This window comes from Pinus tabuliformis, chromosome 1_1 (assembly GCF_031772625.1).
Source record: "Pinus tabuliformis cultivar Carrire ecotype Pingquan chromosome 1_1, CPIR1, whole genome shotgun sequence".
NCBI classification, from domain to species: Eukaryota; Viridiplantae; Streptophyta; class Pinopsida; order Pinales; family Pinaceae; genus Pinus; species Pinus tabuliformis.
This window is the reverse complement of record NC_142297.1, coordinates 723,270,266-723,342,354: the sequence shown is the minus strand read 5'-3', so window position 1 is coordinate 723,342,354 and position 72,089 is coordinate 723,270,266. Positions and strand designations below refer to the sequence as shown.

The 72,089-nt window shown below is 36.5% G+C and overlaps 1 protein-coding gene across 1 annotated transcript; it reads right to left on the bottom strand.

Annotated features, from left to right (window-relative positions):
- Window positions 1-44,624: 44,624 nt before the first annotated feature.
- On the bottom strand, window positions 44,625-45,368 carry LOC149215934 (uncharacterized). Its single transcript, XM_089389774.1, has one exon. It carries the CDS (start codon window positions 45,366-45,368, stop codon window positions 44,625-44,627), a length of 744 nt encoding a protein of 247 aa, XP_089245900.1.
- Between the last annotated feature and the right edge of the window lie 26,721 nt (window positions 45,369-72,089).

Sequence of the window (72,089 nt, the reverse complement as noted above, 5' to 3'; positions counted from 1 at the left end):
TTAAGGCATGCAACACAACAGTTTATTTGCATAATAGAATCCCGCATCGCATACTTGGGATGAAGACACCAAAGGAATCTTTCTCCAGCAAGAGACCAGATGTGGGTCACTTCAAGATCTTTGGCTCGTCAGCATATTTTCATGGGACAAAGGATGCATGGAAGAAGCTTGAGCCGACAACAAAGTTGGGGATATTTTTGGGGTATACTGATACACCTCACAACTATTGGGTGTACTTGCCTACCAATCAAAGGACAGTGGTTTGCAGAGAACTCAAGTTTGATGAGCAAAAGGCCATGCAAGTTTCCCTTGATAGGGAGCTCCATCTATAGGCTATGGAGGAACTATTGGTTCCTAAGGAGGAGGAGCCTCACACTGATGTGGAGCAGCCACATGTAGAGGTTCTAGGAGTGGAGACATCCAGTCAAGTAGAATCTTCTAGAGATGGATGGAAGCACACAAGAGAAGCTAACAGATTGTTGAAGGATGCGAGAGAGAATGTGGGAGCACCATATTCTCAGCGTAGACAGAGGAGGTCGCTTGAGAGGTACACTAGATACATGGCCCTTGCTGGGGAATGTGTTGAGACAGAGCCATCTTCCTTTGAGGAAGCAGTGCAGTAGCCGATTTGGGTTGATGCTATGGTGGAGAAGTATGACTCCATAGTTCGTAACAGTGTTTGGGACGTGGTTCCGAGACCGGAGAACAAGTCAGTTGTGAGTTCCCATTAGCTTTACAAGGTAAATCAAGCTGCTGATGGTAGTGTGGAGAAGCATAAGGCAAGATTTGTTGCCCGTGGCTTTTCACAGGTCGAGGGGTTTGACTATGATGAGACTTTTGCTCCTATCGCAAGGTACTCATCTATTAGATCGATGTTGGCACTATTAGCACAGATGGGTTGGAATATCCATCAGATGGATGTGAAGACTGCATTCCTCAATGGCGAGATTGAGGAAGAGGTGTACATAGAGTAGCTGGAAGGTTTTGAGACCTTTGATTGTGAGTCAGATGTGTGCTGACTCAAGAGAGCGTTGTACAGGCTGAAGAAAGCACATCATGCTTGGGACACCAGGATAGACAACTAATTCACCAGGTTGGGCTTCACCAAGAGTGAAGCGGATGTGAACCTATACAACATCGTGGTGAAAGGTGAGTTGTTGATCATCGTACTTTATGTTTATGTTCTCATATTGACTGGTGATGATCAGTTGATCATGTCTTGCAAGGAGGACCTTGCAAGAGAATTCAAGATGAAAGACATGGGTCTCATGCATTACTTCCTTGGCATGGAAGTGTGGTAGAAGGATGGGGAGTTGTTTGTGTCTCAGGGCAAGTATGGCAATGAGATACTCAAGAGATTCCACATGGATAAGTTCAAGCCCATGCAGACTCCTCTAGCTAGTAACTGGAGGAAGGAGGATGCTACTTTAGGAGAAGTAGTGGAGGCTACTGTGTACAGGTAGCTTGTGGGTTCACTGATGTACTTAGTGAACACACGACCAGATTTGTGCTATGCGGTGAACCAGTTGAGTCAAGTGATGGTCCAGCCTACCAATATGTTTTGGAAGGTGGTAAAACATGTATTGAGATACCTCAGAGGCACATCTTAGTATGGATTATGGTATAGATGGATAGAGGGAGTGACACTACAGGGCTTCACTAATGCAGATTGGGCAGGGAGTCCATCAGATCGAAAGAGCACATCAGGAGGGATTTTCAACCTTGGCTTAGCAGCAGTTTCCTGGTACAGTATGAAATAGAGGTCGGTTGCACTCAGCTCAGTAGAGGCTAAATACATGGCTACAAGTCAAGCAACATGTGAGGCCATCTGGATGTGGAAAATCCTAGTTGGTTTGTTTTATCAGAGGATGGATCCAACTATGATCTATTGTGATAATCAGAGTTGTATCAAACTCTCTGAGAATCCAGTATTTCATGATCGGTCCAAGCACATCAACATCCGTTATCATCATCTCAGAGACTGTGTAGTGATGAGGATCATGTTGCTCCAGTATATGTCAACAAAGGAGCAAGACGCTGACATTTTGACAAAGGCATTGTCAAAGTGTAAATTCGAGTTCCATAGAGACAGGATCGGGGTGGCAGATAATCCCTTTCTTGTTGAGAGAGAGTGTTGAAATGTGGCAACAAGAATAATCCAATTTAATTTGTCCTTGAATTAAATTTTGAATTAAAATCGAATTTAGTCTTAACAGCTACTTGGAAATAATTAATTAAGTTATTTTGACTTAATTACTTGGAGAAATTCAAGTTAGAAGTCTTTCTGAAGTCATGAAAGAGTTATCCCTTAAATTAAGGAGATAAGATTGAGTTATATTTGAGTTGTAATTAGTTAACTCAGTTTACCGAGTTAAGTCCAGTTAAATTAGTTCCAAACTGTTTGAGGAACTAATAGAGGGTTAACAATCAGTTGATGCATGCTTGCACTCAACAAGTGTACTCCAGTTAACTGACGATTCTCTCATCAGAAAGTCATGCATGTCTATTCTGAGAAAGACCCAGTTAAGTTAAAAGTCAAGGACAGTGTACTATTAGTTGCATGTGTTTTCTTATAAAGAAAACTCATGCATGCAGAAGGAATCAGATTCCTTGAGGATTGTGAAGTTTTAACAGTGTGTGAGATCAGGAGATCATCCACTTGGTAAAAAGAGTTTTCCACTTGGTTGAAGGAGATAATCCCAGAGAAATTGCGGAAGGAAATAGGAGCTTGGAGGGAAAAGAGGAAGGCTTGTGAGAAGCCAAGATTGCCTGTGAGCATCTTTGAGGATTGCACTAAGAGCTGGCTAGCTGTGAGAGCTAAGGCTTTGTATAATTCCTATGTATTTCCACCTTGTATGATAATACAAATAGTGGGGTTTTTAGCTGAGGCTTTCCCCAAAGTATTTTCATGTGTATTGTGCATTGATTCTTCTTCTTCTGGTTATATGTGTTCAACTCGATCTTTAATCTTCCGCAAAGCAAACTTTGATAGTAGAAGTAGGTTATATTATTCTACTTTGATTTATATTGCATTATTTGGTTAACCTACAGTCAGATTTTCTACATGGTCTTAGAGCGAGATTTGTAGAGAATTTGCAAATTTTCAACAAATACTTGATATCATTGCCACTATCGATCAGGTTATCGCTAATGGTTACCGACGCTTGGAATTCTCTAATACATAACACAATGAACCCAATTGGCACAGACCATTTCTACCTCACCACATGTGATTCTTGCTTCTATTCGATGGATCTTGAATTTCAATTATTATCTTTGTTACACTAGAACCACTCCTGAGAGGTAGGGAACCATTCCCAAGAGGTGGGAAACCCATTCCAATGGTTTCCGCACTCCCGGGAGCTTTGGAACTATGTGGGAATGTTACCTGTTCAGCAGGAGCTGAAATGGGAGCTGGGGAAAGTTCTCGGATCTTTGAAGGCTATTTTTGTTGGAGTTTTGGTGTTCCCTAGGGTTGGGGAATATAAAGCTTATAGAGAAATATGTTGAAATGCCCACAAAACATGATCTTATGTTGAAACCTTCATAGGAAGAAAGGCCAAAGACATCATTAACACCGATATCCTTAATTGAGAAACTGGATCAATCTCTTAATGGGTTAAGGAAGCATGTGGCACCTTGACGTAAGGGCGATATTTGGGATGTCATGTTGATGAGTATTTCTTTAGTTGTTTATGTATATATATCACAGAAGATTGTGTGTGCATATTGTATGTTGTAGTCAATGCTTAAACATTAGAGTTATTTTTTATCTTAAGAATAACTAGAGAAACATATGTAAAATTGTTCCTTTATATTTTTAAGCTAGATTGTTCCAAAGACTGGTCATGTGTGAGAGAACTGATAATGAACTTGACATTTTAAATATATAAAAGAGAGAGACTCAAGGAGAGAGACACCCAGATATATTTATATATAAGAGAGATTATATATTTATTATTTATATATTTAAATTGGTTTTAATATTTTAATATTTTGATTTAATATTAATTTGGATTATTATATAAATTCTATAATTAAAAATTTATTTTTTAATTTTTAATTTTTAATTATATAATATTATCACTCCCGATTAGTCATTTCCTGTAAATTTTGGGGAAACCTATAGCCGTTTCGGGCACTCGTACCCAGGTTCCAAACATTCCCATGTTCCAGAAACCCATGCAACATATATTATTATATATACAAAGCCAATGCTTTCTTTTAACATCAATTCTTGAAATAGCTTGAAATTTATTTTTCTGTGCTCCTATGTCATTTAATCAGTGGCAATAGAAAGAAGATTGAGGAAATCCTCATGTTGTTCTTTTGAAGTAGATATTCATGGCACTTTGTGGGTTTGCGAAGGCTTATAGGGCATGTATGTTCACCCTCCTCCCACAACTACCCAAGCACCTGGCTAGCTGGGGTAAACATGCGACGAGAGGCCACAATGATATGATTTGACCTCGTAAGTCACGTTAAGGAAGTGGAACCGATGGAAACACACCATACATACATTCAACATCAACATTAGGACTCTTAGGAACCAATCCAAATTTTTTCCAACCAGCCCCTGGGTCCCACTGAGATTTTGGACCACTTGACCTTTGGATGCTCTCATGCTATGGTTATGCCAATGTCCAGGGACCTTTGGATGCTCTCACAAGCCTGCAAACCAACATCCAAGGACTATTTTGCATAGTGTTGTGCTAGTGTCCCCAAGATTTGAGCCACTTTTTCAAGCCTAGAGCCCAGGTCACTGCCAAGAATTGAATGACATCTTCATAACAGTAAAATAACAGAGGAATGACAGTACAAGTGTAATCACTTGAATAAGACCTTGACTGGATGCCTACTAGCCATGATAGGAATTTTGTCAAACATATCACGAATATGTAATCTACATGTGTAAATTACAAGTCTGAGCATAGGGGTCTCATACTTAGATGGGAATCTCTAAGAAGAATTTATGCCTCAACACATCGACTTCCATTTCATCCATTAGGTCATAGATACATTATTCATTCATTTACCAGTAAAAACATGATGAGAGCCATACATAACTAATGTCATAAAACATATGTATAACCAGCATAATAGCACCAAAAATACTAATGAAATCATAGCCATGTAAACCACATATAACCTGTATAATCCTCATAGAATTACAAGGATAAATAACCTCATATTGATTATGCAAAATCCAAACCTGGGATGGGACTTCCACATTCCACTCAATTGTAGAATGGTTGGGCCAAATCTCTCTTCAGCCATTCACCCGCATGCCATATTCCAAGCATGAATGTGGGATCTCATAGAACACATCAATCCAAAACCATACGGGGCTTCTAGAGGCCATCCACCTCATACCATCAAACAGTGATTCCACCTCACGGTTAGACATCACGAAACCATCATCATATTGGTCTCTATCCAAGCCTTCTAGGTCTCTAGAGCATTTATTCCAACCAAGGCTCCAGGACTAGTAACTCAAACCACAGCTATCGCTGGGCTCTAGAACGTTTGTCCAACCAAGAATCTAGGACTAGTAACTCAACCCACCAAGGGCTCCAGAGCGTTTGTCCAACCAAGGCTACAGAACTAGTAACTCAACCCAAGATGTTACAGGGCTCCAGGAACTAGTAATTGAACCCAAGCTAAGGAAACATGAGAACCAACTAAAATAAAACAAGGAAATAAACCCACAATCTCCATGGTTATCCAGGAAATGGAAAGGCTAGGAAATCCACTATAAATCCAGGCAATCCTCCATGTCAGTGATAGATCATGACCAATAATCCACATGCATATGCCATGCATGCCAAAACTAGTGAGGAAAACATACATGCAACTCGGAACCTACAAGAAAAACGATTGTAGATGCTGATCTTGATGCCCTCTTGTGCTTTCCTGCTCTTCCTTTTCATTCTTGCTCCAAAAATCCAAGTATGCCATGCCCTCCAAGATTGCTCCAAGAAAACTCTAAGTGTTCAAGAGTGTGTGAGAGAGAGAATAATGAGAGAGCTCCAAAACTAAAGTGACAAAAGGTTACCAAATGATCCTCATAAGACTTTTTATGAATGAGGCCTCTTTTTCTTCATTTTCCATTATTTTCCTTCAATTTCCTCCTCACATGCAACCTGTGACCTTTCACCTCCATTTTCTCCTAATTTCCATTATTTTCATAAATAAATGTGCCAAAATGCCACTATGCCTTTCCAAAGCCTTAGCCATTTCCTTTGCCAATTTCCTTAGCCATTAACCAACCTCAAGTGATCCCCATCACTATGATTTTTCCTAACATTCAGCTTGGAATAAGTGTCCTATAAACTGTGGTTATTATTTTTCCTTTATTAACTTTTGCTACATGGAATTTTCACCAGGGATATTACAGAACCCTCCTCCTAGGGGGAACACCTTCTGTGGTGTTCAAAAACAAATATAACAACAAACTGTTGCAAGAAAACATACTGTCGATGGTGCTTTATAACTTAGCCTGTTGCAGTATTTACAATAATCATCCTACTGAGAAGCAAACCAACATGAAAACATAACAACATAACATCATAATGACATTGCACCCATACCACTTATTAGAGCTTTATAACATAGCTCATTGTGGTATTTACATCCATATACATATGTACATATAACAAACATCACCAAAACATATACCAAAACTGCTTTGCCTCAATCAAAAAACAAGGAAGGATACATAGCCCGCATCTGATCTGTCATCTCTCATGTAGCTTAATTGGCCCCAAATTGCTTCCATTGCACCTTAACTTGCTTGATTCCTCGGTTCTGGAGCATGAGCACCTTTTTTTCAATATACATTGAGGCTCCAGCTGGAATTCTTCATCTAGTTCGACCTGCAATATAGACTAGTTAATTACATGATCAACATCTTTAACATACTTCTTAAGCAATGACACATGGAAAAAATCATGGACTTTCATTCTCAGAGGTAGTGTAAGTCAATAGGCTATTGGCCCAATCCTCTTAATGATACTGAAGGGTCCACATAACCATGGTGCCAACTTGGAACATGATCCAATCCATAAGGAGCTCTTATTCGGTTTGATGCGCAAGTACACTTGTTCCCCAACCTAGAACTCCTTGAACAACCTGTTTCGATCTGCATAGCTCTTCTACCTATCCTATGCTACTCTCAAATTCTTCTTGATTACCTACATTTCCTGTTCCATTTCCACCAACATGTCTAGTACAATCAAAATCTTGTTAACTGGATCAATCCAATAGATAGGATTATTGTAACTCTGCCCATAAAATGCCTCAAACAAACTCATCCTCAGAGATTCTTGATACCCATTGTTGTAAGCGAAATCTGCTAGTGGAAGGTACTCTTCCCACTTTGGCTACTGATGCATCAGATACATCCTTAACATGTCATCCAAGATCCTGTTGACCCTCTTTGTTTGTCCATCTGTCTACGGATGATTAGTTGTACTAAAGTCCAAATTCATGCCTAAACCTGCAAATAACTCCTTCCAAAACTTGGAAGTGAACTTTGTTTCCCTGTCTAAAAAAATCTTCTTTGGAACACCATGAAATTTGACCACATCCCTATTGAATACCTATGCTACATCACTGGCTAAGAATGTAGACTTCATTGGGATTAAGTGCACAACCTTTGTTAACCTGTTCACAATAACCATGATGGAATCCTTCTATCTCATTGTCTTCAGAAAACATGTGATGAAGTCCATGGAAATGACTTCCCATTTCCACTCTGGAATCATAATGGTTATAGTAGTCCACCTGGATTCTTACACTCTGGCTTCACAAACTGATAGTCGAAGCACATATCCACAAAATCTGCTACATCCCTCTTCAGGTTCGGCCAATAATAAAATCTCTTCACTGTCGTCAGTGTCTTTTGATAACCTGGGTGACCTGAATATGGTTTCACATGGAACACCCTCATGATCACCTTCTTGAGCTCACTACTGTCTGGCACATATATCTTGTCTTTGAATCTAACCAATCCATCCACTGTAAGACAATAATCCACATCCTTTGCATCTGCACCTATACCTGTACCTGTACCTGTACTACCACCTGTACCTGTACTATCACTTGTACCTATACCTTTACCTATACTATCACATGTACATGTATCAATACTTTGCTGCAACCTATGCATAATCTCCATATATATAACATCTTATTGACCTACCTACAAGATCCTATCTTGTAAGTCTATCCCATAGGAGCTCATAGCTACTAAGTGGTTTACCTATATTCACCTACCAAGAGCATCTTCCACTTTATTCTATTTACCTTTGATGTACCTAATCTCAAAGTCAAAATCACTGATGTGGCCAACCACTGAGCCTACCTTCCATTTAGTTTCGGTTGGTCAAATAGATACCGTAACCCACTGTGATCATTCATCGATAAAAACCTCCTGCCCAAAAGATAGTGCCTCCACATTTTCAATGCATGTATAATCACTTCCAACTCAAGATCATGTGTGGGGTAGTTCTCCTTGTGCTCGTTCAGTTTTCACAACTCATAACATACCACCTATCCATACTACATAAGGACTCCACCAAGTCCTTTCTTGCAAGCATATGTGCACGCTACAAACTCTTTGTCTGGGCCTGCAATCTTTAAGACTCATGCATGTGTCAAAAACTACTTAAGCTACTTAAAACTAGCCTCAAGCTCCTCTGCCCATTCAAACTTCTTACCTTTCCTCTGCAATGATGTGATAGGATAAGCAATATGTTAGAACTTCCTGATGAACCTCCTATAATAGCCTGCCAACCCCATGAAAGATCTCACCTCATCTACATTCCTGGGATCTACCCACTCCATGATGGCTCTTATATTTTATGGATCTACTGCAATTCCCTCCTTAGAGACAACATGCCCCAAGTAATGTACCTTAGTCTGAAAGAAACTACACTTGTTGAGCTTAGCATACAACTGATGCTTTCTCAAAAATCTCAACACTTTTGCTAAATGCTCGGCATGTTGTTCCTCATTTTTATAATATACTAATATGTCATCAGTGAACACAATAACAAACTTATCCAAAAACAGATGCAACACACTATTCATCATGCACATAAATATAGCTGGAGCATTAGTCAAACCAAATGGAACTACAACAAACTCATAATTCCCATATGCCACCTGCCTATTCCATTTGGACCCCCACCATTGTTTCTTTCAGTTTCCTTATTTGTAGCACAATTTACTATTTTTGGCAGTTTTTCGTGTCCTGAACTTCCAAAGCAATTTTGAGGCCCTAAACGACATTTGTTTTGAGAAAATTAGGGAAAGAATGGGTTTTAGATCAATTTCATCCATTCAAAAGTTGTATTCCTTGTATAGATATTTCTAATGAGGTATTGTGCGCATTAAACAGAGATCGTATGCCAAAGTTACGACCCTGGAAAGTTGGTGTACCAATTTACCCAAACAGGGCCCATAGTTTAGCGCTTCATCTCCTAGGGTTAGGTTTTTGGATGTTTAAGGTTTTCCATTATTTCTCAATAATAAATAGGCCTTCGAGCCTCATTGTAACATAGTTTAGAGGCATGTGTATGCCACATCTCTTCTTAGAGATAAGCTACCATCGCCCAAGCTAGTCTTATTTCCATTATGTTTGTAAGCATATTCAATATTTGCTATTAATGAAATGAAGTGTTATTTCCATTGAATCTCTGTATTTATGGCTATATCTGTAATTTGTTACATTCCTTTTTAAATCCAGATCAATACAAACATTCATCGTCAACATTAGGACCCTCAAGAACCAATCCAACCTTTCTGCCAACCGGCCCTTCGGTCCCACTGAGATTTTGGACCACTTTATCTCTAGACACTCTCATGCTATGGGCATGCCAATATCTAGGGACCTCTGGACACTCTCACAGGTCTGTAAGCCAACGTCGAGGGACTATTTTTCACAGGGTTGTGCCAGCGTCCCCGAGATTTGAGCCACATTTTCAGGCCCATAATCCCAGGTCACTACCAAGAATTGAATGCGATCGCTTGAATAAGACCTTGACTGGACCGCTACTAGCCATGACAGGAATTTCATCAAGTATATCAAGAATATGTAATCTACAGGTGTAAATAACAGATCTGAGCATAGGGGTATCATACTTAGCTGGGAATCGCTAAGAAGCATTGATGCCTCAACACATCAACTGCCACTTAATCCATTAGGTCATAGATACATTGTTCATTCATTTATCAATAAAAAGTGATGAGAGCCATACACATATATTGTCATAAAACATATGTATAACTAGCATAATAGCAACAGAAATACTAATGAAATCACAACCATATAAACCACATATAACCCGTATAATATTGATAGAATTACAAGCAGAAATAACCTCATATTGATGATGAAAAATCCAAACCTAAGATGGGACTTCTACTTTCCACCCAACCGTAGAATGGTTGAGACAAATCTCTCTTCAGCCATTCACCCTCGTGCCATATTCCAAACATGAATGTGGCATCTCATAGAACACATCAATCCAAAATCATCCAGGGATTCCATAGGACATCCACCTCAAGCCATCAAACAATGATTCCACCTCACAGTCAAACATCACAAAACCATTGAATGAGCATCACTGTAACTAACAATATCGTTAGTTAAATTAAATCTATTTCAAAAAAATTGGTAAAGAGTAACATTTGTCTTCACCTGAAGAATTCCTATGTAGTTCTAATGCCCTGAGGCCCGTCAACCTTTTTCTCCTCTAATCTTCCATGTTTCCTTCATGGCCTTAAGGCTTTGCCTGTTAGGTCGACTTCCCTCCCGCTGCATCTTCCCTTTTACTCTACTCCACCCCTTTGAATCCCCCCCCCCTTTTTTTTTCTTTGCTTATTCCCCTATTATCTCTCCATATAGATCCTCTAGCTGTCAGCCCCGGCCTTGGCTGGGTGGTCAATCATGACTAATCCGTCCTCCCCTCCTCATCTTGACCAGGAGGTCGAAGCTTTTAACTCCTTGGTATGGAAGGGACCTAAGTTCCAAAAGACTTCATCCTCTCATTTTGTGAAAAAATTGAATGAGATCCCCAAAGTCTAAATCTTCGCTCCCTAAACTAGGCTTCAAGCTCTTTAATTGGATGATTGGGGCCTACTAGGTCAATTCATGGGCCTATGGCTCCCCCATGAATAGTTTTCCAGTGGGCCCTAAATAATTGGAAACCCTTGATAGATGGAAGAGTCACTTCTTCATTTTGTGGCAAGGCTTTCTTCACCATCTTCTTCAAGAAAAAATCAGATCAGGATGAGATCTTCTGCAGTGGGTTGCACTTCATGGGAGCACAAGGGTTGTATTTGGATTGATGGAGCCCCAACTTCAACCTCGGTTGCAATGTCCCTTTATTTTTTCATATGGGTGAAGTTTTTCTTCCTTCCCATTCACTATTGGAATGATGCCACCTTTAGAATGATCGAGAACATGTTGGGGAAATTTGTTGATTGTGCTGAACCCAAAGTTGGACAATTCACTTGTGCTAGGATATGTGTTAAAGTATATCTAATAAAAGGTCTACCTGTGGCAATCAATCTAAGCTTTGAAATTTGGGCACACATTCATGAAGTTGACTATGATCAACTATCATTCAAATGCCAAATTTGTCACGACTATGGACATTTCGCTAGAAATTTCCTAAAGAAACCAGAATATCAGGAGAAGAAAAGTGATTAAGGGGACTAATGGCAACAAGCTAAAAGGATAAAATGCCCTCAAAAGCTAAATCCTCCTTCAACCCAACCATAGAGACAAGCGCCTGCTAAATAATTTTGGGGCCCCCCCTCCAAAGAACAAATTGGTAGGAAATGGAGAAGGCACAAGCAAATCAGTTAATAGAGGAATCTCAAGTAATAGGTATGAAACACTTGCAAATGAAGATGAAGATGAGCAGATACCCCAAGAAAATCCCGTAATCATGGATCTGACCCCTATCCTCATACCTTCTTAAGGCCCAATGAAAGGATTTGCGATAGTTATATCCAATGAAGACCCAATGCATATGCAAGTCAAATCCTCAAAAGCAGAGGAAGACATCTTTTTGCTAAGGGATGGTATGACATGAGCTCCATTTTCTAGTTCAACGGATGAAAAATTAGAAGCATACAAAGTGAGGTATATTAATCATAAAACCTATTGATCAGGGAGGAAATCCAACAGAGAAATAAGGATTGAACAAACGAAAAAAAGAGAAAGAACTGGGCCATTAGCTAACCCTCAAAAACATTCAAATGGGTGACCTAGGAAGCAAAGGAAATAAGAGAAGTTTTGGATTTTTCCCACCTAAAGGGGCTCCCCACTCAAAAAGTAAGGAATGATAGTTCTCTCCTATAATTGTAGGGGCTTAAGGTCTAGAAAAAGGAAATTATAAGTGAAATCTCTAATCAAGAAGGAAAATCTCTCTATTGCTCTTCTCTAGGAGACAAAGCTTGAGGATCAAGAAATATTAGCCCAACACTTAGTGCCCATTAATCACCTTCACTTCTCCATGGAAAAAGGACCTACGTCAGAGGAAATGCTAAGCGAAGAAAAACTTTTGTTTGAAAAATACCATTCACTGCTAAAATATGAAGAGGAATATTGGACACTTAATTCTCAAAGCTTGCGACTACAGGGTGGAGATTGAAACACCAAATTCTTTCTGAAACAAGTGAAAAATAGGCAGTGGAAAAAAATTATCTAGGATATTGAGGTAAATGGTACCAAGATAGGAGACTTCCAACAAATCAAGAAAGCAATAGTGGGATTTTTTAGTAATATATACTCTTATAAGGACCCTCTCTCAAAGGAGGTTGAACTCTATATGTTATAGTATATTTAGCATGCCAAACCTGCTAAGCACGTGAAACAATATACAAGGTGGTGTTGGATAGTGGAGAAGTGGTTGTTGTAAAGAAAATCTGTAACAACCAACGAGGAAATTTTGGGGCTCTAGCATATAAGGAATTCAATGCAGATATGGAGATGGTTAGCAGTAAGATGAAGCATAACAATGTGATGAAGCTTTTGTGTTGCACTTCAAGCAATGATTGGAAGCTACTCGTGTATGAATTTTTGCCCAAATTTCCTAAGTGGGAATGAGAATGGTTCGTCAAGAGAATTGTTGCAGTGGCTTGTTCGTCCTAAGATTGCAATAAATGTTGTTGGAATTGTGAGACACGTGTCTAAGATTGCGAAGGGGATAGTGAATCTGAATAGTGTCACCACGATAAACCTCACGACAAAAACACCTATCAACATAATTAATATACCACCATAATATTAACTTTCTACTTACACATCAATAACATTTTATATATAATACATTTATATCTATAATATATATTATATATATTCATATATACTATACACTCTATTATATTATTACTATAGATTAACATAAATTTAATATATATTATATTATTAATATCATATAACATAATTCAAAAAATAATATATATATATATATATATATATAATTTATATTTTACTATTGTATTAATTCATTCATATATTATTGTATTTAATATCATAGTTTGTATATAAATTATCTTTTTAATTTTAAGCCCGCTATATTATGTATGCTTTTTATATTTACTTGGTGCTTTTGAACACGAAAATCCTAATTACATAAACATAAAAAATAAATATGATACATAAACATGAAAAAATAAATATTATTCTATTAATTATTAATTGATATGTGAATAATATTAATTATTTTATAATATTTATAATATTATAATAACATAAAAAATAAATATGATACATAAACATAAAAAATAAATATGGGATTTCAGAGATCTGTGGTTTGAGCTTTTTGAATTTTTGACCGGAGAACCCACAGTAATGGAATTTTTACACCAACGTTTCGAATCCCAAATGGGATCCATCATCAGGGTAAGAGAAAGATGATAGAAGATGATAAAAGAAGAGCCAGAAGGAAGAAATAAATACTAATGAGGGAATAATAAAGGAGCAGCACAGGTCGGCTTTAAAATGAAACCTAAAATTAATATCAATTATTTTTATAAATTAATTATTTAATTTTTATAAATTAATATCAATTATTTAATATCAATAAAACAAAAACTCTAAGCTAAAACCAATATTAAAATTAATATCTAAAAGACTAAAATAAATATTAATATTAATATCAAAAATCTATATATAACCTAAACCCTATATTAATATTAAAATCAAAAAACTAAAAAACTAAAAAAAAAAAAAAAAAAACTAGAAAATATGCTAAGGTCCAAAAAATATATATATAATATTAATATCAATAACATTTATATAACTAAAAACTAAATTAATATTACTATCTTAAACTAATATATATTTTAATAATAATATCATAAAACCTAATAATTATATAACAATAATATTTAAATAACCTAAGGCCTATGAAACTTTAAATTTTATAACACTGGATCACTATAAAACCTTAATAATAGAATAACCTAGAATCTATCTAACTAACTTAATAAATAAATAAAAAAGAAAGTTATATCAATAAAGCCTAATCTATATTAATATCTAAATAAATTAGGAAAAACTAAATAGATTAATATTAAAATAACCTAAATTCTTTATTAAATTCTATATTTAAAAAACTAAACTATATTAAAACATACATTAAAGTCTAAATTATATTAATTATTAATTGACATGTGAATAATATTAATTATTTTATATTATTTTTAATTAATATTATAATAGATGTTTAAAACCCAAAAAAACCACTGTATAGATTTATTTAAATTTTTTAATTTATTAATGTAAATATATTATTTTATAAACATTCAAATTTTAATTAAGATTAAGTTTTCATATTTAAAAAGTAATTACAAATTTTCCAAACTTTTTTCTAACAATATTGCATGCCGACAAAAGTAAACATAGGAATATATTAATGTCATACCACTTACAATTTACTTTCTCTCTCTCTTTTTGTTTTTTAATTTATTTAGAATTCAGTTCTAATTTTTACCATGCTTTGAGTTTTTTTCATATATTTTTGTGTGGTTGAAACTACAACTATTTATCACTGTAATCATTTACTTTTCACCTTATGCACTTGTCTTGTTGTTTGGGGATTCTATAGTAATCAAACATTGACTCTTAAAACTTTCTAACATGGATGGACTCCCTAATGGAACATGGAGGACCGCAAGGCCTCATTACATCCATGTACAACTTGCACAACCTAAGCGACACATGAGCATCCTTTTAATTGTTGTCATAGCCTCTAAATGGACTTCCAATTAGGTGAGTCTCTCATTGGCGTAGCTGCTCGAGTACACCCCTACCCGACCGAACTCTCCGACAAAACTCAACCCAAAGCGACTCCAACGACATCGCATATTCCACACCTGGAAGATCCTGTATCTTAGGGCATTCCCTAACCTCTAAGCTTTTCAGCATTTGGAGGAACATCAATGGTGGTATGCTCTCCAGCTCCTCGTAGCACACGACTTCCAAACTCTCTAAAGAAATCAAATGTTCCAAACCTTGGAGCGTTTGTATCTTACGGCAATACCCAACATGTAGCATTTTGAGCTTTTGGAGGAACCTCAACGGTGGTATGCTCTCTAGCTCATTGCAATCCTTGACTTCCAAACTCTGTAAAGAAATCAAATGTTCCACACCTGGCAGATCCTATATCTTATGGCATCCCTCAACATGTAGGCCTTTGAGCTTTTGGAGGAACCTCGACGGTGGTATGCTCTCTAGCTCATTGCAATCCTTGACCTTCAAAATCTCTAAAGAAATCAAATGTTCCAAACCTTGGAGTGTTTGTATCCCACGGCTTTTTGGGAAGTGCCACAAAGGTATCTGACTACTAACATTCAACTCCTTCAAAGAAACCAAATGTTCCAAACCTAGGAGCGTTTGTATCTCATGGCATCCCTTGACATTTAGTGTCTCGAGGTACCCAATCCTGTCATGCTCTCGAGCTCATTGCATCAACAAACCTCCAACTTCTTCAAAGAAATCAAATGTTTCAAACCCTGGAGCGATTTTATCTCACTGCAGGTTAGTGTCTCTATGTTTGTGAGGCGCTTCAAACTTGGTATGCTCCGCAGACTCTTGCATCCATCAACTTCCAAGCCCGGTAATGAAGTCAAATCTTCTAAACTTGGCAGCTTTTTCATAAGGCAATCCTTGATATATAGTGTTCAGAGCTTTTTGAGCTGCCCCAACCTTGGTATAAACTCGATGAACCTAAATCCAGAAAGAGTCAACGTCTCCAAAGACGTCAACGTTTATTATTAACTTGGGTTTATAATATCAATCATGGTCATCTTTGTAATATCAATCCCTTGGGTTATTATTCCCTTAGGTTTATAATATCGATCATGGTCAACCATTGTCAATCATAGACAACCATGGTCAACCATGGTTGAATGTCACATCGTGAGAAGGATTGTCTCACCATGAAAATAAACCATGTTTATTTTAGCATTTCTAATATTTATATTAGGGTTTACCAATGTTGGGTTTATAATATTAGTCCACTGGGTTTAATATTATTTCCTTAGGTTCATAATCCCTTGGCATTTTAGTATTAATCCATTGGGTTTATAATATCAATCATGGTCATCTTTATTAATCTCTTGTATTTGTAATATCAATCCCTTGCACTTCTTGATCCCTTAGGTTTTTAATATTTATCCGTTGGGTTCAATAATTCCTTGGGTTTATAATATTAAACCATTGGGTTTATTAGTTCCTCGGGTTTATAATATTAGTCCCTTTTGTTTATCTTAGGTTTTTGATGAAAAGAGATCTTGGGGGTTAACCAAAATCCCTTTCCTTAAAAAAATATCGATCTTGAGGCCTGTGGGTTATGGCCCACTAAGCCTATTGGAAGCATTTCTTTAGGCCTTGAGCCTTTCAACCATGGACTTACATTAAATCAGAGCCATATAACTTTATTAGGGCTTTTATACTATCAGAAGCATTACATATAGGCCTTTAAGCCTTAAAATCCCTTTAACCATTCATCTATCGAAATATGGGAAATACACGGGAAAACCATGAAAACCTGGTCCGAACCCTTAGTTCGGACTTCAAAATTCATACACCCGCATCTATAAAGACGATCAGGTCTGCTCTTCTGACCTTTCCGCAGCTCCGATTGCTGACACCTGACTTCTGATTCCTCCGATCGGCGATTTATCGCTATCAGCATATCGGCGTTTTGCCACATCGCGCTATTAAAACATTCATAAACAGTTAGTCCTTGACCTCCCCAATATGCGATCGCCGATCGCATCTGGACCGTTGATCTGGACTCTCGATCCAACGTCCATGATGCATCGCATTATCACAATCGGTCTTTTCAATGGTCGGACCGCATTCACTCCAAAACGTCGATCTGACCAAACTTCCGAACCTGATAAGGGTATAGGGCAATTTTTATAAGTTTTCAAGTTTGCTTTACGGATCCACTAAGTGTTTTTGCGTGAATTTTTAGTGTATTTTGATTGGGGTAAAGAGTATTGGGGTATGCGATAAGAGTGGACCCAAAGATTTATTAAGCACGGCTTATATGAATTGATGTCCGTTATGTTAATCGCATATCAGAGGAGATGGAGTCATGTGTTAAAATGACCTTGGGAATGGAAAGTTGCGATAGCGATAAAGGTGATCCTCGTTAAGTGTGCCAAGACTGTACGAAAAGTGGAAAAGGTATGGTTTGCATGTATTTTCCTTTGTAAATGGGTTATAAGGGAAATAGCACCGATAAAGGGTTTTCATGTGTTAATTATATATAACAAATGGTTCATAAAGGAAAAGGTTATATATACTGGGTTAAGAGTCATAAACAAAGGTTATGAAGGGTTTTAAGACGTTGATAGGAAGGTTTAATGAAAGACCTCAATAAAGTCTTATATGAAGTCTCAAAGGTTGATTGAAGTTCTGATAGGAGGTTTTAGTGGGGTGATTGGGTTCCGATATAAAGGAACTGATAAAAGAGGGCCTTAACCATTTGTGGGTGATGTTTTGACTCCTTTGAGAGTTAAATACCTAGGACTGATGTGTTTATGCATTTTTATGCATATTGTGGGTATGTGCGGGGTATCCCTGCATCATTTTTATATACCTTGGGTTATACTATTAATCATTTTGGTTTTTTAGGTTTTTAGTATTAATCCCTTCTTGTTATTAGTTCCTTAGGTTTATATTATTAATCCCTTGGGTTTATTAATCTAAGGGTTCATATTCTTAGCATATAATATTATTGATAGGGTTTATAATATTAACGAGTGTTTAATATAGATTCTTTGGGTTTATATTCCATTAGGTTTATGATATAAATTCTTTAGGTTTATAGTATTAATCATAGGTTTTATATTATTATGAGTTTATATTATTATAATAAAATTCATATAATAATCATAAATATATAAATATATATGAATATAGTTGCTATTATTTGTATAGTTATTAATTATCATAAATAATAACATTGATTATATTATTATTATTATAATAATTATATTTGTATATTATTATAATAGTATAATAATATAATAATAATATTATTATTATTATTATTATACAATATAATTGTTATTATTATTTTTATAATTTTATATTATTTGATTTTTAAAATAATATAATGATAATCTAATATTATTATGAGCTATTGTTATTATTAATTAATATATATTAGGAGTTTATATAATTATTATAATATTAATATAATATTTATACAGTAAACATATATAAATAATCTGGTTGTTAATATTTATATAGTTATTAATAATCCTATATAGTTATTAATAATCTTAAATCTGTTTGATAATATTTATATGGTTATTAATAATCCTAAATACTAATATTAATTAACCCTATATATACAAACTCTAAGATAAATATTTAAAATACTAAAGCCTAAGGATATTATTATTATTATTATTAGTAGTTTGTATTATTATAATAATATTAATATAATAATCATAAATATATAATCATATAAGAATATAGTTGCTATTATTTGTATAGTTATTAATTATCATAGATAATAAACAATTGGTCTTTATTGCTCTTATTATAATAATATTGATTATATTATTATTATAATAATAATTATATTTGTATATTATTATAATAATATAATATTATTATAATATTATAATCGAATATTATTAATAACTATATAAATATTAACAACCAGATTATTTCTATATATTATTATATAAATATTATATTAATATTATAATAATAATATAAACTCCTAATAATATTATAATAATATTGATTATATTATTATGATAATATGGTAATTATATTTATATATTATTATAATAATAATATAATATTGTTATAATATTATAATCAAGTATTAATATCATCATTATTATTATTATATTTTATTATTATAATAATAATACAGTATAATTGTTATTATTTTTTTAAATTTTATATTATTAGATTATTTAAATAATATAATGATAATCTAATATTATTATGAGTTATTCTTATTATTAATTAATATATATTATAATATTAATATAATATTTATACAGTGATATATATAAATAATCTGGTTGTTAATATTTATATAGTTATTAATAATCTTAAATAACTATAATAATTATTAATGAGGTTGATATAAGCCTATCTATCAACTACATTGGAAAATTTGGTTATATATATGGTTGATATATCGGCGTATATCAACCATATTGGTAAACATGGTTGTGCTAGTATAATCTCAATGAATCTAAATCCAGAAAGAGTCAATGTCTCCAAAGACGTCAAATGTTCCAGACTTGGTAGCTCTCGTAGGAAACTCCATCCAGAAAGGTTTAGATTTCGGAGCTTTGTGAACGACCCCAACGTTGGTATCTTCTCTAGGTTCCCGCATTTTGTAATATCCACGTTTGCAAAGAAGTCAAATGTTTCAAACTTGGCATCCTCTGCAGCTTTCGGCATCGAACATCGAGTATCTGGAGCTTTTTTAGCTGGGCCAACCCTAGTATGTTGTGCAGCTCATGGCATGCCCTAATGTTCAACGTCTTCAAAGAAGTTATCCAAACCCAAGAGCGATTATATCTCGCAACAAACACTAGCATCTAGTGTTTGGAGCTTTGTGAGCTACCCAACTCAGGTATGCTCTCAAGGTCCTGGCACTCCCTAACATTCAACATCTTCATAGACGTGAGACGTCCCACGCTTGGCAGCTCTCGTATCTCATAGCATCCACTAACATTTAATATCTGGAGCTTTGTGAGCTTCCCCAACTCTAGTATGTTCAAAAGCTTCTTGCACTCACTAGCATTCAACGTCTCCAAAGATGCGAGACGTTCCATGCCTGGCAGCTCTCGTATCTCATAGCATCCACTAACATTTAATATTTGGAGCTTTGTGAGTTTCCCCAACTCTAGTATGTTCTGAAGCTTCTTGCACTCACTAACATTCAATGTCTCCAAAGACGTGAGACATTCCATGCCTGGTAGCTCTTGTATCTCATAGCATCCACTAACATTTAATATTTGGAGCTTTGTGAGCTTCCCCAACTCTGGTATGTTCTGAAGCTTCTTGCACTCACTAACATTCAACTTCTTCAAAGAAGTCAAATATTTCAAACCTAAGAGCCATTGTATCTGGCACCCACCAACATCTAGTGTTTGGAGTTTTCTGAGCTACCCCAACCATCATATGTTTTGAAGCTTCTTGCACTCACTAATATTCAACGTCTCCAAAGACGTAAGAAATTCCACACTTCGCAGCTCTCGTATCTCATAGCATCTACCGACATTTAATATTTGAAGCTTTCTGAGCTGCCCCAACCCTCTTATGCTCTGTAGCTTCTCGCATCCACTAACATTCAACGTCTTCAAAGAGGTCAAATGTTCCAAACCGAAGAGCAATTGTATCTCACAACACCCACTAACATCTATTGTTCTGAGCTTTGTTTGTAGCCCCAAACTTGGTAATCTCTGCAGCTTCTTGCATCCACTAACATTCAACTTCTTCAAAGAAGTCAAATGTTCCAAACCTGACAACCTATGTATCCCTCTGCTTCCACTAACATCTATGCTATGGAGCTTCTCGCATCCCCTAACATTAAAAGTCTCCAACGAGGTCAAATGTTTCAAGCCTGGCAATGTCTGTATCTCACTGCAGCCACTAACATCTAGTGTTTGGAGCTTTGTGAGCTGCCCCAACCCTCCTATGCTATGGAGTTTCTGGCACTCGCTAACATTAAAAGACTCTAAAGAAGTCAAATTTTCCAAACCTGGTAGCAATTTTATCTCACTGCATCCACTAATATTTAACTCTGGGAGTTTTGTGAGCTGCCCCAACCCTAGTATGCTCTAGAGCTTCTGGCATCCGCTAACATTAAACATCTCCAAAGAATTCAAATGTTTTAAACCTGATAGCAATTTTATCTAGCTGCATCCACTAACATCTAGTATTTGGATCTTGATGAGCTGCCCCAACTCTGGTATGCTCTCGAGATTCTTGCATCCCCTAACATCTAACGTCTCCAAAGAAGTGAAATGTTCCAAACCAGTCAGCTCTCGTATCTCACTGCACCCTTCCAGAGATAGATACTTGAGTACAGTTCAATTCCCAAATGATTTTGGAAGCATCTGTAAGCAAGAAGCGCCTTTCAAATCGAGATATTGGAGGTTTGCTAGATCTTCGAAGGAATCGGGCAACGACATCATTCCTGAGCACTCTCTCATCTCTAAGTATTTCAATGAGCGCAACCGACAAAATTCTTCCGGCAAAGCTATGAATGGGAGTGGTACAAAACATTTAACTACAATCTTTTCAAGGAGCTTCAGTTGACCTATGGACTGTGGAAACAGTGAAAGGGGAGCACAGATATTTAGCTCCCACAACTGGAGCGAAACCTGCGATGTTTAGATATCAACTATCAAACGATTTTCTTTTATGAAATGAAATGAAACGAAGGAATAACGAACACAAAAATATACCAAACTTGAGATTCAGTTTGCCACAATTCTGTTAATTTGCTTCCGTCCACTTCTAAAACACGTAATTTCTCCATGGAAATCTAGGGAGGAAGAGAAGAGTGGGTGCACTTATGCCACTTTAGCCATAAGAGATCTGTTGATCCCACCCTAGTCAATATCTTTTCTACATAACCACCTTGAGCTGCAAGAAATTTCAAATTCCTGGAACCACTAAATGTCTCACCACTCTGTTTGCAACATGGCAATTCAGTTTCATCTCCGAGGTCTCCATTCATTGTAATTCCACGGAATTAGGCTAGTTCCTATTCAATCATTATAAGTATAAAATACAGAGATGCATCTCTCTTACGAATAAACAAAAGATGCGTTTCTCTTAAGAATAAATAGAAATTCAAAGGTTTACAAAGGTTTGAAGGATTGCAGAAGCACTTATAGATGGCGATTTCTCAAGCAAATCATTGATCTACTTGGTCTCCTCATTCCAAAGCCGACGTGGCGTTAATCTGTTAGCCTTATTTCTTCCATAGTTTCGTAGGAATTCATTCATTTCTATTTTACTGGTCACCTGCAATAGACATCTGTTCTCTAGCTTCTCAAGTGCTTCGATGCCGAATATCCTTGTTGCACTATCACTGTCTTCACCTATGAAGAAGCAAGAAACATCTAAGAATATTTGTTGTTCCACTTCGTTAAGTGAATCATAACAAATATTAAGTTTATGCTCTATCTCAATAGGTAGTATGCATTTGTTTCGAAGTTGATTCAATTGCTCTTCCCAACCAGATCTTTCTTTTCCACTCAGACACTCCCCTAGTTCTTTCAACGGTAGTGGCAAACCATCTCAGGCCATTACAAACTTTTCTACTAGAGATTCAAATACTGGATCATCAAAAAGGTGTCGTGGAAATGGGCAATCGAAGCCATAGGAGAGTAAAAGGTTCTGGAAATCTTGTATTTTTAGTCCAAGTGAATGATAAATTGACGGGTGTCGTAGATTCAGGAGATTGAAGGCGTAGGAGAGTAAAATCTTTCGGGAGTCTTCTCTATTTAGTCCAGCTAGATGATAAATTGATCAATCTACAATGCCAAACTTATTTAGGACATCCTTGTCACGAGAGGTAACCAAAATCAAGCTCTTTGGGTGAAGGGTTGGCGTCAATGCATAAAGTTGATCCACATGATCAACATCATCTAATATTATGAGAGCTTGGCACAATCGGAGATGTTGTTTGAGTATCTCCTTACCTTCTTCGACACTCTCAATTTCTTTACTAGGACTATGTTTCAAGTCTTTAATGATCATACTTTGCAAATCTTTTAGAGCATATTTTCTCGCAACATAGTTTCTCACATTAAACAAATAGGAGGATTCACTGTAATTTGATCTCTTCCACTTGAAAATTTATTTTGCCAGTGTTGTTTTCCCAATTCCGACCCCACCCAGAATTCCCACAACCTTGGCCTCTATAGGCTTTTCCTCTTGCTACGATAGCACCTCCTACTCGAAATCTTCTAATTTTTCGTGCAGCCCAATATACAAGTCTTCCCCGGGGACGGCTTCGGACCATTTTGAAACATCGTTTAGAACATTTTTCAACGCTCTTTTCTCTTCAGAGCTTATCATGAATTCTAATGGTTTTGGAATATATTTCAACACTCTTTCGACAATCTTATCCATAAGATCCTCCTTGAGCTCCTCCCTGAATATTTCGTTAGAAAAGAGTAAAACCAATTTAATAAGCAGTGAGAAATACCTACCCTAATGACATGTATTCCAACAAATTGAAAACTGCCCTTGAGGGATGGGAAAGGTCTTAGTTTATATCCATTGCAAATTCAGTTAATGGGTTTGGATTAAAGTAAACTACACATATTGGATGAATAACAAAACTAATAATTAAGTATTAGATACCTGGAATATGCAATGACACAAGGATGCTCTCAGAAAATATGATAAGAAATCTTAACCAGCCAGCTTGAATTCATCTGATTTTGGGACATTGGCAAGAGCGCCTATCCATTTCTCAATAGTCTCTCTGTCGTGTCGTTGTTTATCTCTGTGGGAGAGTAGGGTTCCAATGTAAAGTTTATCGAGAGCGGAAGGCTTCACTTCGTAGAAAACGGGTAAAATTGCACCCATGCCCTTTGTCATGAGGAAGAGTTCATCCATGCACCAAGAAGATTCCGGAAATCTGGGAGAAAATATAACGATATCGACAGACGCGAATTGAATAGACACCTCTATTTGAGTTTCAATCTTGAGTGCCCCCATCAATTTTGGCTTGTCCAGAAAGACTCGTAATCCACGGGAAACAAGGCGATGCTTATTCAACTTGGGGCGAGATGGCGTAATTACATATATAATATAAGAATTTATCTTATTAGGAGTAGTGACCCATTAATCAGACTAAATGGTGGGTGCTAACAGAACAGCTGCGCTACGCTACTCAACCTCACATTCTCTTTGTGATAGAATGCACGGAAACAGCGCATTCTTTCAGGGGCTTCTAACCAGTCTGAATGTGTGGTCTCCAATAGAGAGTTGGAGGGTTTGGATTGGTATGTGCTTCCGTTATCAGCCTATCGATAGAGTTCAGAGGCAAGTTGCAGGGCCGGGCTAGGAGTTCTGTATGTTTAGACAGGATGGCTTATTAGAGGGGTAGTACTTCAGCTCTTTGATTCTCTTATATATGTAATTACGCTTTCTTGAGATTAGAGAGAATCAGCTTCAAATGGGGAACCTCCGTTTTTGACTTATTTGGGGGCCTAGGCGAATTTCTCCTTCGTGTCTGGCCCGCGATGACTCAAGAAAACATGGTAATGGCGAGGAGTACAGGTTTTGAAGATGATGTCCATGACTTTACCCAAGAGCACCTCCTGGCCCCTAAATATTCAAGCAGAGTGTAAAATAAGCAGTGAGAAACACTTTTATGTGTTAAGTCACAATGGTGAGAAACCCCTGCCAATCGATCAAATTGAAGACGATCATTAAGGATTTGAATAGTATGAAATGCTCACCCATTTCTTTCCTCCAGTTGGAAACCACTTATATTGGAAACATGGAATAGAGCGTCTCTCCAAGCTTGAATAGTTTGCGAGTCGTATCGTCCTTTCTCCTCTGTAAGATTTTTGAGATACACAGATCTAGATCTGCAAAACAATAAACAAGCTTGCAAGAGAAGGAAGGAAGCGAGCAAGAATTGAGAAAAGAATAAAAAATTGATTCTTCAATATTAGTTTTAGAATAAATACATAAAAGCAACTAAGTTAAGCTTAGCTGTACATGCAATAACTAAAGCAAACTAAAGCTAAGTGTGCTTTATCTTATGTTAATGTGTACATGTGCCACATGCAAGCAATAAGTTAACTGGAGCTAATCTAGGTGCATGTACACCAACACAACTAGTCTAAGTGCATGTACACCAACACCCCCCCTTAAGCATAACTTAGGTGAGTGTGATGCAAAATGAATGAGTCCCGGCAACACGGCCATTTTAGGTACCCATATACAATGCATAAAAAGGAGGAAAGAGGGAAAACCCAGTGGGAAGAAAACCCCCCCTCAAAATATAATGCAAAAGTAGAGAAAAGACAACTGCTAGGCAGTCGTGTCCTTCACCCCGAGATGATCTCGCAGGAATCGAAACTTTTGCTCAGTGAAAGTCTTGGTGAAGATGTCAGCAATCTGATCGGAACTAGGACAGTACGGAAGATCGATGATCCCATCATGAATGAGTTCTCTAATGAAGTGCATGTGGATCTCGATGTGTTTGGTATGCTGCCGCTGCACTGGATCTCTGCAAAACTTTAGCGTACTTTGATTATCACACCAGATGACAGTTGGATGATGGACACTAATCCCAAGCTCAGATAGGAAATGTTGTAGCCAAATTGCCTGAATAGTGGCAATGACTGCTCCTCTATACTTGGCCTCTGCTGATGATAAAGCAATGGCAGCCTGCTTCTTACTTGACCAACAAATTGGGCCGGATCCCAAACTAAGTACATAACCGGAAGTAGACTTGCGATCAATGGTGTCGCCAGCCCAGTCTGAATCTGTGAACACGATGAGATTCAAAGAACAATTGGCTGCATAATGAATCCCATAAGTGATTGTCCCCTGGACATATCGAAGGATGCGCTTTGCAGCATTCCAGTGTAACTCATGTGGCTCCTGCATGTATCTGGAAACTGCTCCAACAGCATAGGAGAGATCAGGACGGCAGTGAGTGAGATAAAGAAGACTTCCCACAAGCTAGCGATACAATGTGCAATCAACCAATGGTGTGTCTTTGCCATTCTCAAGCTTTATCCCTGATAAGAAAGGTGTGGCTGCTGGCTTGCAGTCACTCATGTGAAATCGTGCCAAAAGATCTCTGTCATATTTTGGTATAGAAATGGTAATGCCAGAATCACGCTGATGGATCTCTAGTCCAAGGAAGAAATTTAGCAAGCCCATGTCTGTCATAGAAAATCGCTTATGCAATGCAGTTTTGATGTTAGTAATGACAGAAGCTGAACTACCCGTTATCAAAAGATCATCTACGTAGAGTACTATGATCAACAAGGAGTCAATTTTCTTCAGAAAATAAACATTGGAATCAGATTTGCAGCGTACAAAATTTTGAGATAACAAATAAGAATCCATCTTTGCATACCATGCTCTAGGTGCCTGCTTGAGGCCATAGAGAGACTTCTTTAGTTTGCATACCAGAGATGAATTCTGCATGTATCCCGGTGGCTGCTCCATGTAGATTTCCTCCTCGAGATCACCATGAAGAAAGGCATTCTTCGCATCCATATGATGTACCTCCCATCCTCTTGCTGCTGCAATGGAGAGAGCTAACCGAATGGAATCCATTTTTGCCACTGGAGCAAAAGTCTCATCATAGTCAACACCATGTACTTGCTGAAAACCTTTTGCTACCAATTGTGCCTTATATCGACTAACTCTGCCATTTGATGCTTTCTTGGTCTGGTAAACCCACTTGCATCTCACAAGTTTGCGATTTGAAGGTAGCGGAACCAAATCCCAAGTCTGGTTCTCAATGAGAGAGTTATATTCCTCATCCATGGCGGCTTCCCATTCAGGATGCCCATTTGCTTCTGCATAAGTTTGTGGATCAGATCCATGCATCATATAAGCATGCATGGGCATGGATGGCTCCATAGCTAAGAGTGCTTGCAGATCTTCCTCAAACAAAGGGATAGAGGCGGGATCATCAAGGATATCACTCATGCTGCGCCATTTTTGTGTTGAAGGTGGTCGAGAATCTTCCGAACTACATGCAGAAGTATGATCTTGATGTTCAACAACTGGTGGTCTAACAGGGGTCACAGGAAAAGACTCATCTTCATCAGAATGCTGGTCTGAAGTTTCATCTGCATACTCATCAATGAGTGGTGATGAAAATTTGGTAACAAGTTCATCTACTGGTGCATGCGAAATATCTTCGTCAAACTTTACACTCCTTTCAATAAAGAGCTCTTCAGTGTGGATATCAAGCAATCTGTACCCTTTGACTTCATCAGAATATCCAACAAACATGCATGCTTTTCTTTGAGGCTCCAAAGCCTTTCTCTTCTCTGGAGGAATGCGGGCCCATGCTCGAGATCCAAAAATGCGGAAATGACTAACTTCAGGTTGCATGCCAGTCCAAGCCTCAAAAGGTGTTTTTCCAGTACCAGATTTATGAGGAGATCTGTTCTGGATGTATGAGGCACAATTAATAGCTTTGGCCCACAATTTCGATGGAAGAGATCTTGCATGCAACATGCAATTAGCCATCTCTTTCAAAGATCGATTTTTCCTTTCAGCCACGCCATTTTGCTGTGGAGTGTAAGGAACTGTATGCTGCAACTGTATGCCTTTTTCATCACAAAGATTCTTGATATCTTTGTTGACATATTCCATCCATTATCTGTGTGAAGTATTTTGATGCGTTTTCCAGACTGATTTTCCGCATGCGCTTTGAAAATCTTTAGATGTTGAAAAACTTTAGACTTGAGTTTCAAGAAGTAAACCCAAGTGAATCTCGTGTAATCATCTATAAATGACAACACATATCTTTCTTTGCTCACTGAAAGCACCGGAAATGGACCCATGAGATCACTGTGTACAAGTTCCAAAGGTGAAGAGGCTCTCCATGCATGCCCCTTCTCGAATTTTTCTTGTGGATGCTTTCCAAGAGCACATCCATTACAAACACCATTTGAAAATTCAATGGTTGGCAATCCTTTGACCATCCCTTGCTTACTAAGCTGTTGCATATATCTGAAATTCAAGTGCCCAAATCTCTCGTGCCAAATCCTACTTTCTTCATTTGCATGCGTAAGTAGCAAAATAGAATCTGATTGAGGAACAAAATCAGAAAATGTATACAGACGAGATTGATCATTTACCTTGCCAGATGCAATCTTCAAATTGGTTTGCATGTCATAAATGCTCACGGAATCTGGGGTAAATTCCACTTTCCTTCCGCTGCCTGTGTGTGTCATCTGATACACTAAGAGAAGATTCACAGAAAGCCTTGGAATATGCAAGACGTTTTCAAAACTTCCATCTTCGAATTGCACTCTTCCTTGTCCAGTTGTTGCAACTGCAGAATTATCCCCCATGAGAATGGGAGGACCTGAGTATGCATGTAGAGAAGAAAAGGATTCCTTTGAAGAAGCCATATGATGTGAAGCTCCTGAATCGATGATCCATTCTTGTGGTGCAGAATGAAGAGCAATCAAAGCATGCCCGTTACCTCTTGGATCTGGTGCTTTTTCTCCAGACTTCTTCTTAGCATTCTCAGGAATGTGGTCTCCAAGATTGTGTTGTTGGAGTGTCTGCGCCATAAGATCTATAGTCTTCTTCATGCATGCAGATTCAGGATGAAAACCACGGTGGCAATAATTGCACATTGATTGCCCTTTCGTTCCTTTCCTTTCCTTTGAGCCAGATGATCCATCAGGGGTTTGGGATGTCCTCCCTTTCTTGGATCAGGATCCTTCTTCCCTTTTCCTTTCTGATGGTCTTTGGAATTTGCCTTTCCTTTTGCATGCACAGTAAGTGCATGCGCTTTGGAATTTTTAGTGTGCCCATTTTGATGAGCTTATCTTGCTCATGCATCAAAGACTAAATAAAAGAATCCAGTGAGGGCATCTTCCAAGCTGCACCAGTTGCAGATCTAACTGTGTGGAATGTAGAGACGAATACTGCATACTCTGGACCAAGTTTTGATAAAATGGAAAGAATCAACTGATTTTCTTGCTTGGATTTGTCGATCCCGCATCCTTTCAGCTGAACCAACAAGGCTTTATACCTTGTGAAAAAATATTGAATGTTCTCAAAGTTTCTCGGATCTAATGAGTTTAACTCATTTTCGAGAATGTGACCTTGCATTTCATCCTGTTTTCCAAACAATCCTTCCAAAATTTTCCATACTTCATTTGGAGTTGAACATGATTCAACATGAAATAGCAGTTCCGGAGAAATAGATAAACATAGGATGCCGAAGGCCTCGTCCATGCGATTGAAATATCTTGTTTTCTCCATTACCGATGTTGGTTCAACTTCCGTTTCCATGGTTATTCGAAATAAGCCTCTACTTCTGAGATGAAGTTGAATCTTTGGCTTCCATTCGAAATAATTATATGGAGTGAGAATTGTCGATTGTGGAAACTCCAATTTAGACTCCATTCTTTGTTGTTGCTTCAATCTTCTGAACCTGCAGATAAAATTGCTTGTGCACTGATTACAAATCCCTGTGCTCTGATACCATGTAAGATTTTTGAGATACACAGATCTAGATCTGCAAAACAATAAACAAGCTTGCAAGAGAAGGAAGGAAGCGAGCAAGAATTGAGAAAAGAATAAAAAATTGATTCTTCAATATTAGTTTTAGAATAAATACATAAAAGCAACTACGTTAAGCTTAGTTGTACATGCAATAACTAAAGCTAACTAAAGCTAAGTGTGCTTTATCTTATGTTAATGTGTACATGTGCCACATGCAAGCAATAAGTTAACTGGAGCTAATCTAGGTGCATGTACACCAACACAGCTAGTCTAAGTGCATGTACACCAACATCCTCATGGGCACACAACGATTGAGCATATGGTCCCTTATCATCTTTACCCATATACCTGAGATGAAAAGGTTTGGCTCCATAAAATACGGGGAGAATAGGCGCCTCCGAATTTGTCATCTGGACGAGCATATCCATGCACCATTTACAAGTAGCATAGTTTGGAGAAAATATGGCGATTTAGAGAGAAGCTAGTGAAATGGCAGCTTCCATGCGAGGTGTAACCTCCTTTTCAAACCTATCCAAAAAAATGTACAATCCACAGGAAACAAGACGATTGCATAGTTCCATGGCAAAGTCTCTGGTTTCGGCGAAGTCTCTGGTTTCATCCTCAGAACGGTTAACAAATATGTCAAAATGGACATAAGGAGTCGACGTAGAGCCAAAGGCAGTGGAGGAGGAAGCAAAGTCATCATGATGATGAGTGGCTGTTATTTCTGCCATAGAAATAGGAAAGAATAGATGGATAGAAGAAAATTTGAAATGATGATGCGCAGGTGTGTAGTTAGATCACTGGAGGAATGTGTTGTAGGCAACAACAGATATCTCTGGTCAAAATGATTAAGTGGAGGCATGTAGTTAGATCGCTGGAGTAATGTGTTGCAGGCTTGTAGAGATCTCTGGTGAAAATGATGATGCACAGTAGTGTACATAGATCACTGGAAGTGTTCTAAGCGACTGCATTAATCTCTACCAAAGGTGTTAGAAGTATTGGCCAGCTGTCACATTTGTTCTAATGGGTGTGCTTTATGCATTGCAGGTGTAATGTTGGATTTAAATGATACACATCCCACTATACAGAAGAAGAAAGACTTACTTTGTAGGTGTTTGTGCAATTTTCAAGATGGGATTCCTAAGATGGTGACATATTATTACTATTTTCATGATGAGATTAATGATTGGTGAATATTAAAAATAGAGGTATAATTATTTACTCACGTGCCCAGGATTTAAGCAATTTTACGCAGGGGCCTCAAAGAAGCTTGCAACAGCAACACAGCTAACTGGCGTTATTGAGTATCTTCTCTGTCTTTGCCACTTATTCTTCTTTACACGAACCTACTTAGGTATTTCACACTCTGGCGACCTTCTTCACGGCTTCCCTCACCTTTATATGGTCTGGCGTCCCTTCTACCCTTTGGCGAACCTCTGGCGAACCTCAAGCAAGAATAACTTAGATAGATACTACCTCAACAGCTCAGTTAATATACAAGTACTCAGATGCGGAATGAAACACTCTCTTTTATTATTTCAGAAAATGGATTATAGAGATTTTACAGGATGTTTTTTCCTGAGATTGAATGTGTTTGCATTTATCAGACTTGGCTTCTCAAAGAGATAGCACTACTGAAGGCTTCCTGGCAAATACACAGACTCAGTCTTGGAACATACACACACATATAGATTTCCTATCGATCTAGCCACTTTAGGTTCTTATCTGTGCCGAGCACACAGATATGTAGGCTTCCCAAATCACCTCGAGCACACAAATATGCAGGCTTCTCAAATCACCTAAGACTTAGAGATATTTCGTGATGCAAGCAGATCAGACAAGCGTTCGCAGTTGCAGAGCAGGAAAATTCTCTCGACACCTAGACTCTCTAAAATCACACTCCAACCTCCGACACCTTAAATGAGCCTTACCCCTTTCTTATATAGGAAAAGGAGCAGACAAACATCCGACCATCGGGCAGACAAACTGAGTACTTATTATTTTGTCAGTTAGGGAGATGTGGTTCAAAGTGCACCAAAAGTCGGAGAAGTGCTCCGAGTCTCCTGACTGAAGAATCTGCGTACTTATTTACACTATGGAGGATTATAGCAAATCCCATGGAAAGTATAGACTTTACATAGTGGATGCTTTTTGAACAATAAATCCCACGAGAAAACTAGTCACATTCAGTCTTGTCACTAGACATCATATTACACAGTGGAAACTTTAAGGACAACCCCACGGGAACCATTTATGAAGTGGGGACATCTAAGATTGTAATTCCTGGAAATTGGAATTTATTGTACAAGTGTCCATCCCATGCTTTTGTGTATATTCTCCTGACTATCATGGGTTTATTTAATACTACTTGATGTTTTATTTTAGTCATGACTAGCCATTCATGATGTCTAGTCATATACTGGTGCAGAATTCCATGCTCAAAAAGTTGAAGGAGATCCTGACAGTTTTACATGGAGTATGAAAATAGTCAAAAATATTAACAAATGTCGCATTGCATATGATAGTAAGATTCATAGTAAACAAGGTCAATGGCTATTTTGTTGATGCCGTAGTCATTCTACCAATCCTGTAACCACTCACATTGTTGGTTTCTCTGCATGGTTCTTGTTGATCCAAATTTTAATTTTGTAAAGTGAGTTTCATTTCTTCCATCAATATTTAAAATGTCCCACTGTAATTTCTTATATCCTGCAAAATTATAGATAGTGTCAAGAAATATTAAATTTGGATCGTTTCTGGGCCAAAGTGCAGCATTATTTGTTGTGTTTGGCCAAATATTATTTCAGGTTCTATTTATACAGAAGTATCCGTGATAGATCTTGCTTCTATCTCCTCCTTCTGACCAAATCATGCTAATGTCATGGAAGTCATTTATCAATGATTCTTCTGCTTGGTGTGCTGCTACCATGCTTCTCGAGTAAACCATATCATGGATCCATCGGCTTCCTTTTGGAAAAACTCTTCTTTCAGGGACTAAGTGTAGAATATCCATGTGATCTTGGAGATTAGCATCTAGCACCTTGGTGTTTCGCAACTGCCATGTTGGTCTCCAGTTATCCCGATATTCTGACCAACTTTGATCTTCTTGGATAGATCTTAGAACTTCCTGCTGCTGGTTAGGATGCCATTCAGTAACAATTACCATGACTTGTTCAGGATGTTGTATATATTCTCTACTGAGGAAATCAAGCAGGCAATTTGTTGAAACTTTGATATGTTCAACTTCAAAATCGAAATTGGTGAACAAAGCCTGCCATCTGGCAAATTTTTCCTCTCCTAGTTTCTTAATATCTTTTGTCAGCACTTTCTTCAGTGCAAAAGCATATGTTCTTAATAAGAAATTTTTATTAACTAAATGGATCTCAAATTTATCAATGGAGTTCCAAGCAACTTTCACTTCTTTTTCAATGGTGGAATAATTTCTTGCAGCTGAGTTCCATGTCCCAGAAGCAAACTAAACAATTTGTTCCTCACCATCTTTTTTCTCTTTAAGGATACCTCCCCATACAATGTTGCTAGCATCTGATTCAACTATTTTAGAAGCATTGTCATGAGCAACGTATAATATAGGGAGTAACTTTACCTTGGCTTTTATGTTTCTAACAGCATTTGTATGCTCATCTGTCCAAGGTGAAGGATCTTTCTTTAGCCTTTGGTTAAGTAGGCTCCGGTCCCTAGCATAGTCTTGGTAAAAACTACTAACGTAGTTCAAACAACCAAGAAATCTCTGAAGCTGGGTTTTGTCAGTAATTTTATCCGAAAACTTGTCTGCAAATTCCAAGGCATGCTCCTGTAGAGTTATTTGGCCTTTCTGAATAGTATGACCAAGGAATTTAATAGAAGTTTGAAACAATTCAATCTTCTTCTTGCTTAGGACTAGGCCATTCCTCTTGACAACTTGTATAAAAATCTGTACATGTTTAAAGTGGTCCTGTACATTCTTAGAAAAAATAAGAATATCATTTATGTACACAAGCAACCAGTCAAAATAAGGTTTGAAAATAGAGTCCATGACTTTTTTTAACTTTGATGGAGCATGTTTCAATCCAAAAGGCATAACATTCCATTCATAAAGTCCTACTGGTATGTTGAATGTTGTTTTAAACTTATCCTCTTCTACAATGGCGACTTGCCAGAATCCTGATTTAAGGTCAAATTTAGAAAATATCTTTGCTCCAACAATTCTACTTAGAAGATCTCCTTTATGTGGTATAGGATAAGTGTTATCTTCTAGAACAGAATTAAGAGTTTTGTAGTTTATGACCAGTCTGGGGATACCTCTAATCTGTTTAGATCTTTTATTCACATAGAAACCATAACAATTCCAAGGGTTGTCAAATTCTCTAATTAACTTCTTGTCCAGTAATTGTCTAAATTCTTTTTCACACAATTCTCTATATTCCTTGTTCATAGGAATAGCCCTGCTCTTACAGGGTTTTCTTGCATACTCTGATTTATAAGGCAATTCAACAGAATGTTGCTTTCTATTCCAGAAAGAATTTGGCTCCTCAGAACAATAATCCTTTTCAATTTTTCTTCTGAGATCAAAAATCTTTTTCTGATTTACAGGATTTTTCAGTGGTTCTTCTACCTGAATAGTAGACTTCAGATCTTTGAGGTCTATTAATTTTGACTCTGCCCTGTCCAATTCTTTCATTTCTTAGACCATGGTGGATACCCTGGGATTTGACACATATGGCATTTCAATCCTTTTGAAGTTGTCATTTGATGTAGGGACAATAATAAAGTATCCAGCTCTATTTCCTTTAAATCTGATTGATCTATGGGGCTCTACAGCAGCTAGGAAGACATTTCCTAATATACAGTCAATAGGAATGTCTATTGCTGCAAACTTCAGCTTTATGCAGTGTCGATCAAAACATAAGGAAGCCTTAGGGACTTCGTATTTGAGTGTCTTGTTTCCCAACCCTATGACTCTTCGATTTGCTGAAACCCAATACTTTGCTGGAATGACTTTAGTATTTAGAATATTTACGTCTACTCCTAAATCTATCAAGGCGGTTAAAGAAAACATTTCATTTTGTATACAGATGTCGACAAGAACATGATGTTGTTGTTATTCTATTGCTAGAATTCTCATTTCTTTAAAACCTGATGCAAGATCTCTTTTTCCCTCAAAAATTTCAACTTTTGACTCACTAGAAACTGGTGCATCATGCCAGGTGTATGCTTCATTTTGTGCTAGAGGTTGTTTTCCTTTCTCTAGCTATTTTACTTGGGACTTTAGAGTAGAGATTTCTTTTTTTGAGATAGTGAAATTCTCTACTTACCTCCCCCAAAGTGAGTGAACGAACTTTGTCCTGCTGCTGATGTCGTTGAAAAGATTTTGTATTTCACTTATAGGAGGCGTCCACGAAAAGCGGCTTCTTTGAGCTGCCTTTGGAAGAACTTGAAGAGTGTAATGAGTCAAGAAAGGCTTTAAGAAGTCTATTTTTCATCTCTCCTTCTTCCATAGCACGTATTTGTGCAAGAATTTTAAGTTCATCTTCTTCAGTCTGGGCCATTAGCACTTTTTCTTTGTGCTATTTCTGTTGTATTGCTGGTGATTCATTATCTGTAGGATCACTAGAATAATTAGAATCGTAGTCAGTAGAGTAATGACATTGGCAATTATCCGAATCTGAACAAAAACATGGCTGAATATGAGTATTAAGTTCTTCCACTGATGAACTGTAAGAAGAGGAACTGCAAGATTCAGTGGATGAATCTTCAAGCCATTGTTGTTGTGCTTGTTCTTTGATTACAATATTGGGACAATGATCTGTTCTGTGGCTTCTTGAACCACATTTCATGCACAACATGGAAGATTCTATTTTAACATCTTTTCTCTGTACATTTTGAAGCTGAGATTTCTTGCCTTTTTTTCTTAGATTCTTCGCCAATTGGACATTTATTCAAAGTATGGCCAGTTTTTCCACACAACCAGCAAGTTAGCTTATTCCATTTCTCCTGTTTAGAGCTATGGAGATGGATATCCGAAGGCTTATAATAATGGGTCTTAGGGACATATTTATAGTATCCCTTGCGAGGCCTTGATGGGGCCTTCCTTTTTCTTCTGTCTTCTCTAGTAGTCTGTTTCTTTGCTTTCTTTGCCTTTCTTTTGGCTTTTCTTCTTTTGACAAGAGGATCATCAATGTTCAAGCCATATTTGCTACAAATTGACGTACTGTCAGGCAACCTTGAAAGCTTTTCTAAAGATTTATTCACTTTAGAATTAGTACACAGACTGACCAAAGCTTTAGTAATAATGGAATAGATTTCTCCCCAAGTATACGATTCAAATGGTAATTGAAAAACTTCTTGCAGTTTGATAAAATCTACAAATCTGGAAGGAAGGGCTGCAAGGTATACTTGTTTCCAAAGGAGATTCTTAGAATCTTTCACCTCATAGATGCGTTGCATCCAGTCTCTTTGAAAGTCTTCATACTGAGACATCTTATTGCACTTAAGGTTCATTAAAATAACTTCATGCTTGTCTGCAATCTCTGTCTCAAATCCACACCAATGTTCAAGGATCATGGAGGTGAGGGCTCCAATCATATTATTCTGTGGTGTGCCGTCAAAATTGTGGATAATGTCTCCAATTTCATCCTTAAGCAATTCTTTCTCCATTTTATGAAGTAAGGCTGGAGATGATTCGATCTCCCGCCATCGTAGGAGTGTTCCAGTGAAACATTGAATGATGGTTTTACAAGCTTCAATTTCATTTTTCCCTCTAAGGCACATAAGCTTGTATTCAGTAAACATCATATCTATTATCTGTCTTATTTGACCGACACTTAGATTATCTATATTCCATTCTCTACGAGAGTCTGGAAAGAAAGTGTGTGTCTCTGGGACTTTTGCCTTGCCACTAAGATTAGGAGCAGCGTATTTATTGAATTGACTTTCTAGTGGCTCATAGATAGGGAGTATGTGGGACTCTGGCTCTTTGAATAAAGAAGCAATAGAAATTTGTTCTGGAAGATCATCCTTTTCTTCTAAAGATTCTGCTAAAGATTGAGAAGCTTCTTTTGGAATTTCCTTAGGAAATAAATGAGGAAATATGTCAATTGGCTTCACAGGATTCTGGATTTGTATACTTCTTTTTCTCAAAAATAGGTATAATTATTTACTCACGCGCCTGGTATTTAAGCTGTCTATGTCATGTGTTCTTTTTTCAAATGTACTTGGCGTTGGATAAAAATAAATGTCGAGTAAATTTTACATGTAAATGTTTAAGTTTGTTATTATAAATTTTTTATTTTTGAAATATGGGTTTAATTATTATTATTATTATTTAATTTTAAGGTTATTGTGAAGGGATACACTAAATTGGTGGATGAGACTTTTTTGTTTGTGAAACAAGGGACCTATTTTTATATAATGATTTAACTACTAAGTCTATAAAAACATACAGATTCTACCTCTTTTGATTTTGCACCTATGATATTTTAGAAGGAAACACATACTCTTAACCATTAAATCTACTCAAACACTATGAAAAATAATATTTAAATTATTTATCATAATTTTTTTATTTATTAAAATATAAATTTAATATTACCCAAATTTAAAAATTTGTACTTATTTTCCATATTTTTGTTGAATATCTGTAATTGTTTTATTATTTTTCCAAAAAATCAGTATAAAAATAAGTAGTTATTTATCCCAATTCCATTAATAAGTTATTTTATCTGAAACAAGTAATTATTTATCCCAATTCCATTAATAAATTATTTTATCTGAAACTACTTTTTATTGTTTTTTATTTTGTAGGTAAATTTCGCAAATTTGTTATTTATCTCAATTCCACTAATAAATTCATGTTTCTACGCTTCTTCTTCATTGTTTTTTGTTTCTACGCTTCTTCTTCATTGTTTTTTTGGTAGGTATATATTAGAATTTTGAATGTGCTGTGCTTTGAAACTTAAAATTAAGAAATATAATAAAAAAAATTGTAATTGGAAAATTAAAATTAAAAATATAATTAATATTTTTATTATTTGAAAATTAAAATTAAATAAAATAATTAATATATATTTTTTTAAAAGTAAGGATGAGAGTGTTAGATTTATTTTTATTTGAATCAAGTAAGAGGAAGACATTAGTAGTATGTTTACTATTATTTTGAATAGATGATGATCTAACTTATTGTTAAGCATCTTTATGTGTTAAATTACTAGTTCAATTCTCAGATATTATTTTTGGACCTGACCATGATGTATCTTATCACTCCCTCGAACTCCATCTCTCTCTCCTGTCTTCTCTCTATCTCTAGGATTTGATAGGATGCATTAAGAGACAAAGAGGCTAGCCCATCTTTGTCATTAGACTTCGAATGGCTGAAATTCAACCCACGAGAGCCTAAATCAAAGATAGGTTAAGGATGTAGTGTAGACCATATTAATCTATCTATTAGGCTCTATACTCCATCTTGATCTAGCCTATCTCTATCATTATCTCTCTTTGTATATATATCCATCGTAACCCATGCATGTGTTTGACTTATGCCTAGATCCATCTTAAAAATAAAAATTATTCTATATTTAGAGATGTTAAATTTATATAAATATAAATATTATTATTAATACTCAACATAAATTCATAATAATTTTTAATTTACTCAAAAATAATGAGAAATTAATGCAAACATTTTCTCAAAGTTTATATTAAAAAAGAAATTTGTATTTTAAGACACTTTATAAATATGGAATTAAGATAAAGCCATATCAATTGCATTACGTATACATATACATATATAGTTAAAATGTACTATGAGTTTGGTTATTAGAAGAAAAATACTTCATTTAAGAGTGTGCAGGGATTAACTTAATTATATACATATACTGTATTTTCTTAATGCAAGAGAAAATTTCCTATCCAAACTCATTATATTGAAAATTTCAGTTAAACTCAAGGCATTCGAAGTCTAATGACTGTAGGATCTAGATTCCAGGTGGATTTGAAAACTTCATGAAAATAAATATGGAAACATGGGCTCCAAACAATAAGAGTGAAATAAGCCTTTACTGGGAAAGGCTACTCATAGTAATTTGATGTGTAATTTCCAAAATAAATTAGAAAGTTTCTAACATTCTCATTAAATTGTCACCTTAATATTCCTTAAACAATTTTTGCAATCGCTAAGGACATCAATTAAAATTAAGAAAAAACTTATCACCTTAATGTTCATTGTTCCTTGCATAATTTATGCCATTTCTAAAATCAAGGGTATGGATTTCAAGGATATAGTGATTGCGACAATGGAACAACTTCACTAGAACAAAAATTAGATGTTAGAAATTGTAGCAAGAAAGGTTGAATTTGACTTTTTACTTAGTCAAATTGAGTAATTTGATATTCCACGTCAGTGGGATGACTTGTATGGAATTTAACTTGTGTGGCATGGCCTTGTATCCTAGTTAGATCAACTAATTCTATCTTATAGGCTTGGAGTTCAATTTTGCGTGTGGTGATTGGTAAGTTTTAGTAATCTTGTTCAATTATTTTTAGTTGAACTTAGTTAATTGAGCTCTAGCAATTAACAAAATCAGTTGAAGGCCAGTTGGGCATTTATGACTCTTGTCAACTTAGTGATCTCTTAGTTAACTAGTCAATCAACCCAAAATACTGCAAACATGCATGGAATACAAATTTTTTAGTTGGAGTGGAGGAACAGGCAATGTGTAAAAATTGTACACTAGTTGAGTTTATAGGAAATAGGGATTTCCCATATTATTTAGGAGCCTAATCTATCCAGAATTGCTCAAGGAAATAGGAGGAAGTTGGGCAGCTTGAATAGGCAAAGTGTTGGCCAAAGATAGTTATTCAACAGGAGAACAAGTTTACAGTGCAGGGTGTGCTTCAAAGTTGAAACAAGTCATTATAATAGCTTATCATTTCATCTGAATTAATGCAAAGTAGCGGATGGGTTTTTCCCAGTTGTGTTCCCCTATAAATAATTGTGTTCTTATAGTTTTTATGGCTGCATGTGTTTCTAAATTGTGATTTCCATTCTGCAAAATTGTAAAGGAAATTTATAATCTCTTATTTTTAGTTTGAATTCATTAGTAATAGAATATCTCTATTAATTTCTACATGGTATCGGAGCTCTTAAATCACATCAGAAACCATTTATTCAAACTTCTCATTCAAAACTTTCGAATTGCAAATTCTGTGAAGCAGTTCTCTTCAGTACCAGGAAGATTTCTTTCAACGAATTGAGATTGGAGTATGCCTTGGAGGGCACATCCAATTTCATATCTCGGAAGGACAGGATGGAGGTTGTTCTCGATGATAATGGAGTGCTAGAATATATTAAAACTAATAATGCAAAACCTCCAGAGTCGGTTGCACATTAATTAACTTAGTGGAAGAAAGAAGTTGAAAATTCTAGGAGGATTAGCTTGGAGGGTGTGAGAGACCACATAGTGTCGAATTTACATGGAAAGTAGACTCCATTTTCTATGTGGAAGACCCTCACAATTTTTTTTAAATGACAATGATGCCAGAAAATTGGGATTGAAGGACAAGCTCAGAAAGTTACATCAAGATGCAGAAAACGAAATTGTAGTCCAATATCTCTCAAGGTTCACTCAGGTTCAAGATGATATTGGAGGTGTTGGGGAAAATGCATCATCAACTAATCTAGCTCTCCTAGCTCTCTTAGGCCTTCCTAATTCCTAGCATAATTACCAGGACTCTATAAATGGAAGAGAAAATTACCAAATTGGGAGAGACTTTGGTCCGATTTGGTATAGGGAGAGATCATAAGGAACACCTGAGAAGGAGAAACATCCAAAGTTGAGGAAGAAGATAATTTTTCCTTGGTTGATAAGGGAAATAAAGCTAAGGGTAAGAAGGCCCAAAGCAAGCCAAAGTCCAACCACAGCAATGCCAACAAGAAGGACCTCACTGCCATGAATACGGCCATTATACAACAAAGTGTCCGCACAAGAAGTCTAACAAGAAGCCTTCAGGAGGAGAAAGATGTGAAGCACTTGCCTCACAATTCGAATTAGAATTCACCCTAATTGCATGCATGGATAAAATTGTAATGGGGAGTGTGTGTTACCTAGATTCAGGTGCCTCGTTCCATATGATAGGATGCAAATAAATCTTCAGGAGCCTAGAGGAGAAGGATCTCCAGATTCACATAGAACTTGGGGATGATGGGAGGCATAGTACCAAATTAATTAGAACTATAACCTTTAATAGGGAGTCAGACTCCCATGTTCATCTGAAAAATGTTATATATGTGCTTGGGCTGAAGAAGAATTTGATATTTGTAGCAGTATTAGAGGTTAGAGGCTATGGTGTTATTTTTAGTAAGAGGAAATCCTTCCTGAGACATGTAGCTACTAGGAAAGTGAAACATATTGCAGTTCAAGTGAAGAACCTATACAAACTTGAGGTGGAAGATTGCACTGCACTAAGTAGCAATGCAGAAAATGTGCAAAGTCGGGATGTTGGAGAACTCTAGCACAAGTGCAAGGGTCACTTATACCATGGGCCTTGAAAACCATGCAATAGATTAGCACCGGTCTCCTAAAATGCACCCTTGACCGACATGATGTCTACAAGGGATGATAGTCCATTTCTAATAGTAGGCATAGTGTGTAGTATCGCTCACCAGACCATAGATATCCCAGATTACTGCCAAGTGGGCAAACATATCCAGTCCATGAGCTGTTGAGGCCAGATATATTTGTAATAGATAACTTTTGTCCAGAGACTGTGAGAGGTGAAGGTAATCCAACCCATCTTTGGAACAAGTGCATGTGCGAAAGATGAAAAATCCTTCAGGCCCCAACCACCCCATTTCTTTGGTATAGCAATATGTTTAAAGCCCACCTAGGCAAATGGTTTACCTTCCTTATAGCCATTCCAAAGGAATCTGCAGCATAGCCTTTGTATCCAAGATAAAATTCCTTTAGGAATCCAAGCCAGAGACATCCAATAAACAGGTGTAGCCTCCAAGACAATTTTGATAAGCACTAGTCGACCCGCCCTGGAGAGGAATTTGTGGTTCCAATTGAGTAGGAATTTTTCAATCTTGACCACAAGCCAAATCCAGTCGGCTATCTTGTAGAAATGTGGCTTGATCCAAAAGCCCAGATATTTGAGCCCATCCTCCAGGTGATGGCTCTGAAAAGGAAATTTTTGCAGTGCAACCTTTGCTTCTTGTGGAGTGCAATCTGATAGAGTAATGGTGGATTTGAGATGGTTTTCTTCCATACCTATGGCCTTAGAGAAGAGTAATAGTATATCGAAGAAGGAAGAAGTATCCCATAATCAACCATTAATAAAGATAAGCACATCATCCATGAATAGGAGATGAGTGAGTATACAATGATAAGATATTTTGAGTCCCTGTAATCATCCATCTTACTTAGCAGAGGTAATGAGCCTACTAAGTCCTTCCATGATGATCAGAAAGAGGAGTGGGGAGATTGGACAACCTTGTCTAAGTCCACATTCTGTATGAAAAAAGTATGATGCAAAGCCATTTATCACAACACTGAAGGAGGCCTAAGTGATGCAACACATTACCCAATCAATAAAGGGAGGAGGAAATCCCAGGTGGGTGAGAATCATTTTAATATAGAGCCAGTTGACCTGATCAAAAGCTTTGGCGAGGTCGATTTTGAGGATGACACCCTTGAGTTTTTTAGATTTCATGGAATGTAGGGCTTCCTGAGCAGTGCCAATAGCCTCATGGATTTGTCTATTGTGAAGGAAAGCAAATTTTTCAGGAGAGATGTGACAAGAGAGGATAGGTTTAAGTCAGTTGGCTATAGTCTTGGATATGATCTTGTAAAGACAGTTGCAGAGGGAAATGGGTCTGAAGTCATTGAAAGATGAGGGGGAGTCAAATTTGCGGATAAGGGCAATGAAAGTGAAGTTTATAGCCTCGTACAATCGCCCAGATGTCCTGCATTCCTCCACCATCTTTAGAAGATCCTGACCAATAGTCTCATGAAAGGCTAGATGAAACTCAATAGTCCATCCATTAGGCCCTGGACTCTTGTCTTTTTTAAACCATTTTGAGGTTCTTTCCAATTCGCCCATCATGACAGGGGAGGTGAGCTCCTTAGCCTCATTCGGGTCAACAAACTAAGGGAAATGACCTACTACCTGGACAATTTCAGTAAGTGTGGCTCTCGGGGGACCTTGAAGAGTTTTTGAAAGTGTGAGTTTCCCAGGTGAGCCAGTTGATTAAATGATGTTGCAAGATTCCCATCCTCCTTGGGCATGTGCCAGATGGTGTTGCTTACTTTCCTTCCCTTTGCAAAATTGTGGAAGAACTTTGTATTCTCGTCGCCAACCTATAGCCAAATAGCTTGACTTCGGAAGCACCAAGTCTCTTCCCTCTCTTTAATAATTTTGGATCGCTATGCCTCCAAGTCGATAAGGTTGGATTTAGCCTCCACAGATGTGAATCCCTGACCCTGTTCATCCAAGAGATTGGCCAGTGTATTCTTAATAGTCTTGAGGGTCTGTTCATCCCGGTCTCTTTTGTCCTTGGCCCATTTAATAGATAATCGCTTGATTTCTTGTAGGTTGTAATAGAAACCCTCCGCTATGGTTCTCCCTAAGGAGGGTGGATGAGAAATCCAAAAGTTGGTAACTAGGTGAATATATGAGGGATACTTTACCCAGGTGGAGTTGAATTTGAATGGTGCCCTAGGCTTCTGGAAGGGACCGGACAGCTCCAGGTAGATGGGGGAGTTGTTTGATATTCCTCTAGAACCAACCCATTGTTTGTAATTTGAAAGGCCTCACACCAATGGTTCCTTAATGAGGAATCGATCCAAACGCCTGGCCAGTGCATCCTCCCCAATTCTTCGATTATGCCAAGTGGCCTTATATTTTACTATAGGGATATTAATCAAGTGATGTTGTTCGAGGAGCTGCTCCATAATGTCAGATAAGGGATCCACTTGTGCATTACTTCCCCATGATTCCCCATAACCAATGAAGAAATTCAAGCCTCCTCCCAAAATGATATTATCAGCATTTACAAAGGAAAGATTTAGGAGGTGGTTCCAAAAAACATCTCTATCATGACAAGGGGCATATACATTGACAATCTTGAGATCCATTCCCAGATCCGAGGAAAAACTATCCATGCCGATGAAGCCAACACCACCCTAGAAGGCCTTGAGGTGTATTATGCGAGGGTTTATACCCAGGGCAAACCCACCCGAACACCCCATGACATCAAGTGCCTGGAAAGTCCAGCCCGACTTCAAATATTGTAGCACAGGTATAATATGGTAAGCCAATCCAAGTGTTTCTTGTAGAAAGATAATATCAACAGTCTCATATCTGAATAATCGTTTGAGGGCTAGTTTTTTAAGCGGGCTAGCCAAACCTCTGCAGTTAAAGGAGAGCCACTTCATGGGGGAGATTGAGGGAGGGTAGATTGTGCTCTAAGTACCCAATCAAGTGTATATTGTCTTTCATAAGCCACTTCCACCCTAGCTTGTTGGATGGCCCTAGAAATATGTGATTTTCGCCCCTTAGAGGATTTAGAAGTGCATGGAGGGGAGGCCAGGCCCAGGTCAGAATTCACAAAGGTCTCAGGTGGATGAGATGAGCGAGGATGGAGGTTATACGAGTGTGAGTGTCTAGAGATGTTGGAAGGGTCCAAATGAGGGGGTGAGCATGTCAGATCAGGGATAGAAGGTGGAGTATTTGAGTTAATCAGAAGGTGAATGTCCAAGGGACAAGGGATGGCGGTAGGGTTAAAATCCGGTATAGATGTAGATGCAAGGTGCAAATGTTGTGCAGAGCATAAATAAGAAGAATTAGAAATAGATCATGAGAGAGGAGGAATACCCAATGATCGAGCAACAACAGCTATAGCCCTGGATCTTGTCATCGACAGGGAAGGAAGATTGGGGGTACTCGAGGATAGCATCTGAGTCGCATCGCCCATCTTTTTCTGAGGATAATTTTCCTGTGGAGTCTGTTCAACAACAGATGTTGGTGCCCTGGCCACAACTTCCTTTGCTTCTTTGGATGGAGAGGCATTCTTACAAACCATCGATAATTCCTTGTAGAGATGCCCAACCTTATGACACCTCCAGCATCTAAATGACACTCCATCATAATCCAAGATTTGAATCCAGGTGAAATTATTCCACTGCAGAGTGATTTTTTCCTCCAACCCTTCTCTAGTGTCCAAATAAACTAGTATACGGGCCAATGACCGATTTCCAGAGCTGATGTATGTTTTTTCATAGTCCAGGTAGGTGACGAGTGCATTGTCGATGCAAATGAATATATCTTCAGACCAAAAGTGTAGGGGTAGACCAGGCAGCCTGACCCATAGTGGTCCAGCTCCAATTTGTTCCCGCTCTGGATCAAAAAGAGGGCTCCAACACTTTAGCATGACCGGAGCCATCTCTATATCTAGAAAGTGCCCAAGTTGTATATTCCTCCTGCTGAAAATAGAGCGTGAACAACCCTCAAGCCAACGTTTGTACCTCTGGGAGTTCCCTGAAGATGTTCCCCCATATCTCTTTGACCAAGAGGCGGAGTCTCTCGACAGAATAGGCATGACCACGAACTCTTCCAACTAGTACCCTGCCCGCTGTGTCTACCACTTCCCCCATATGGACCCCTTCCCCAAATTTTAGGGTCAGATCCTTGCTCGTGGCCTTCACACACTTAAGCTTTTGTTTCCCTGTGTGTGACACAATCGGGTGATCTTACAAGGGATCCTGAGTGCCTTGGTGCTCCTGTTGTGGCTGTTGAGAGGAATGGCGAGCTTTGATCACTGGGGTTTTAAAACATCCGAACAGGGTGGATGAGGATCCCGGTTCTGCTATAGGAGGGGCAAGTGGAGTGGAAGATGGCTGAGAGGGTCCAACCACAGAATCAAAACCAATAGAGGATGGAAGCTCAAAAGATGTCGAGTGGGGTAGATTCCAGAATGGCGACAGTTCAAAAGGGGTGGATGGCGGCATGCAGGCGGCATGTAGATGGATGGTGGTCGACGAGAGGGGAGGGCAGTCGAGATCCGGGGAGTCAATGGAGAGGGTGATGAAAGGGAGGCTAGATGAGGATGGGTTGGGGAGATAACAGGAGGGGGGAGTAATGGAAATGTGTGAAAAATATGGACCCTGTATCCCAACATGTGTATCTTCCAACGGAGGGTTAGGGCATGACTAGATAGTGGCATAGGGGTTAGGGTCGGCAGAGTAGTCCACCTCCTCAAGCTCCATATCCGACATCCTGCAGAAAACCCGATGACAACAAAAGGGAAACAGGTGACATCGAATCTAAGTGTAAGTGCCAACCGTGACGATGGGAATGACAACACAAAAACTGCAGGTGATAATCATGTGGGTTCAACTATAGACATTGTAGAAACCCTAACTGTGCTCCCTGTTCAGTGAAGCTACAGGCACCCGATTACCCATCGTGTCTCCAATGTGCATATGTTCTACTTTCATGCTGTTATTTGAGCACATGTTGTTTATATACTTGACCAAATTCATGCAATAGAAAATGAAATATTGTTGCGAATAAAATGACAAGGATTAAACATCACATCTTAGATTATTTGTTTTCACAAGTTACCTACAACTTGAACCTTTTAACATGTAACTTAGTTGGCATGATTGTGCCTAATATTTCCTTGAAGGTTGAATACTAAGTTACTAAGGTGTTATTTTATATGGTGACATTTTATTTTCTTTGTTTATACAGGTCATCTAGCCACATTATAGTGGCCATTATCGCCCAACTGAAGAAAACTTGTTCGAGTTTCTTTCTTGTATGGCAAAATGGATTTGATATTACTGATGTTGAGGTATATGTCGTATAAAATCTTTATAGTCTACTTTATTTTATATTCTACTATTCATTGTATTTCATGCCTTACACTCTGCATTGTATCTTCTTTTGTTTTCAGGAAAAATGAACTCAGTATTGATGTTGAGAAGCAGGAATAAAATAAGAGGCAGAGAGCAATAACACTCGAGCAACAAATGAAAAAAAAGAGAGAAGAGAATTGGTCTAGTGATATTATTAGATTCAATATCCCACATAAGACACACACATAGAGACTGATGGTCAAGTCTTCAGAGTTGGTGAATTCACCTGTAATGCCTTGGCAACAGAATGCTAATGTTTTGAAGTGATAAAACATCATTTCATGTGTAAAATGTAGTTCAAACAATATTAAGTTGGAAACTCATATTGTAATACTTTAACATTTGATATATTATAATTTATGTGGTTGAAATTTTTTATAGATGCACTCGATATTGTTTAGTATTGTAATTAACATATGAAACTTTGCGTTTTCATATTAGATGAACATTCACATTGTATGACATTTTTTAAATTTAGTTGCAAAATCATACTAATTAATTTATGTTGATTAATAATGAACACATAAAATCAATCTAAAACTACTAAATTAGTAGTTTATATTGATTAATGATGAACACAAATAAAATGAATATACGACTAAATTAGTCATTTATAATGATTATTAATTAAAGTAAATGAAATGAATATAAACTACTAAATTAGTTGTTTATATAATAAATATGAAACTACAAAAAAAAAAAAAACTAATGATAAATTTCTGATTTCAAAAAACGACTAAATTTTGCATATCTATGGCTATTAGTAGCTAATTTACAGTATCTTATAATGTGATCAAAATTTAGTCATATTTCTTTGGTCACTTAGTGGTTTCAAACGATGACTGAAATTTGCATATATATGACTATTAGTAGCTAATTGGCAGTATCTTATAACATGACCAACATTTTGGTCATATTTCTTTGGTCATTAATTGGTTTTCTCGGGCGACCATATAGTAATATATTTTGTTGTATATTTGGTCATTAATTATGGCAATTAATGACGAAATCAATGACCAAATTTATGACTAAATATACTACAAGACGATAAAATTGAGACAACCAATTAATCACTAAGCTAAAAATGACTAAAAGTTGGTCGCGTTATAAGATACTGTAAATTAGCTATTACTGGTCACCGACTGAAAAAAGGTGGTTTATATGCAAATTTTAGTCCTTTTTTTAATAGTTAATTAGCCATTTTGTACTAGTGATAGGTGTAAATAACATATCTGAGCATAGGGGTCTCATACTTGGCTGTGAATCACTAAGAAGCATTGATGCCTCAACACATCAACTACCATTTCATCTATTAGGTCATCGATACATTGTTCATTCATTTACCAATAAAAGCATGATGAGAGCCATTTGTCATAAAACATATGTATAACCAACATAATAGAAGCAAAAATACTAATGAAATCACAGCTATATAAAGCACATATAACCCATATAATACTCATAGAATTACAAGGAGAAATATCCTCATATTGATGATGAAAAATCCAAATCCGTGATGAGACTTCCATGTTCCACCCGACCGTAGAATGGCTGAGCCAAATATCTCTTCAGTCATTCAACCCCATGCCATAAAGCATGAATGTGGGATCTCATAGAACACATCAATCCAAAACCATCCAGGGCTTCCAAAGGCCATCCACCTCAACCCATCAAATATTGATTCCACCTCACGGTTGGACATCACAAAACCATCATCAAACTAGTCTCTATCCAAGCCTTCCAGGGCTCCAGAGAATTTGTTACAACCAAGGCTCCAGGACTAGTAACTCAACCCACCAAGGGATCTAGGGTGTTTTTCCAACCAAGGCTACGAGACTAATAACTCAACCCAAGCTATTTCAGGGCTCCAGGAACTAGTAACTCAACCCAAGCTAAGGAAACATGAGAACCAACTAAAACAAAACAAGGAAATAAACCCACAATCTCCATGGATATTCAGGAAATGGCAAGGCTAGGAAATCCATTATCAATCTAGGCAATCCTCCATGCCAGTGACAGATCATGACCAATAATCCACATGCATATGCCATGCATGCAAAAGCTAGTGAGGAAAACATACATGCAACTCAGTACCTACAAGAAAAATTGTTGTAGTTGCTAATCATGATGCCCTCTTGTGCTTTCCTACTCTTCCTTTGCCTTCTTGCTCCAAAAATCCAAGTATACCACACCCTCTAAGAGTGCTCCAAGAAAAATCTAAGTGTCCAAGAGTATGAGAGAGAGAGAATAATGAGAGAGCACCAAAACCAAACTGAAAAAAGGTTACCAAATGATCCTCAGAAGCCTTTTTATGAATGAGGCCTCTATTTTCTTCATTTTCCATTATTTTCATTCAATTTCCTCCTCACATGCAACCTGTTCCCTTTCACCTCCCTTTTCTCCTAATTTCCATTATTTTCATAAATAAATGTTCCAAAATGCCATTTTTCCTTTCCAAAGCCTTAGCCATTTCCTTTGCCAATTTCCTTAGCCATTAACCAACCACAAGTGATCCCCATCACTATGCTTTTGCCCACAAGTGTCCCATCAACCGTGGTTATTATTTTGCATTTATTAAATTTTATTACATGGAATTTCCACTAGGGATGTTATAGAACCCTCCCCCTTGGGGGAACACCATCCTCGGTGTTCAAAAACACCTATAACCACAAACTGCTACAAGCAAAACATACTGCCGATGGAGCTTTATAACTTAGCTCATTACAGTGTTTACAATGATCATCCTATGGAGAAGAAAACCAACATGAAAACATAACAACATAACATCATAATGCCATGTCACCCATACCTCTTATTGGAGATTTATAACATAGCTCGTGGCGGTATTTACACAACATACATATGTACATATACCAAATATCACCAAAACATATACTAAGAAATATACCAAGACATATACCAAAACACCATACCAAAACTCCTTTGCCTCAACTGACAAACAAGGAAGGATGTATATCCCGCATATGATCTGTCATCTCCCATGTAGCTTCGTCGGGCCCAAAGTGCTTCCATTGCACCTTAACTTGCTCGATTGCTCAGTTCTAGAGAATGAGCACCTTTTTCTGCAATATACACTGAGGCTCCGACTGGAATTCTTCATCTAGTTCCACCTACAATACACACCAATCAATCACATGATAAACATATTTAACATACTTCTTAAGCAATGAAAAATGGAAAACATCATGGAATTTCACTGTCGGAGGCAGTGTAAGTCGATATTCTACTGACCCAATCCTCTCAATGATATTGAAGGGTACACAAAACTATGGTGCCAGCTCGGCACATGATTCAATCCGTAATGATCTCTTCTTTGGTTTGATGTGCAAGTACACTTGTTCCCCAACCTAGAACTCCTTAAACAACCTATTCAAACCTACATAAATCTTCTACCTATCATGTACTTCTCTCAAATTCTTCTCGATCACCTGCATTTCCCATTCCATGTTCGCCAACATGTCTGGTCCAATCAACAACCTATTAACTGATCACTCCAACTGATGGGAGTATTGCAACTATACCCATACAATGCCTCAAACACAATCATCCTTAGAGATTCCTGATACCTATTGTTGTAAGAGAAATATACCAATAGAGATTAATTTTCTCACTTTCGTTGTTGATGCATCACGTACATCCTCAACATTTCCTCCAATATCATGTTGACCAGTTTTGTCTATCCATCTATCTGTGGATGATAAGTTGTATTGAAGGCCAATTCCATGCCCAAACCTAAAAATAAATCCTTCCAAAACTTGGAAGTGAACTTTGCATCCCTATCGAACATGTTCTTCTTCAGAACACCATGCAATCTAACCACATCTATACTGAATATCTGTGCTACATCGCTAGCTAAGAATGTAGACTTCACTGGGATGAAGTGTGCAACCTTTGTCAACCTGTCCATAGTAACCATGATGGAATCATGTTGTCTCACTATCCTCAGAAAACTTATGATGAAGTCCATAGAAATGAATTCCCATTTACAATCTAGAATTGAAATCTACTGTAGTATTCCACCTGGATGCTTACACTCTGCCTTCACACGCTGATAGTCAAAGCACCTAGCTACAAACTCTACTACATCCCTCTTCAGGTTTGGCCAATAATAAAATCTCTTCACTGTCGTTATTGTCTTCTGATAACCTGGATAACCTAAATATGGTTTCACGTGAAACTCCCTCAAGACCACCTTCTTGAGATCCCTATTGTCTAGCACATATATCCTGTCTCTGAATCTAACCAATCCATCCATTGTAAGACAATAATCCATATCATGTGCACCTGTACCTGTACCACTACCTGTACATGTACCTGTACCTATACATGTGCCTTTACCTGTACTTGTACCTGTACTATCACCTGTACTTATACCTGTACTATCACCTATACCTATACAAGTACTATGCTGCAACCTCTGCATAATCTCCATATATCTGACAGCTTGTTGACTTGCCTGTAAGATCCTATCCTGTAATTCTGTCCCATAGGAGCTCATAACTGCTAAGTTATTTAGTTGTATCCGCATGTTAAGAGGATTTTCCACTCTGTTCTCTTTACCTTTTATGTACCTGATCTCAAAGTTAAACTCACTGATCGTGGCCAACCACCGAGCCTGCCTTCCATTTAGATTCGATTGGTCAAATAGATACCGTAACCCACTATGATCACTCATCAATACAAACCTCCTGCCTAGAAGATAGTTCCTCCACATCTTCAATGCATGTATAATCACTACCAACTCATGATCATGTGTGGGGTATTTTTTCTCGTGCTCATTCAGTTTTCCCGACTCATAGCATACCACCTGTCCATCCTCCATAAGGACTCCACTAATTCCTTTCTTGCAAGCATTTTTTCATACTACAAACTCTTTGTTGGGGTTTTCATTCTTTAACATTGGTGCATGTGTCAACAACTGCTTGAGCTGCTCGAAACTAGCCTCACACTCCCCTGTCCATTCAAACTTCTTACCTTTCCTCTACAATGATATGATAGGATAAGCACTTTGTGATAAGTTCATGATGAACCTCCTATAATAGCCTACCAACCCCATGAAAGATATCACCTCATCTACATTCCTAGGAGATGCCTACTCCATGATGGATCTTATCCTTTTTGGATCTACTACAATGCCCTCCTTGGAGACAACATGCCCCAAGTAATGTACCTCAGTCTGAAAGAAACTACACTTGTTGAGCTTATCATACAATTGATGCTCTCTTAACAATATCAACACTCCTACTAAATGCTTGGCATACTCTTCCTCAGTTTTAGAATATACCAATATGTCATCAATGAACACAATAACAAACTTATCCGAATACGTACGCAACACACTATTCATAAAGCACATAAATGTATCTGGAGCATTAGTCAAACCGAATGGAACTACAACAAACTCATAATGCCCATACCTAGTTTGGAAAGACATCTTGTAGATGTCCTCCTCTTTGATTCATACCTGATGATATCTGGATCTCGGATCAATCTTTGAGAATACTATTGCTTCCTTCAACTAATCGAACAAGTCATGAATCTTCGATAATGGATACTTGTTCTTGATGGTCAATTTGTTCAACTGCTTGTAGTCAATGCATAATCTGAGAGTATCATCTTTATTCTTCACAAACAATACGAGTGTGCCCCATGGTGATACACTTGGCCTAATGTATGCCTTGTCCAACATTTCCTTCAATTGCATCTTCAACTCTACCAACTCAGGTGTGATAATCTTGTAAGGTGCTTTTGATGTCGAAGTTTCCCCAATCACCAACTCAATGGAAAAATCTACCTCCCTATGAGGTGACAACTCTAAAATATCCTCAGGAAATACATCCCTAAACTATTGTAGAACTGGGTACCTACTCAAAAAATATTCATCCTCAACTTCCTTAACCTTGTCACTAGAAATATGTACTGCACATAACACACACCCTTTTCTACGACTACGCTTTGTTTGCATAGCTGTTACCATCCTAACTAATGTGGCTTTCTTCTTACCCTGTAAGTATCTTGGTGCCCCATTGTCATCCAAGCACTCCACCTTGGTTCTATGAAGATACAACCAATCCTTTCCCAACAACATATTGTATGATCCTAATGGTAATACATTCAAATGCGCTATTGTAGGCATACCATTCAAATCAAACACACAAGCTCTTACCCAATGATGAACTCGCTTCTTTGTACCTGTAGCCAACTACACTAACCAATATTCTACATGCAATTCCTTACTCAAACCACACTTATCCACCAAGTGAGGACTAACATAGCTATAATTAGATCCAAGGTCAATCAAAATAGAAATAACTTGAGCACAAAGCTTACTGTCCATCTCAGTGATAGATGCCTAATGGTATGCCTGTTTGTTATCCAATGTTACATAAATATGAAGAATAATATGACCAACATCCCCAACAGTCTGTGCATCCTACACACTATATATATGAGGTCTACCGCCCTGATACTGTGGACAATCTCCCTTGCGATGATCCCCTCCACAACTCCAACACCACACGGGCTCCTTATTCTGCTCCTTAGATCGATGTCCCTGTCCTCTGTCTAATGCATTGAACATCTTAGGTGGTGCAACATACTCCTTATTCCCTGAATCCTAAGGTCTTGCTCGTTTCTTTCCCATTTTCCTTTGTTCTTTGCATTAACTTTCCAATCTGGCTTACTCTCATATCTGCGCTTCGATTGACCATAACAATTCCTTAAATTTCGGATGGTTTCCTCCAATGATTTAGGCTCATCTAACTCAGTCTTGTCTTTAAATACAACTAGTAATCCACTAATGAACCTCTAAATCTTGGCCTTCTCCTCCATCAGATAAGCACATACCTTAGTAACTCCAAGAACTTGCTATTGTACTCCTCATCTGTCATCGATCCCATCTTTAACTCATAAAATTCTTTTGCATTGTCATCGAAATATCTCTGCAAAAAATATTTCTTCTAGAATAGTTGCTTAAAATCACTCCAAGTCAAGTCCTCCTCATGAATACATCTAACAATATTCACATCCTCCCACCAAATGTTTTCTTTACCTTTGAGACTGAATGTAGCTACTCTGGATTTCATGTTCTCTGAATAATCATGAAACCTAAAGAAATTCCTCATACGAAGCAACCATGCCTTTGCATCCTGTGGTTTCTTCATCTCTCCATCAAAAGTAGGTGGCTTTGCTTTCTTAAACTCATCCGAAAAGTATCCCTTATCACTCCTCCTGTAAGGATGATAACGATGATGATCATAGGGCCTATCTGAATCAAAACTAGAATAATACCTTTGTTTATCTCTCCTCCTATCTGGAATGTCCAACAATTTTCCCTCTCCGACCGTGTCATCTCTATTTGACTTGTGACCACCATGCAACCTACTACCATATGCCCCATTAGTTCGGTCCTCCTACTCATAGCTGATTCGGCATGGTCTGTGTCACTACAAGTTTGACAAACTCTAAAGTATCATTGCATTTACCTCTGCTTGTTTCTCCTGTGCCTACATGATTCTATCATTATCTACCTTACAACTCCTTATTTCTTCCTTTAAGCTTCTCAGTGTATATGCCAAATAAGAAGAGTTCCCAACACCATACTACTCTTCTGATTCATAGGGAGAGTCTTTGTAGTCTACCATCTTGCTAACAATTTGATATTTCTCCCTACAAGGTATATCATGTCTGCTAAATTGAATCACGATAAACCAACATACGTTAGCATAGCTCAGGGAGGATACCTTGCCTTCAAGATCAACAATTCAGCATGATACATGTATAACATAAACATGACAACATATATAAACATAACACATAAGCATATAACCACGCAACCATCATTCTAACTAGGGTCCAGTCATCAATGCATGACATTATTAACAATGCATACCAGGACCTCATGCATGAAAACAACCATTAAATCATTATACGCTTGACAACAGGAAAACATGGATATGCATAAGCAATGTGAAATCATCCACATACACGCATAACCACATATAATCAAGCATAAATGAACAACACTTGTAACCAAGCCTACAAGAATGATACATGCAACCAGTCATACAAGAATGTAACCAAACATACAAGAATGTAACCAAGCATACAAAAATGATACATGTAAGCAACATATAACAACATGTAACCAGTCATACACTCATGATGATGCATCCCACAATAACAACATCAACTTCCACATAGTGACATCACTGCGAAAATGATCAACATTATGAAAATGAAACAAGCACATGGAGTGCAAGCGTAAGAGAAACACATGCAACTGACATGCATGCATGACCAACACACAACCCATCCATTCCAAGGGGTGAACAATGCTTTGATACCACTCTGAAACACCCTCCTCCCACATCTAACCAAGCAACCAACCAGCTGGAGTAAACATGCGGTGAGAGGCCACTATGATATGATTCAGCCTCCTAAGTCACATTAAGGAAGTGGAACTGACATAAACACACCATACAGACATTCAACATCAGCATTAGGACCCTCACAAACCAATCCAACCTTTCTACCAACCAGCCCCTAGGTCACACTGAGATTTTGGACCACTTGACCTCTGGGCGATCTCATGTTATGGGCATGTCAGCGCACAGGGACCTTTGGAAGCTCTCACAGGTCTGCAAGCTAGCGTCTAGAGACTATTTTTCATAGTGTTGTGCCAGCGTCCCCAAGATTTGAGCCACTTTTTTAGGCCCAAAGCCCAGGTCACTGCCTAGAATTGAATGACATCTTCATAACAGTAAAATAACAAAGGAATGACAGTACAAATGCAATCACTTGAATAATACTTTGATTGGAACCCTACTAGCCATGACAAACATTTCATCAAACATATCATGAATATGTAATCTATAGGTGTAAACAACAGATCTAAGCATAGGGGTCTCATACTTAGCTAGGAATCATTAAGAAGCATTGATGCCTCAACACATCAACTTCCATTTCATCTATTAGGTCATAGATACATTTTTCATTCATTTATCAGTAAAAACATGATGAAATCCATACATAGCTACTGTCATAAATAACTGGCATAATAGCACCATAAATACTAATGAAATCACAACCATATAAACCACATATAACCCGTATAATACTCATAGAATTACAAGGAGAAATAACCTCATATTAATGATGCAAAAGCCAAACCCAGGATGGGACTTCCACGTTCCCCCTGACCATAGAATGGCTGAGCCAAATCTCTCTTCAATCATTCACCCTCATGCCTTATTCCAAGAATTCATGTGGGATCTCATAGAACACATCAATCTAAAACCATCCAAGGCTTCCAGAGGCCATCCACCTCAACCCATCAAATAATGATTCCACCTCACAGTTGGACATCACAAAACCAACATTAGGTTGGTCTCTATCCAAGCCTTCATAGTGTTTGTTCCAACCAAGGCTCTAGGACTATTAACTCAACCCACAATTGTCACTGGGCTCTAGTGCATTTATCCAACCAAGGCTACATGACTAGTAACTCAACCCACCAAGGGCTCTAGAGCGTTTGTCCAATCAAAGCTATGGGAGTAGTAACTCAATACAAGTTGTTATAGGACTCTAGGAACTAGTAACTAAACCCAAGCTAAGGAAACATGATAACCAACCAAAAAAAAAACAAGGAAAGAAACCCACAATCTCCATGGCTATCCAGGAAATGACAAGGCTAGGAAATCCACTGTCAATCTAGGAAATCCTCCATGCCAGTGAAAAATCATGAATGATAGTCCACATGTATATGCCATGCATGCCAAAACTAGTGAGAAACACATACATGCAAATTGGTACCTGCAAGACATATTGTTGTAGTTTCTGATCTCGATGCCCTCTTGCGATTTTCTGTTCTTCTTTTTCCTTCTTGCTCCAAAAATCCAAGTATGCCACACCCTCCAAGAGTGCTCCAAGAAAACTCTAAGTGTCCAAGAGTATGAGAGAGATATAATAATGAGAGAGCTCCAAAATTGAACTGAAAAATTTTTACCAACTGATCCTTATAAGCCTTTTTATGAATGAGACCTCTATTTTCTTCACTTTACATGATTTTCCTTCAGTTTCCTGCTCACATGCAACCTCTGACCTTTCATAGATACATTTTTCATTCAATTAATAACAAGTTATCCAAAAAGATAGTAGATTCAATTAATAACAAGTTATCCAAAAAGATTTACTTCTGGCTGGATCAAATCCCCTACCCAGCAAGTAGAACTTCACACTGATGTATTGTTTTTTAACTCTATTGATCTTTTAGATATAGACAAATTGGAGTTGGAGTAGCATTACTTAGCCCTCTGTTTTGTCTATCCCATTTAATTTAAATATGTATTGTCCCCATAATGAACGGTTGACAACAATGAATTTTGTTTTTATGATTTTTTTTTTTTTAATCAAAACATTGTGAAAAATAAAAATAATAACCAATTGTGTTAGTAAAATTTTGTGCCAGCAATATTGCCACTAACTAGATAATATGTTAATAAAATTTTGTACAAATTTTATAATGATTTTGTAAATATTTTGATATATTTTTAATATATTTAAGTAGTTACAATTTCAATACATGATATTAGACTTTTTAGGTATAAATATATATTTCTTTCGAACTATAATTCCCTCTAATTACATAATTAGAGAGTTGTAGAATTGTTGGCTTAAAATATTAAAATAAGTAAATATTTCTAGTTATGTGTGTCCCAAAACTACCTAACACGTTTGAAAATATATGAACTTGAATTCTCCCCATAAATAAACAATCAACACCTCCCCAATAATCAGATTTATGGTTGTAGTTCCATGGAAATGTGTAGATAATGTAATATGACATGACATTTTTTAACTCAATTTTGATAGATCATGTAACTCATTTTCATGTGGGAGCCTAAGTGAAATTTTAATGGCAAATAATTTTTAGTTACAATATCATATAGCATATTTTGAAAATAATGAAAGAATATTTTTTTACCATTTTATTGATTATTACATTTAGATTTATTTTAAATTTTATTTAAATTAATAAATAATATTAAAAATAAGTTATTATAAGTTATTATATTATTCAAATTCATTTATATAAGAGATTTGAATATACTTTCATTAAAATTAAATAACTATATATATATATATATATATATATTAAATAAGAGACATGAATATACTTTTATATAATATTTTTTTAAAGTATTAGTTTATATAATTAAATTTATATTAAAAATATATAATTTAATATAATAGATAAATTATTAATATCTTATTTATATTTTTTATAAATTTATTTGGTATAAATTAATATGATATATGATACATTTATCTCGCATAAATTAATATGATATATGATACAAGTCATGAGTTTTATATTTTTTCTTATAACTAATCTTTCTTTGTGTCTCCTCTTTTTTCATAATAGTATTACGGGGGTTTGAAAATATTGTCTAGTCCTCTACTTTATATATTTATTTGTGCATTAATTTAAATTTATAATAATAAATAAAGTATCAATTAATTATTTGAAATAAAGATAGAGATAAAAACTAGTGTTAATAAAAAAATGTTGTAAGAAATTATTGAAACTATCAATAATCTTCATAGTCTCTAAAGGCCTTATAACCAAATAACAAAATTTCCAGCACTAATTTATCGGTTCTATCAAGCCTAGTTTCAAGTTCCAATTAGATTCAAGGTGGGAAGATCCTAGCCGTTATCGATGCAGTCATAGTACAATTGATGTAATTCACCAAAGAAAGGTTTATCATTCCTCACATTCCTACATATAAGTTATATGCATCATGATAAATGGACCTATTTGCATATGAGATATATGCACCCTAATAGATGGAAAAATACTTTGAATATTTGGTGCAGCTGCTTTTAGTGTCCATAATAGAATAATGCATTGGAACAATGAAATCTCCTTCATTAAATGAACATCACTATAACTAACAATATTGTTATTTAAATTAAATCTATTTGGGAAAATTTTGTAAAGAGTAACGTTTGTCTTCACTCGAAGAATTCCTGTGTAGCACTAATGCTCTGAGGCATGTCAACCTTGTGCTCCTTTGATCTGCCATGCTTCCTTTGTGGCCTTGAGGCCCTGCTTGTTAGGTCGACGTCCTCCCCATTGCATATTCCCTTTTACTCTACTCTACTCCTTTGAATCCCCCCCTTTTTTTGTTTTTTCTTTGCTTATTCCGCTATTCTCCCTCCATATAGAGCCTCTAGCCATCGGCCCTGGCCTTGGCTAGGTGGTCAATCATGACTAATCTGGACTCCCCTCCTCATCTTGACTAGGAGGTCGAAGCTTTTAACTCCTTGGTTTGGAATGGAACTAAGTTCCAGAAGATTACATCCTCTCATTTTGTGAAAAAAATAGATGAGATCCCCAAAGTCTAAATCTTGGCTCCCCAAACTAGGCTTCAATCTCTCCAATTAGCAGATTGGGGCCTACTGGGCCAATTCATAGGTCTATGGCCCTCCCCATGAATAGTTTTCCAATGGACCCTGAATAATTAGAAACCCTTGATAGATGGAAGAGTCACTTCTTCATTTTGTGGCAAGGCTTTCTTCACCATCCTCTTCGAGAAAAAATCAGATCGAGAACAAATATTCCGCAGTTGGTTGTACTTCATGGGAGCACAAGTTTTGTATTTGGATTGATGGAGCCCCAAATTCAACCTCGATTGCAATGTCCCTTCCTTTGTTTCTATGGGTGAAGTTTTCCTTCCTTCCGCTTCACTCTTGGAATGATGCCAAGTTTAGAAAGATCGGGAACACATTGCAGAAATTTGTTGATTGTGCTGAACCCAAAGATGGACTATTCTCTTGTGCTAGGATATGCAGAAATCAATCTAAGCTTGGAAATTTTGGGACAAATTCAAGAAGTTGACTATGATGAATTGCCATTCAAATGCAAAATTTGTCATGACTATGGACATTTCACTAGAAATTTCCTAAAGAAACTAGAAGATCAGGAGAAGAGAAGTGATCAAGGCGACCAATGGAAACAAGCTAAAAGGAGAAAATTCCCTCAATAGTTACATCCTCCTTCAATCCAACCATAGATACAAGCACCTGCTAAAGAATTCCCACCCCCCTTCCAAAGAACAAACCAGTAGGAAATGAAGAAGGCACAAGCAAATTAGTTAACGGAGGAATCTCAGGTAATAGGTATGAAACACTTGCAAATAAATATGAAGATGAGGAGATCCCCCTGGAAAATCCCCTACCCATGGATCTGACCCCTATCCTCGTACCTTCAAGATCAACAAATCATCATGATACATGTATAACATAAACATGACAACATATATAAACATAACACATAAGCATATAACCACGCAACCATCATTCTAACTAGGGTCCAGTCATCAATGCATGACATTATTAACAATGCATACCAGGACCTCATGCATGAAAACAACCATTAAATCATTATACGCTTGACAACAGGAAAACATGGATATGCATAAGCAATGTGAAATCATCCACATACACGCATAACCACATATAATCAAGCATAAATGAACAACACTTGTAACCAAGCCTACAAGAATGATACATGCAACCAGTCATACAAAAATGTAACCAAACATACAAGAATGTAACCAAGCATACAAAAATGATACATGTCAGCAACATATAACAACATGTAACCAGTCATACACTCATGATGATGCATCCCACAATAACAACATCAACTTCCACATAGTGACATCACTGCGAAAATGATCAACATTATGAAAATGAACCAAGCACATGGAGTGCAAGCGTAAGAGAAACACACGCAACTGACATGCATGCATGACCAACACACAACCCATCCATTCCAAGGGGTGAACAATGCTTTGATACCACTCTGAAACACCCTCCTCCCACATCTAACCAAGCAACCAACCAGCCGGAGTAAACATGCGGCGAGAGGCCACTATGATATGATTCAACCTCGTAAGTCACATTAAGGAAGTGGAACTGACATAAACACACCATACAGGCATTCAACATCAGCATTAGGACCCTCACAAACCAATCCAACCTTTCTACCAACCAGCCCCTAGGTCACACTGAGATTTTGGACCACTTGACCTCTGGGCGCTCTCATGTTATGGGCATGTCAGCGCCCAGGGACCTTTGGAAGCTCTCACAGGTCTGCAAGCTAGCGTCTAGAGACTATTTTTCATAGTGTTGTGCCAGCGTCCCCAGGATTTGAGCCACTTTTTCAGGCCCAAAGCCCAGGTCACTGCCTAGAATTGAATGACATCTTCATAACAGTAAAATAACAAAGGAATGACATTACAAATGCAATCACTTGAATAATACTTTGATTGGAACCCTACTAGCCATGACAAACATTTCATCAAACATATCATGAATATGTAATCTATAGGTGTAAACAACAGATCTAAGCATAGGGGGCTCATACTTAGCTAGGAATCATTAAGAAGCATTGATGCCTCAACACATCAACTTCCATTTCATCTATTAGGTCATAGATACATTTTTCATTCATTTATCAGTAAAAACATGATGAAATCCATACATAGCTACTGTCATAAATAACTGGCATAATAGCACCATAAATACTAATGAAATCACAACCATATAAACCACATATAACCCGTATAATACTCATAGAATTACAAGGAGAAATAACCTCATATTGATGATGCAAAAGCCAAACCCAGGATGGGACTTCCACGTTCCCCCTGACCATAGAATGGCTGAGCCAAATCTCTCTTCAATCATTCACCCTCATGCCTTATTCCAAGAATTCATGTGGGATCTCATAGAACACATCAATCTAAAACCATCCAAGGCTTCCAGAGGCCATCCACCTCAACCCATCAAATAATGATTCCACCTCACAGTTGGACATCACAAAACCAACATTAGGTTGGTCTCTATCCAAGCCTTCATAGTGTTTATTCCAACCAAGGCTCTAGGACTATTAACTCAACCCACAACTGTCACTGGGCTCTAGTGCATTTATCCAACCAAGGCTACATGACTAGTAACTCAACCCACCAAGGGCTCTAGAGCGTTTGTCCAATCAAAGCTATGGGAGTAGTAACTCAATACAAGTTGTTATAGGGCTCTAGGAACTAGTAACTAAACCCAAGCTAAGGAAACATGATAACCAACCAAAAAAAAACAAGGAAAGAAACCCACAATCTCCATGGCTATCCAGGAAATGACAAGGCTAGGAAATCCACTGTCAATCCAGGAAATCCTCCATGCCAGTGAAAAATCATGAATAATAGTCCACATGTATATGCCATGCATTCCAAAACTAGTGAGAAACACATACATGCAAATTGGTACCTGCAAGACATATTGTTGTAGTTTCTGATCTCGATGCCCTCTTGCGATTTTCTGTTCTTCTTTTTCCTTCTTGCTCCAAAAATCCAAGTATGCCACACCCTCCAAGAGTGCTCCAAGAAAACTCTAAGTGTCCAAGAGTATGAGAGAGAGATAATAATGAGAGAGCTCCAAAATTGAACTAAAAAAAATTTACCAACTGATCCTTATAAGCCTTTTTATGAATGAGACCTCTATTTTCTTCACTTTACATGATTTTCCTTCAGTTTCCTGCTCACATGCAACCTCTGACCTTTCACCTCCCTTTTCTCCTAATTTCCATTATTTTCATTAATAACTGTGCCGAAATGCCATTTTGCCTTTCCAAAGCCTTAGCCATTTCCTTAGCCATTAACTAACCACAATTGATCCCCATCATTATGCTTTTTCCCAACATTCAACTTGGAATAAGTGTCCCATCAACTGTGGTTATTATTTTTCCTTTATTAACTTTTATTACATGGAATTTTCACAAGGGTTGTTACAGGGAAACTTAATATGGCCTTTTTGCAAGGAAGACAAGGTATTTCACCGTGGAACATGAAACCATAGGAAAGTCATATTGTGCTATGAGTTTGCAAATGAACATTGTGCAGTGTATGTTAGAAGAGAACGAAGAAGATGTATTGTCTCTGCCCGCTTATTCCAATCATTCTCAGTTTTAGACATTGTTAATGAAGGCTAAAGAAGAGTTTAGGTTTGATCGCAGATGGGCTCACTCTTCCTTGTGATGAAGTTTCTTTCCAATATTCGATGACCATGTTTGGGAAAAAGGACCAACCAACACCTGCAAATTTGAATCTGGATAATTTGGATAAAATCATTAATAGCCATTCTAAAAAGGGAATGAACTGCACATATAATTTTTATTGACTGATCCAATTTATCGTTGCAGTGCACTCCTTTTAAGATCTCCAGTCTTAAAAAGATGAAATGTGCTTGAATCTTTTGGGGTTTGTGCAGCTTCTGGTTGCAAGGTAGCAGAGCCAACTCACTAAAAATCTGGCCTATTGTGAACAAAAGTAGATATTGATAGGTGCTAATTTGATATAAAAAGAATGACTAAACCTTGTATCTATATTTTGGGTTAGTATGGTTAAAGTCAATTTAAATGTTGCTAATGGTTGAGAGATTTTCTCATGGAAATATGCATAATGGTAAACCACATTAAAAATTCAGAAGATATACTATTGAATATGTGATTCGACCATTACATTATATTTACATGTTCCATCGTTATACTTGTTTTTTACTTCGAATAATTTTTTTAATCAACATTCACAAAATTCCATTTTGTGTAATAAACAGCCTTAGGGAAATTGCAATTGGATTAATTCTTTCTGTTACTAAAAAGATATCAGAGTCAATTAATAACAAGTTCGCCAAAGCCATTTTGTGTAATAAACAGCCTTAGGAAACTTGCAGTTGGATAATAAACAGCCTTAGAAAACTTGCACTTGGATTAATTCTTTTTGTCACTAAAAAGATAGTAGATTCAATTAATAACAAGTTATCCAAAAAGATTTACTTCTGGCTGGATCAAATCCCCTACCCAGCAAGTAGAACTTCACACTGATGTATTGTTTTTTAACTCTATTGATCTTTTAGATATAGACAAATTGGAGTTGGAGTAGCATTACTTAGCCCTCTGTTTTGTCTATCCCATTTAATTTAAATATGTATTGTCCCCATAATGAATGGTTGACAACAATGAATTTTGTTTTTATGAATTTTTTTTTTTTTAATCAAAACATTGTGAAAAATAAAAATAATAACCAATTGTGTTAGTAAAATTTTGTGCCAGCAATATTCCCACTAACTAGATAATATGTTAATAAAATTTTTTACAAATTTTATAATGATTTTGTAAATATTTTGATATATTTTTAATATATTTAAGTAGTTACAATTTCAATACATGATATTAGACTTTTTAGGTATAAATATATATTTCTTTCGAACTATAATTCCCTCTAATTACATAATTAGAGAGTTGTAGAATTGTTGGCTTAAAATATTAAAATAAGTAAATATTTCTAGTTATGTGTGTCCCGAAACTACCTAACACGTTTGAAAATATATGAACTTGAATTCTCCCCATAAATAAACAATCAACACCTCCCCAATAATCAGATTTATGGTTGTAGTTCCATGGAAATGTGTAGATAATGTAATATGACATGGCATTTTTTAACTCAATTTTGATAGATCATGTAACTCATTTTCATGTGGGAGCCTAAGTGAAATTTTAATGGCAAATAATTTTTAGTTACAATATCATATAGCATATTTTGAAAATAATGAAAGAATATTTTTTTACCATTTTATTGATTATTACATTTAGATTTATTTTAAATTTTATTTAAATTAATAAATAATATTAAAAATAAATTATTATAAGTTATTATATTATTCAAATTCATTTATATAAGAGATTTGAATATACTTTCATTAAAATTAAATAAATAAATAAATATATATATATATATATATTAAATAAGAGACATGAATATACTTTTATATAATATTTTTTTAAAGTATTAGTTTATATAATTAAATTTATATTAAAAATATATAATTTAATATAATAGATAAATTATTAATATCTTATTTATATTTTTTATAAATTTATTTGGTATAAATTAATATGATATATGATACATTTATCTCGCATAAATTAATATGATATATGATACAAGTCATGAGTTTTATATTTTTTCTTATAACTAATCTTTCTTTGTGTCTCCTCTTTTTTCATAATAGTATTACGGGGGTTTGAAAATATTGTCTAGTCCTCTACTTTATATATTTATTTGTGCATCAATTTAAATTTATAATAATAAATAAAGTATCAATTAATTATTTGAAATAAAGATAGAGATAAAAACTAGTGTTAATAAAAAAATGTTGTAAGAAATTATTGAAACTATCAATAATCTTCATAGTCTCTAAAGGCCTTATAACCAAATAACAAAATTTCCAGCACTAATTTATCGGTTCTATCAAGCCTAGTTTCAAGTTCCAATTAGATTCAAGGTGGGAAGATCCTAGCCGTTATCGATGCAGTCATAGTACAATTGATGTAATTCACCAAAGAAAGGTTTATCATTCCTCACATTCCTACATATAAGTTATATGCATCATGATAAATGGACCTATTTGCATATGAGATATATGCACCCTAATAGATGGAAAAATACTTTGAATATTTGGTGCAGCTGCTTTTAGTGTCCATAATAGAATAATGCATTGGAACAATGAAATCTCCTTCATTAAATGAACATCACTATAACTAACAATATTGTTATTTAAATTAAATCTATTTGGGAAAATTTTGTAAAGAGTAACGTTTGCCTTCACTCGAAGAATTCCTGTGTAGCACTAATGCTCTGAGGCATGTCAACCTTGTGCTCCTTTGATCTGCCATGCTTCCTTTGTGGCCTTGAGGCCCTGCTTGTTAGGTCGACGTCCTCCCCATTGCATCTGCCCTTTTACTCTACTCTACTCCTTTGAATCCCCCCCTTTTTTTGTTTTTTCTTTGCTTATTCCGCTATTCTCCCTCCATATAGAGCCTCTAGCCATCGGCCCTGGACTTGGCTAGGTGGTCAATCATGACTAATCTGGACTCCCCTCCTCATCTTGACTAGGAGGTCGAAGCTTTTAACTCCTTGGTTTGGAATGGAACTAAGTTCCAGAAGATTACATCCTCTCATTTTGTGAAAAAAATAGATGAGATCCCCAAAGTCTAAATCTTGGCTCCCCAAACTAGGCTTCAATCTCTCCAATTAGCAGATTGGGGCCTACTGGGCAAATTCATAGGTCTATGGCCCTCCCCATGAATAGTTTTCCAATGGACCCTGAATAATTAGAAACCCTTGATAGATGGAAGAGTCACTTCTTCATTTTGTGGCAAGGCTTTCTTCACCATCCTCTTCGAGAAAAAATCAGATCGAGATCAAATATTCCGCAGTTGGTTATACTTCATGGGAGCACAAGTGTTGTATTTGGATTGATGGAGCCCCAAATTCAACCTCGATTGCAATGTCCCTTCCTTTGTTTCTATGGGTGAAGTTTTCCTTCCTTCCGCTTCACTCTTGGAATGATGCCAAGTTTAGAAAGATCGGGAACACATTGCAGAAATTTGTTGATTATGCTGAACCCAAAGATGGACTATTCTCTTGTGCTAGGATATGCAGAAATCCATCTAAGCTTGGAAATTTTGGAACAAATTCAAGAAGTTGACTATGATGAATTTCCATTCAAATGCAAAATTTGTCATGACTATGGACATTTCACTAGAAATTTCCTAAAGAAACTAGAAGATCAGGAGAAGAGAAGTGATCAAGGCGACCAATGGAAACAAGCTAAAAGGAGAAAATTCCCTCAATAGTTACATCCTCCTTCAATCCAACCATAGATACAAGCACCTGCTAAAGAATTCCCACCCCCCTTCCAAAGAACAAACCAGTAGGAAATGAAGAAGGCACAAGCAAATTAGTTAACGGAGGAATCTCAGGTAATAGGTATGAAACACTTGCAAATCAATATGAAGATGAGGAGATCCCCCTGGAAAATCCCCTACCCATGGATCTGACCCCTATCCTCTTACCTTCAAGATCAACAAATCAGCATGATACATGTATAACATAAACATGACAACATATATAAACATAACACATAAGCATATAACCACGCAACCATCATTCTAACTAGGGTCCAGTCATCAATGCATGACATTATTAACAATGCATACCAGGACCTCATGCATGAAAACAACCATTAAATCATTATACGCTTGACAACAGGAAAACATGGATATGCATAAGCAATGTGAAATCATGCACATACACGCATAACCACATATAATCAAGCATAAATGAACAACACTTGTAACCAAGCCTACAAGAACGATACATGCAACCAGTCATACAAGAATGTAACCAAACATGCAAGAATGTAACCAAGCATACAAAAATGATACATGTAAGCAACATATAACAACATGTAACCAGTCATACACTCATGATGATGCATCCCACAATAACAACATCAACTTCCACATAGTGACATCACTGCGAAAATGATCAACATTATGAAAATGAAACAAGCACATGGAGTGCAAGCGTAAGAGAAACACACGCAACTGACATGCATGCATGACCAACACACAACCCATCCATTCCAAGGGGTGAACAATGCTTTGATACCACTCTGAAACACCCTCCTCCCACATCTAACCAAGCAACCAACCAGCCGGAGTAAACATGTGGCGAGAGGCCACTATGATATGATTCAGCCTCCTAAGTCACATTAAGGAAGTGGAACTGACATAAACACACCATACAGACATTCAACATCAGCATTAGGACCCTCACAAACCAATCCAACCTTTCTACCAACCAGCCCCTAGGTCACACTGAGATTTTGGACCACTTGACCTCTGGGCGCTCTCATGTTATGGGCATGTCAGCGCCCAAGGACCTTTGGAAGCTCTCACAGGTCTGCAAGCTAGCGTCTAGAGACTATTTTTCATAGTGTTGTGCCAGCGTCCCCAGGATTTGAGCCACTTTTTCAGGCCCAAAGCCCAGGTCACTGCCTAGAATTGAATGACATCTTCATAACAGTAAAATAACAAAGGAATGACAGTACAAATGCAATCACTTGAATAATACTTTGATTGGAACCCTACTAGCCATGACAAACATTTCATCAAACATATCATGAATATGTAATCTATAGGTGTAAACAACAGATCTAAGCATAGGGGTCTCATACTTAGCTAGGAATCATTAAGAAGCATTGATGCCTCAACACATCAACTTCCATTTCATCTATTAGGTCATAGATACATTTTTCATTCATTTATCAGTAAAAACATGATGAAATCCATACATAGCTACTATCATAAATAATTGGCATAATAGCACCATAAATACTAATGAAATCACAACCATATAAACCACATATAACCCGTATAATACTCATAGAATTACAGGGAGAAATAACCTCATATTGATGATGCAAAAGCCAAACCCAGGATGGGACTTCCACGTTCCCCCTGACCATAGAATGGCTGAGCCAAATCTCTCTTCAATCATTCACCCTCATGCCTTATTCCAAGAATTAATGTGGGATCTCATAGAACACATCATTCTAAAACCATCCAAGGCTTCCAGAGGCCATCCACCTCAACCCATCAAATAATGATTCCACCTCACAGTTGGACATCACAAAACCAACATTAGGTTGGTCTCTATCCAAGCCTTCATAGTGTTTGTTCCAACCAAGGCTCTAGGACTATTAACTCAACCCACAAATGTCACTGGGCTCTAGTGCATTTATCCAACCAAGGCTACATGACTAGTAACTCAACCCACCAAGGGCTCTAGAGCGTTTGTCCAATCAAAGCTATGGGAGTAGTAACTCAATACAAGTTGTTATAGGGCTCTAGGAACTAGTAACTAAACCCAAGCTAAGGAAACATGATAACCAACCAAAAAAAAAACAAGGAAAGAAACCCACAATCTCCATGGCTATCCAGGAAATGACAAGGCTAGGAAATCCACTGTCAATCCAGGAAATCCTCCATGCCAGTGAAAAATCATGAATAATAGTCCACATGTATATGCCATGCATGCCAAAACTAGTGAGAAACACATACATGCAAATTGGTACCTGCAAGACATATTGTTGTAGTTTCTGATCTCGATGCCCTCTTGCGATTTTCTGTTCTTCTTTTTCCTTCTTGCTCCAAAAATCCAAGTATGCCACACCCTCCAAGAGTGCTCCAAGAAAACTCTAAGTGTCCAAGAGTATGAGAGAGAGATAATAATGAGAGAGCTCCAAAATTGAACTGAAAAAATTTTACCAACTGATCCTTATAAGCCTTTTTATGAATGAGACCTCTATTTTCTTCACTTTACATGATTTTCCTTCAGTTTCCTGCTCACATGCAACCTCTGACCTTTCACCTCCCTTTTCTCCTAATTTCCATTATTTTCATTAATAACTGTGCCAAAATGCCATTTTGCCTTTCCAAAGCCTTAGCCATTTCCTTAGCCATTAACTAACCACAATTGATCCCCATCATTATGCTTTTGCCCAACATTCAACTTGGAATAAGTGTCCCATCAACTGCGGTTATTATTTTTCCTTTATTAACTTTTATTACATGGAATTTTCACAAGGGTTGTTACAGGGAAACTTAATATGGCCTTTTTGCAAGGAAGACAAGGTATTTCACCATGGAACATGAAACCATAGGAAAGTCATATTGTGCTATGATGTTGTAAATGAACATTGTGCAGTGTATGTTAGAAGAGAACGAAGAAGATGTATTGTCTCTGCCCGCTTATTCCAATCATTCTCAGTTTTAGACATTGTTAATGAAGGCTAAAGAAGAGTTTAGGTTTGATCGCAGATGGGCTCACTCTTCCTTGTGATGAAGTTTCTTTCCAATATTCGATGACCATGTTTGGGAAAAAGGACCAACCAACACCTGCAAATTTGAATCTGGATAACTTGGATAAAATCATTAATAGCCATTCTAAAAAGGGAATGAACTGCACATATAATTTTTATTGACTGATCTAATTTATCGTTGCAGTGCACTCCTTTTAAGATCTCCAATCTTAAAAGATGAAATGTGCTTGAATCTTTTGGGGTTTGTGCAGCTTCTAGTTGCAAGGTAGCAAAGCCAACTCACTAAAAATCTGGACTATTGTGAACAAAAGTAGATATCGATAGGTGCTAATTTGATATAAAAAGAATGACTAAACCTTGTATCTATATTTTGGGTTAGTATGGTTAAAGTCAATTTAAATGTTGCTAATGGTTGAGAGATTTTCTCATGGAAATATGCATAATGGTAAACCACATTAAAAATTCAGAAGATATACTATTGAATATGTGATTCGACCATTACATTATATTTACATGTTCCATCGTTATACTTGTTTTTTACTTCGAATAATTTTTTTAATCAACATTCACAAAATTCCATTTTGTGTAATAAACAGCCTTAGGGAACTTGCAATTGGATTAATTCTTTCTGTTACTAAAAAGATATCAGATTCAATTAATAACAAGTTAGCCAAAGCCATTTTGTGTAATAAACAGCCTTAGGAAACTTGCAGTTGGATAATAAACAGCCTTAGAAAACTTGCACTTGGATTAATTCTTTTTGTCACTAAAAAGATAGTAGATTCAATTAATAACAAGTTATCCAAAAAGATTTACTTCTGGCTGGATCAAATCCCCTACACAGCAAGTAGAACTTCACACTGATGTATTGTTTTTTAACTCTATTGATCTTTTAGATATAGACAAATTGGAGTTGGAGTAGCATTACTTAGCCCTCTGTTTTGTCTATCCCATTTAATTTAAATATGTATTGTCCCCATAATGAACGGTTGACAACAATGAATTTTGTTTTTATGAATTTTTTTTTTTTAATCAAAACATTGTGAAAAATAAAAATAATAACCAATTGTGTTAGTAAAATTTTGTGCCAGCAATATTCCCACTAACTAGATAATATGTTAATAAAATTTTGTACAAATTTTATAATGATTTTGTAAATATTTTGATATATTTTTAATATATTTAAGTAGTTACAATTTCAATACATGATATTAGACTTTTTAGGTATATATATATATTTCTTTCGAACTATAATTCCCTCTAATTACATAATTAGAGAGTTGTAGAATTGTTGGCTTAAAATATTAAAATAAGTAAATATTTCTAGTTATGTGTGTCCCGAAACTACCTAACACGTTTGAAAATATATGAACTTGAATTCTCCCCATAAATAAACAATCAACACCTCCCCAATAATCAGATTTATGGTTGTAGTTCCATGGAAATGTGTAGATAATGTAATATGACATGGCATTTTTTAACTCAATTTTGATAGATCATGTAACTCATTTTCATGTGGGAGCCTAAGTGAAATTTTAATGGCAAATAATTTTTAGTTACAATATCATATAGCATATTTTGAAAATAATGAAAGAATATTTTTTTACCATTTTATTGATTATTACATTTAGATTTATTTTAAATTTTATTTAAATTAATAAATAATATTAAAAATAAATTATTATAAGTTATTATATTATTCAAATTCATTTATATAAGAGATTTGAATATACTTTCATTAAAATTAAATAAATAAATAAATAAATATATATATATATATATATATATATATATATATATATATTAAATAAGAGACATGAATATACTTTTATATAATATTTTTTTAAAGTATTAGTTTATATAATTAAATTTATATTAAAAATATATAATTTAATATAATAGATAAATTATTAATATCTTATTTATATTTTTTATAAATTTATTTGGTATAAATTAATATGATATATGATACATTTATCTCGCATAAATTAATATGATATATGATACAAGTCATGAGTTTTATATTTTTTCTTATAACTAATCTTTCTTTGTGTCTCCTCTTTTTTCATAATAGTATTACGGGGGTTTGAAAATATTGTCTAGTCCTCTACTTTATATATTTATTTGTGCATCAATTTAAATTTATAATAATAAATAAAGTATCAATTAATTATTTGAAATAAAGATAGAGATAAAAACTAGTGTTAATAAAAAAATGTTGTAAGAAATTATTGAAACTATCAATAATCTTCATAGTCTCTAAAGGCCTTATAACCAAATAACAAAATTTCCAGCACTAATTTATCGGTTCTATCAAGCCTAGTTTCAAGTTCCAATTAGATTCAAGGTGGGAAGATCCTAGCCGTTATCGATGCAGTCATAGTACAATTGATGTAATTCACCAAAGAAAGGTTTATCATTCCTCACATTCCTACATATAAGTTATATGCATCATGATAAATGGACCTATTTGCATATGAGATATATGCACCCTAATAGATGGAAAAATACTTTGAATATTTGGTGCAGCTGCTTTTAGTGTCCATAATAGAATAATGCATTGGAACAATGAAATCTCCTTCATT

Excerpts from the sequence above, each read along its gene's own strand:
- LOC149215934 (XM_089389774.1), bottom strand. The coding sequence starts at position 45,368 with ATGCCTATTCTGTCGAGAGACTCCGCCTCTTGGTCAAAGAGATATGGG.